Source organism: Mus musculus, chromosome 15, assembly GCF_000001635.26.
Source record: "Mus musculus strain C57BL/6J chromosome 15, GRCm38.p6 C57BL/6J".
Taxonomy (NCBI): Eukaryota; Metazoa; Chordata; class Mammalia; order Rodentia; family Muridae; genus Mus; species Mus musculus.
The window spans coordinates 94,511,270-94,582,459 of NC_000081.6; the positions used below are offsets into that span (position 1 = coordinate 94,511,270).

The 71,190-nt window shown below is 44.5% G+C and overlaps 3 protein-coding genes across 6 annotated transcripts in view; 1 reads left to right on the forward strand and 2 right to left on the reverse strand.

The window, feature by feature from the left end:
* Positions 1-11,370: 11,370 nt before the first annotated feature.
* Pus7l (pseudouridylate synthase 7-like) lies at positions 11,371-32,265 on the reverse strand. Of its 2 annotated transcripts, none has more exons than NM_172437.3 (9): positions 32,191-32,238; positions 28,784-29,705; positions 25,245-25,404; positions 22,215-22,407; positions 20,305-20,403; positions 18,187-18,268; positions 16,528-16,805; positions 14,522-14,575; positions 11,371-12,382 (listed from the first exon to the last, which is right to left on the reverse strand). In NM_172437.3, exons 2-9 carry the CDS (start codon positions 29,691-29,693, stop codon positions 12,050-12,052), a joined length of 2,109 nt encoding a protein of 702 aa, NP_766025.1. In that variant the 5' UTR covers positions 29,694-29,705; positions 32,191-32,238; the 3' UTR covers positions 11,371-12,049. The 2 variants fall into 2 exon arrangements, with proteins under 2 accessions (NP_766025.1, XP_006521607.1); XM_006521544.4 differs by having other exon boundaries at positions 11,414-12,382; positions 28,784-29,302; positions 32,191-32,265.
* Positions 32,266-32,343: 78 nt separating this feature from the next.
* Irak4 (interleukin-1 receptor-associated kinase 4) lies at positions 32,344-57,048 on the forward strand. Of its 2 annotated transcripts, NM_029926.5 has the most exons (12): positions 32,391-32,557; positions 36,567-36,734; positions 40,534-40,679; positions 42,566-42,748; positions 43,417-43,577; positions 45,358-45,422; positions 46,981-47,095; positions 47,500-47,609; positions 50,177-50,360; positions 51,749-51,811; positions 55,470-55,628; positions 55,745-57,048. In NM_029926.5, the coding sequence occupies exons 2-12, from the start codon at positions 36,574-36,576 to the stop codon at positions 55,775-55,777; spliced, it is 1,380 nt and encodes a 459-aa protein (NP_084202.2). In that variant the 5' UTR covers positions 32,391-32,557; positions 36,567-36,573; the 3' UTR covers positions 55,778-57,048. The 2 variants fall into 2 exon arrangements, with proteins under 2 accessions (XP_011243947.1, NP_084202.2); XM_011245645.2 differs by lacking the exons at positions 45,358-45,422; positions 46,981-47,095; positions 47,500-47,609; ... (2 more) ...; positions 55,470-55,628; positions 55,745-57,048 and adding an exon at positions 44,967-45,320 and having other exon boundaries at positions 32,344-32,557.
* A 9,630-nt stretch (positions 57,049-66,678) lies between these two features.
* Twf1 (twinfilin actin binding protein 1) overlaps positions 66,679-71,190 on the reverse strand; it is an 11,937-nt gene continuing 7,425 nt past the window's right edge. For both annotated transcript variants that reach the window (XM_006520638.1, NM_008971.4), the window contains 3 exons: positions 69,948-70,098; positions 69,675-69,796; positions 66,679-68,721 (listed from right to left, as the gene is read on the reverse strand). In XM_006520638.1, the coding sequence (XP_006520701.1) occupies positions 68,551-68,721; positions 69,675-69,796; positions 69,948-70,098 (444 nt within the window). In that variant the 3' untranslated portion in view covers positions 66,679-68,550. The remainder of the gene's footprint in view (positions 68,722-69,674; positions 69,797-69,947; positions 70,099-71,190) is intronic.

Below are 71,190 nucleotides of genomic sequence, written 5' to 3' on the forward strand. Positions count from 1 at the left end.
GTGCGAGAGTCCTATTTGAATATAATTTATAGGCAGACATGCACAGATCTTAGGTGCACACAGTGAACGGGTTTGAGCAAGTTCATGAATCCATTTACACCATCTGAAACACGATGGAAAATGTTTCACACAAGGATAGTCACTTTTGTCCTTAGATACAATCAAACACACTTCCCTCAACACCCACTACCCATCCCCTCTACCCAACCCTCCTTTCTCACTCCCCCCCCATGCATGCCCTATCCCACCCCCATTACCCCACCCCTCTACCTCATCCCCCCTACCCAATCCCCCTTCCTCACCCCCTCACCCCTACCCTGTCCACCCTGTACCCCACCCCCACTACCCCATTCCCCACTACCCACCTCCATGACCCCACCCCCACAGGCACACTGAGGCAGCTGTGGCTCTGTTTTGCTGTGGTTTATTTTGCTTGCTTTGAGGTCTAGACAAATGGAGTCATACCACGTGTTCCATTCTGCTTCCGGCCTCTCTGGAACAGGACAGTGCTTTCCATATTCATGCATGTTACTGCATGTCCCAGTACTTTCCAATTCTCTGTTCCATGATATAGACAACTATTTGTTTATTTTTTTTTTCTTTTTAGGGACCTTTATTTTTCTCTGGTCATTACCTAATACAGATAACTTTATTGTAAACATTTTTAAAAAACATTTTATGGATGTGTGTTTTTATTAATCTTTGATCAATATCCAGGAGTAGAATTGCCAATTTACATGCTAATTGCATATTAAGTTTATAAGAAACTTGGCAGTTTTCTCATTCATTTGTAATATCTCTCGTACAAACGTCTGGCTATGTTTTGGGCCATGTTTAACTGACTCTACATTGAATGGTAGTACATTGGCATCATTAAGAGGGAAGATTTAATCTTTTTATTTATGTGTATATGTGAGACGGTGTTTCTGCTACATAGGCATGGGTACTGGCAGTGGTGGGAGCCAGAAGAGGGTGTTGAATCCCATGGAGCTAGAGTTAGAGATGACTGTGAACTGCCAAACATGAGTCTGGGGAAACCAAACAGGGTCCTCTGCAAGGGCAACAAGCACTCCTAACTGTGGAGCTACCTCTCCTGCCCAGTACTGTTTGTGTCATCTCATCATTCAGTTATTGTTACATGTAACTATACTGCTCAAATGATCCAGAGGGCCCCGTTCTCCTGCTGTTCTCCATTCCTTCCGGCTCTTACACTCCTGACTCCATTTCACTGAGATTCCCTGAGCTTTGAGGGGAGGGATTTGATGGAAAAATCCTAATGAGAGCTGTGTACTCTAAGGACTCTGCATTATGTCTGGCTGGGAGTCTCTGTCTCTGTTCCCATCTGCTTCCGGTGGTCCTGGGTTCTATAAGAAAGCAAGCTGAGCAAGCAATGGAAAGCAATCCAGTAAGCAGCATCGCTCTATGGCCTCTGCATCAGTTCATGCCTTCAAGTTCCTGCCCTGTGTGAGTCCCTGTCCTGACTTTCTTTGGTGATGAACAGCAGTGTGGAAGTGTAAGCTGAATAAACCCTTTCCTCTCCAACTTGCTTCTTGGTGGTGATGTTTTGTGCAGGAATGCAAACTCTGAATAAGAAGACACTGTTCTTCTCTAATGAGAGACAGAGTAGATCCAGAAGGGGAGGGGAGGTGGGGAGGAACTGGGAAAAGCAGAGGGGGGGGGGAAACTATAATAAGGATAAATTGTAGGGAGAAAGAATCTATTTTCAATAAACTAGAGGGAAATACCTGGGCTGTTGTGGTACATGCCTTTAATCCCAGCCCTCCAGAGGGAGAGGCAGGCAGATCTCTGTAAATTAAAGGCCAACCTGGTATATAGAGTGAGCTCCAGGACAGCCAGGGCTACACAGAAAAAAAAATATCTTGAAAAAAACCAAAAAGGAAAAAAGAAAGAGAAGAGGAGAAACAATGAAGGAATGAGACGAAAAAACAAAAATTTTAAATAAATAAATAAACAAATAATAAATAAGTAAATAAATAAATGTGTGTGTTGGTCACTCTTTTGTTCTTCCTCTTCTTCTTCTCCTCCTCCTCTCCTCCCCCTCCCCTTCCCTCCCTCTCTCCCTCTCCTCTTCTTCTTCTTCTTCTTCTTCTTCTTCTTCTTCTTCTTCTTCTTCTTCTTCTTCTTCTTCTTCTTCTCCTTCTTCGCCATGTTTTTGTAGCAGCTCATAAATTCTGCTGCTGTCTTCCACATTAAACCACCTGCACTAAGGTTGTATCCACCCCTAACCCTTTATTACTTGTTATCAAGTTTTGGATTTCCTGACAGTTGGCTAGGAAAAAGAAAACACAATAAGTTGCCAGCTTTCTCACATTAAGGTTTTTTTGCTTCCACAGTGTTTGCTGACTCTCTAGCTCCAAACCTGATTTAGCCCTGCTTAATTTCTTACACATAAATGATACAACATTTCTACTTAGAAAGGGCTTGTTGCTGCTTTTGAAATGCACTTTCAGGGCTGGGGAACTGGCACCATGGGTGAAGTGCTTGCTGTGCAGGTAGAAGGATCTGAGTTCAGATCCCAGCATCCATGTGTGCCGGCTGTGGCAATGGCAATGGCAATAACCCAGTGCTGAGGAAACAGAAAAGGGCGTACAAGAGGATCCTCTGCTGGAAACAGTAAGCTCGAGTTTCAGTGAGAAAGCTTGACTCAGAGAGTAAGAGATATTGGTGAAGATTCCCCAGTGTTGACCTTTACACACACACACAGAGAGAGAGAGAGAGAGAGAGAGAGAGAGAGAGAGAGAGAGAAAGAGAGAGGAATGCACACACATACATACAGAGAGAGAGAGGCAGGAATGCACACATGCACACATATACACACACACACACACACACTCATGCACACACATGCACACACATGCACACACACACACACAGAGGCAGGAATGCACACATACACACACACACAGACACTCATACACACACACACACACACACACAGACACTCATGCACACACGCACACACAAACATGCACACATCATACACAGAAAGAGGGAAGAGGGTGTCTGTTTTAACGGAGATTTCTGATGCTACCTTACAGTCACACGGCTTTTCCCAGGTACAGGTTGGTTCGGGTGGTGCTCACACACACCTTACCTTTGCTTATTCTGTTGTCTCCAGGATTTCAACGTCATCCCTTTCTTTATTGTCTGTGCATGATTTTTAGGAGAACAAGAAACTTGCCTTCTTGCACCACCATGTTCACAGAAGTCCCTGGGAGTTGTTTAAATAAAGACCTGTCTATGTTCTAACTCATGTCTTAGAAGACACAGTATTATAGACACAGTAATTAAGGGATGGAAGTGACAAGTTTGTTCACTTGTCTTATCAAAGACGGTGTATAGGGTGTAGGACTATGTCCCAATAGCTCCCAAGAAAGCCCATTCAACTGCCAGTGAAATAATTATATTTTCAAAATATTTTTATTGAACATATTATCTGGAAAAATGGTTGCATGATAAAAAAAATTAAGCGTTTGAAAATAGACAGAGAAAAATCAGCTGGTAGCCTCCAGCTTTTCTGAGAAAAACAAGGTCCGAGGAACAGTCAGATACGCTGTGAGGGGTTATAGGGGCAAGGGCATAACCCACTGTGAAATCCAAAAAGACACCAAAGTTGAAGGCTGGCTCCTAGCAACTCTTTGGAGGAAACTACATAGCCATTGGTACAGAACAGAGATCATGGGAATGTCATCTGAAATTACCCACTTATGATGCCTCATGGCTATTGTAGGAAAGAAATCACTTTTCAAGTGAAGGTAAAGAGTGTGGGGGTGTGAACTAAAACGAGAGGAAAATGGAGAAATGCACAAAGAGATAAGCGTATAGTTTTATATAGGTTCCCTGTTGTATGTGTGTTTTGCTGGGAACTGAGCTCAGGACCTCTGGGAGAGCGAGCAGTCATTGCTTTAACCTCTGAGCCCTCTCTCCAGCCCCAGTGCATGCTTTCAATGTGTCCTGAAAGTGCAGAATGGTCTAAGGCACTAAGACGTTTCATCTTCATGCACTCCTCTACTCTCTCTAGCAGTGTGCAATATACAACTTAATGTATATAATGAACGATGTGTTTTCAGTTGGGCTGAGGCCTCTAATGCCTTAACACAATGCAGGATACTTTTAATAACGCTGGGATGGGATCTAGTCTTTTTAGGGAATGAAGACAGCTAGAGGCAGTTATAGTTCAAGGTTCAAAATTAGGAGCTCCACTTCATCCTGGATCCTAGTTACGTGATAAATGACTGTGTACCCCAGTCCCTTGCTCTTATTGTTTAATACACATACAACCACACATATGGCAGCACATTCTACTCTGTAAAGTTAACCTCAGACGTTTCTTCAAAAGGTCCCATAAACCTAATGAATAAGGAATAGTGGCTAGTGGTATTTACTCTTTTGGTCATTAACTGAGAAACATGTTACACTGATTCATTCATTCAAATTACATTGTCATTCAGGCCACGAGACTGCTGAGCCAGTAAAGGCACTTACCACCCAACCTGACAGCTGAGTTCCTTCCCAGAGACCCACGTGTTGGAAGAACTCATTCCTTTGAGTGTCCCTTGACTCAAGCTGCCCCTTGACATCATGGCATCTGCACACATTACAGAAATGAACGAACGTTGTTATGAGGGAAGCCCAGCAGAGACCACCACAGGGACACTACAAAAGCAAAAAAAAAGATAGCATTGCTGGCTGGCAGCTGCACGGGATTGTGCCCAAATCATGCTGCCCCAAGCCTTACAGCCCTTTGCCTTTAGGCACAAAAGTCACATCCTGGTTGTGACACTTCAGTTAGCAAGAAGCAGAACTACAGAAGCCAAAAATTATAGCATAAGACTCTGTGCTCATTTTGGCAGGTGTTGGGGGTCTATGTGATGATTTTAAGATGGGAATGGTGCCTCTAACATGGCATCAGTTGTGCCAAGGTCTGTGGGCCTGTTACAAAGTATTATTTCTAACCTGGCATCAATTATGCCAAGGTCTGCGGGCCTGTTACAATGTATAATTTCAAGTTAGAATATTAACCTACTTACATAAAGAGGAAAATGAAACCCTTACAGGTGTAACAAAGTGGTCACACCCCTCAAGTCACAACTAATTTGACTGCCTGCACCAGTCTGGGCCGGTCAGTATCCTGTCAGGGAAAAGGAGGGTGCTTATGGGATACATCCCCCCGCCCCCCCCCCTGAGAATGTATCCAGGCAACTCATGGTTTAATGTGGGAGAGAGAAAGATTCTCTTCAGTCATGTAGATACCAGCATGGTGCTCATGGTACTGAATCGACCCCTGGACCATGCTACTGTAAGCCAGTGCACTAAATACTGACTAGCTCTCTCTCTCTCTCTCTCTCTCTCTCTCTCTCTCTCTCTCTCTCCCTCTCCCTCCCTCCCTCTCTCTCTCTCTCTTCCCCCCTCTCTCTCCCTCTCCCTCCCTTTTTCTCTCTCTTTCCCTTCCCTCTCTCATCTCTTCACACTCCTTTTCCTTTCTCCCCTCTCCTCACATTCTCTCTCCCTCTCTCTCTCTCTCTCTCTCTCTCCTCCCTCCCTCCCTCTCTTTCTCCCTCTCCCTCTCCACCTGTCTCTCCCCCTCTCTTTCTCCCTCTCCCTCTCCCCCTGTCTCTCCCTCCCTCTTTCTCTCTCTCTCTCTGTCTCTAAGGGGAAGAGGAATAAAATAAACCAGTAAGTATAGGAAGAGACGAGACCAAGTAACAATGTGTAAATGTGTTTGCAGTACACTAGTTACACGCATGGGAAGTGTCATCCTGAAACACAGTTGTGTATATTTAATATATATGTTAATAAAACATTTAAATTATGCTTATTTATTAAATTGTTTTCATAGGTTTTTTTCCATTTCATTATTTTTGTTAATTTACAAATTGTATATTTATGGTATAAAGCATGTTTTAAATACACACACACATTGTGGAACCGTTAAACCAAGCCAATCACCCCGTTACTGAATCTTTGGTTTGTAGCGAGGACAAAACCTACTCTCACGATTTCCAGGTCCAGACTGTTGTTAACTACAATCACCGTATTTGCTTTAAAGCAGGTATTTTGAACTAATTCTGTGTCTAACTGAAGTTTAGTATTTTGACCAACATCGTTCTAGCCCCTGTTGTCAGCAAGCCTCTGGTAACCATCTCTTACTCTCTGCTTCCATTACCGACCTTTGAAGCCCCATGTACAAGAGAAACCATAGGGTATTTTCTGAAGAACCAACAACCACCGCAGGCTGCCCTTGACCACGCCCACGCCATGCGCTGCCTCCCGAGGAAAAGAATTCTTTTTTTAAAGGACTCAGCTCAACCTGTTGGAAATCGCTCCTTGAACTCGGTGCCATTAGCAGAGAGGAGATCCACCCCTGGGTTACTTTAAAATGTTGTTCCCCTAAAAAAATGTTGTTCCCCTAAAAAAAAAAAACAACAACGAAACAAAGAGAAAACCACCAGTCCTTTACAATCTGAGCTGGCAGGGGGGAGGGGGGGGTGGGGGGCAGGGCGGGGGGGGGGGACAACCAAAGCCAAAATTAAGATCCTATTGTACTGAGAGCTGCAGAATCCTGACTTACCCAGACTAGGAAAACACCACAAAGGCTTCTTAGAGTCGGGTGACTTGGTATAAAAGTCACCGCCCTGCCCTGTTGCCCGGTTGGCCTCAGCTAGGGAGACCGATTCTTTGACCCCTTCCCTTTTAAAGTAACCCAAGAGCTCTTGCTTTGAACTCATGTCTAATTCTCACCCTATAACTGGGATTTTATTTCTATATTCGTAGTTCACTTGGGTATTTATTAAGGAAACTTATCGTTTATCTCGCATTTCACATTTTCTAACGTCTGAATTTTAAAGTCCATGGCTATTTTTACCCTTTCCCGGAACTGCGACATTTCTCAGTAAGAGACAGCCCATCCTAACAGGCAGCGTAAATTAACTCCTTGCCTCAGAGTGAGAAAACGAATTGCTTAAGAAGAGTAGAGTCATTTTCTTTACTTGGAGGTGTTCCTGACGCATCAAACAGGAATTGCAGGAGATCAAATCCATTAAGACCACTCCCTGTTCTTTAAACTGACACACTCTTAGATAGCAGCCTTACCCGTACTACTTCAAGCACATTTTTAAGAAGACCTTTCAAAACTCTTAGACATGATAATACAAGTATCATTTAAGGGTTTAGAAGGGGCGCTGGGAGCGGCCCCCGGCACACCACTGGTCACTTGGGGAACCAGAAATCCACCGGAAGCCTGCGCTTGCCTTCCTCCTTGCGGTTCAGTCTGCCAGCTACTCTTTCTGTAGGTGGCATTTCAAACCAAATAAAAACCCGGAAAGCATGAAGCACTGTTAGCGTCCCAAGCCAGATGTCATCTTCTTTCCTTCTGCATCTCCAGAACGCCCTCAACTTGGAGCCACTCGAGTGTGTGTCTGTAGCTTCCATTGAAAATGTGACTCTGCCTTCACGTTCCTCCCCTTGGAGCTCCGGAAAACCCTGTGGCAGGCAGAGGAATGATTGTAAGGAGCCAGAGCTGTCCAGGACACCAGGAGAATACGGCCCACGGAATCAACTAAGCAGGGCTCATAGAGGCTGAAGGAACAATGCCGGAGCCTGTGTGGGTCATCACTAGGGTCTCTGCTTATGTTATGGTTGTTAGCCTTGGTGTTTTTGTGAGATTCCTAATAGTGGAAGTGGGGCAGTCTCTGATTCGTTTGCTTGCTCTTGGGACCCTTTTCCTCCCACTAGCTTGCGTGGCCCAGCCCTGGTAAGAGTGTTTGTGCCTAGTGTTAGTGTGGCTTGTTATGCTATGTTGGGTTGACATCCTGGGGGCTCTGTTCTTTTCTGAAGGTAAACAGAGGAAGAGGGGAAGGAGGAGCAGGGAGAAATGGAGAGGGGGGAAACTGGTTTGGATGTATTTTATGAAAGAATAATTAATAATGATGATGATAATAATAATGATAATAATAATATGAACGTAATTATAATATTATAATAATAATAAAGTGAACCAGCAGATGCCAGTCATGTGTATAAACTAGAATCAGTCGACTCGCTTCTTCTTTAAGCACAATGCCCTCTGGAAGGACTAGAGAAGCTAGCTCTGAATTAGGACTAAACTTCGTCACTCAGCTTTTCCTGTGACATTTAGAATTGCCTCAGGTATCAACTCGGTTTCCTATCAGCTATAGCGATTTTAATATACCCCTGTGGAACATACTCAAATATGTGAATGACACCAGAATAATTTGGATCTTCTACTTAGATTGGCATCTCAGAAAGAATATTATTTCTCCCTCAAGACATCCACCATGTGCCTGCTCAGCAGCAGAAGACGGTATTAAGTTTGTAGACAGAGAAATTATTACCACAGAGCTTGCTCTCAGAAGGCAACACTGGGGAAAGCCAGGACCTGGTGTCCTGGCTGGTTTTATGTCAACTTGAAAGCAGCTAAAGTCATCAAAAGGAGGGAGCCTCAATTTAGGAAATGCTTCCATGAGATCCAGCTATAAGGCATTGTCTCAATTAGTGATCAAAGAGGGAGGTTCCAGCCCATTGTGGGTGGTGCCATCCTGGGCTAGTGGTTCTGGGTTCTATAAGAAAGCAGGCTGAGCAAGCCATGAGGAGCCAGCCAGTAAGCAGCACCCTCCATGAGCTCTGCATCAGCTCCTGCCTCTAGTTCCTGCCCTGTTTAACTTCCTGCCCTCAAGGCTTTTGCTGATGAACTGTTACCTGGAGCTCTGTGTGAAATAAGCCCTTTCCTCCCCAACTTGCTTTTGCAATAGTGACCTTATGTAAGACACCTAGGAAGCATGGTCAAGTTCAATTCCACACCACATCTTGTCTGATCTGAGACAGATCACTCAGATAGGCTTCTAAACTGCCCAAAGCAGGAAATATTACATTCCCAATGGGGGTTGGGATGAGTATGGATTAATATGAGAGATACTTATACAACGCTAATAAATGTTAACTGTGTCTAAAGTTACCGAGATTTCAACTTTTACAAGTTACAAAACAAACAAACAAAAACAAGGCAGTTGTGCCTTGATAAGATGCGGTGTGGCTCTCAGCTCAGCCAGCAGAGCACTTGCTTAGGGTGAGCAAGGCCGGGGGTTCACACCCCCTGACTGTGGTAATACAGCAAAACACCTCAAAGTTAAGACTGTTCACCTTCCTGGTCCTTACGCACCATTAGTCTCAAATGTAACCTTGGTAATTAAAACTAGAGCAAAGGTTATGCTTATGAAGCTATCATCAGTTGGTTCTTAAGACATAATAAGGTCCTTGGAATTAAAAAATATATTTCATACCAAATACTGTTAAATGGAACGACTTTCGGTATGCGTAACAGCTAAATAATGTTCTAGTTATGATGGATAACAAAGATATGCTTTTTGCTGGCTCCGTTTACTGTATGAGAAATATAAGCTTACAGTGCCACCTACAGGCCAAGACAGGAATATTGATGACAGCATGTTTTAAATGCTTGACAGGCTCTAAGAAATGCTATTTAAAAGAACACTAGGTTAAGTTTTATATAACTGATTTTCATATTTAATTCATAAAATATAATTTCACTGAGGGAATGAAAATATCCCTCCCCTCCCAAGTTTTGCTACTTTATAGAGTATCATTTCATTTTCAGTCATCGCTAAAATCATGAGGGCCACTTTAAAAACTAACGGTACCATAATATCCAACTTCATTTGTATTTTGAGATTGCTGAAGCAGCTGTAATGGGTTATCTCGATTGTCAATTTTAGGAGATTAGAGTCACTTGAAGACAACCACCCTCAGCACACATGTGAAGAATTATCCTGTTTAGAGGGATTGGGGCAAGAAGCCCCACCCACAACAGGCGGCGCCATTCCCAGTGCTTGGATCCTGGACTGTATAAAAAGGAGGATGTGAGTGACAAGTATCCCTGCTGTTCCCTACTTCCTGACTGTGGTGACCTGAGCCCTCAGGGATCCTGTTGCCATGACTTCTTTGCCATGACAGATTGCACCTTGGACCTGGGAGCCAGAATAAACCCTTTCACGTTTAAATTGCTTTTGTTAAGGTTTTTCCTGGCAGGAACAGAAAGGTAACAAAGATGATATGTAATATCATATGACATACCATGTAATATCCTATCATATATGGCCATTATATATATATATATATATATATATATATATAGTTATTACATTACACACATAAAATTGACATATATATGTGTGTGTGTGTATATATATGTATATATATGTATATATATATGTATATATATATATACATATAATTGAATACTCATCATCTTAATAGAATGCCATTTTCTTTTCTTCTCTTCCAAGTTGTGCCTGCAGACGTGTAACAGCAGTGGAGTTCCCGGCCTCTTCTCAACACACGGTACTTACATTAACTGATGACAGTGGTATCTGTGTTAATGTCCCCTCTGTTACTGTTGATCAGGAAGCACAGGGTCTTGAACAAACAGGAGCTGGGGCAGCTGGTCCCCAGTGGCTATGGGTTTTGTTTTTGTTTTAACATTCTTTTATAATTTTTTTTAATTGAAAGGATACTGAAAGAAATACAAATATAGCTGAGAGACTGCATTTGCTTAGCATATGCGATGCCTGGAACGGAGCTTTGTCTGCACTAAAATAAGCTTCACTGGTGAGCACGGCATGTGTCAAATATGTGTGTTGCTCCTCTAAAACATTTTCTAATGCTACTAAATGTGCATCAGCGACTATAGTAACTACGCTTGCTAACGATCTGACTCAGCTCATCTCACTTATGTTCTTTACGGGTGGACTTTGAGTTGACTTCTGATTCGCTCTCTAATATACAGAACCGGGGTCCTCGGCCTTCCTAACACTGTGACCCCTTAACACAGTTCCTCAGGCTGTGATGACCCCCCAACCATAAAGTTATTTTGTTGCTACTTCCTAATTGTAATTTTGCTACTGTTATGTATCATAAAGTAAATATCTGAAATGCAGGGTATCTGATATTTGACCCCCAAAGGGGTCATGACCCACACAGGTTGAGTTCCACCGATACAGAAGAAAATGCAGCAAAAATCACATTTTGCATTCCATAGAAAACTTTTGCTTCTTTTGGATTTTATCTCCTAGCTCTAATATTCCTTAAATGGGTATAATTTAGCATAGACATACAAAAATCTGCTGTTGCTGGTCTGCAATATTCCACACAGATTTTTAAATTTCATCACGATATATTACTGGCAATGAAATGATCATCGGGAAAAGTCTTCCTGGTAAATACGTCACCTCTCTACCTGAACTTAAATGATATCATGCTGTTAAAGATGACTTATGGTGTGGGACAATTAAAGCAAGCCAACACATTCCAAATGGACAATATGTTTTCTTTTTTGCAGCATAAAACATAGAGACAATTCGATAGTAACTCAAGAAATCGAGAATGTCTTTATTTTTCAAAGAGAATCACTACCATTTCCAATGTCGTTGGTATGTGTTAGAAATAGAACGTGGGTACCGACAGGAGTATAAAATCTGAGTTTTAGGTGGTAGAAAACAACAAACGGTTAGGAAAACAGGTAAAAAAAAAAACTAGTATAAAAATTTTAAATAAAATCTTCAGTATCTCATAAATACATTATGAGAACAGATACTGCCCTTGCACGGTGTCACACCAGCCACTTCGCGGTGGAAAGGAGGCAGTGCGGGAGAAAAGCACCGAGGTTTCGCCATCACCTCTCCAAGCAGCGCGGACGCTGTTCTCTCTCCACCTCTCAAGAGTGGCGTGGAGCAGCCCGTGCTCAGAGTGGTGCTCCAAAGACCTAGAACTTTCACGACCGGAGAAAAATCCCTGAAGCATGACCTTAGAGAGCACAGTCATATAGCTTTAAACTTAAGACACCGGTGCTTACGTTAATACATCACACCCCGACCTCTCAGGACACTGTGAAAAGTGAGGAGCGAGAACCGCGAAGCTCAAGGCAGAGCCCTTGGAACCGCGGCTACCCTTGCTTCCGAATGCCCCGCACGCGGTGACATCAGGGTGTGTGAGCTTAAATGTCGCCCTTCATCATTTCCCTCAGACAAACAGTAGCGTAACACGAAGCGTCAAGGTCGAAGGACAAGGACAGCGATGAGGCTGTATCATCGGAGTGGGGACCTTCCACTCGGGCCTCCTCGGTGGCGGGGTCAGGATGGACTAGTCGGTGTGACACGTTGCGGGGGTGTTTCACGATGTGCCTGTAGCATCCGGGTACGTTCAGCTTCAGGGCGGGCACCCTGAACCTACAGGCCTGCAGTCCGTCCCTGCTGAGGGCTTCTTGGTACCACCGCCCTACTTGGTTCTCCGGGTACTGAACGTTGTATCCAAGCACGGGCAGAACTACCTGGGAGGGGAGGGAGAAACCACGGCCTGTGGATTAGCCTTCAGAAAGATACGCGACCATATCTCTCACCTGTATGACTGGCCCCCAGCTTTGTAGAGACAGTGTCAGGCTATAAATAGGACAGCTGGCTTGTTTTGGGTGTTACCTAGGCTAGCTATAATGTTATCTGATAAAGAAAACAGCTAGCTAAAACCAAGCAGTCAGGAGAGCTGTGGTAATCAGCTTGCATCAGATATCACTGGGGGAACCGTAATTCAAAAACAAATTTATGTATCCAGTAAAGACCAACTCTCTGAAAGCACGCAAGCCTACAAGCGAAGTCTTCGGTGACACACAGGACAGTCTCTACTGCTAGCCCTGCTAACTTGGGTGACAATTTGATTCCTTCTTTTGAAAAGCAAACAGGCACCAGAGAGTATTTTTGTTTTGTTGGCTGCATGTCCGTGAGTAAAGCCGTGCTCCCTAAGGGTGGCCCCTCTGCTGACTTCTGGACACTACACTTCAATGTGAAAAGGTGTTTAGAAAAATGGGCAAAAGGCATCAAATGTATAAGCCAGGCACGTTAGGGTCTAGGTCAGCATGCAGAAGGCTGAAGCAGGGTATGAACCTAGCCTGGGCTACGGCTGGGCTTCTGAAACATGGTTCAACTGTAACCCTTATTATCCAAGAAATTTGTATGTTACCCTAGGTATGTAACTCTTTAAAATTGGCATAGAAGCCAGAAATTGGCTGGTAATAAATCATACAAGTTATATCTCAGGATGATTTTTTGTTATGCATATAACTCTGTCATTTATTAAAGACAATTATCATTAAATTATTAAAGAAATCTGCGTGCTAATGAGATTAATGCTGTTTATTTCATCGGGAGCATTAAATCTTGGCTGCATATTTGAAAGTGTGGGACAGAAGTGTCTTCAGTGTTTTCCAGAGTTGACGGATATCTGTATTCTACAATCCTCACCGCCAAGCGTGTTGCTTCACACATATGCAGACACATAGCACAGAATGGCAGAAGTATACTTAGAGCCATCTCAGAAACTGCTGAAAATTCCGTCCTAATCCCAGGTCAATATCAGCTGACTGTCGCTCTTAAAAGTCAGCAACCAGAACAGCAACTTTTAAAATCATGTGTTCTAGTGTGATACAGCCCAAGCATACGTTAACCTGATATTTACATGCTGACGGATGATGCTAGAAAAAGATTAAGTCCTTGTTTTCCAGAAGTAAGACATCCGTTTTTTGAAAACAGAAAAATTTTGTAAGTACAGTAAAACCTACAATGGTTAATATGTAATAGCCTGGAATCTGAGCTGAGGTGTTTCAGGCGACATCAACATCACCACCATCATCACCATCACTAACATCCTCCTCATCATCACCACCTGCATGGCTGAGCATGCAGTGCTCACAGTGCAGAGCCGTGTGTTGTGACGCAGAACCTGGTCTGCAGTGAGGTCACATGACACAACACTGGTGAACAGTGAACGCTTCTACAAACACCCTGGGTGCATTATGCGTTTGGTGTCTGGCTAACTTTCTGTCAGTGTGCACTCAGAAACCTCGGCTGCCACCGAAGGTTTCACAGCTCCCACGTTCCGCGGTGGGGTCATGGCCTACAGACTTAGAAGCTGGGGTGTAGGAAGGTCCGACAAAGGCCACATAGATGCTGTGCGGCACTATTTATGTGACATTTTACTCCAAGGGCAGAGCACGGTAAGACAAAATCAAAAGTAAATTGGTGATTCTCGTGAAGCAGGATTAGTGCAACCCTGGAAACAGGACTAACGGTCAGACGCTGGGAAACACTGGAGGGAGACGTGAACTCTGGGAAGTCTGAGTGAGACGTGAACTGCTCTTACTACAGGTCTCAGTGTTCGTATGATTATATCTGCTTATCAGAAGCAAACATAAATTAAACTTTTAGGATGTAAATGATAGCATAATAAATCTGTTATAAGCATAAATTTATCAAAGAAGCATAAGTCACTAGGATATAAATCATTACTTAATCTAAAAGTTACCTAAGAAGGGGGAGGGGGGGATCAGATTTGTCTCTAGCCGACAAGCTTATTTAAATCTAAGTGATAGTGACTTGTCACCACGTTTAAAGTGATAGTGACTTGTCACCACGTTTACCTGGTGCAGTGCATATGTGTGCGCTGACTCCTCTTCTTTGGTCACCAGATGAACCTAGTTTTATAAAATACAATGGAAATGAGTAGCTCCCAAGTGCTCTACCTACCTCACTGTTCCCTGACTCTGACTCACACACTGAATATACGTACACTCAAACACCATCTCTTTATAATCCCCATCTCCAGAGAAGCCCACTACATAAAAACAGACTGGTCCTTTCTGCATTGACTACACACTACTGAAGTGGGCAAGCTGTAGCCGTGGCCGCTGTGAGGTAAGGCTTTCCTCCCACACCAATGAATTATTGCCGAACTGAACGTCTGCTTCTGCAGAGCCAGCCCTGCCCTTCAGCCACCCAATCCCCAGGAAACAGCCATATTGTACCCAGGGTGCTGTTTGCCAGTATTTGTTTCAGAGAATGGTTGTAGGCGCCGTGGACAGGAAGGGAAGGAAGGAGGTGTGTGATATATGACGCTTAAAAAGCTTGGCTCACAGCATCACAGAGCAAGCCGTTCTCAGCTGGAGAGATGCTCGGCTGTGAGGAGAGCTTGCTACTCTTGCAGAGGTCGGAGTTGAGACATTTCGGTGCCTGAATAGATCATGGGTTTCAGAAGTTGGGCCGATAACTCCATGCTGGGTTCTCTTCTTATTAGTCTGAAGTAGATTTGTATTACCTGAAACTATTTGTAGATACGGAGTCCAGTGTTCATCTAGGTGAAGCTTTCTTTAGGCAAAGCTCAGAGTCGACCTTTCCTCTAGTTTTGAAGTGCTGGGCGTGATGTATCTCTATCACCTGACTCCTAGATCTACGTTCTGGTTCCTCCAGACCCGCTTAGACTCCTAGGTCTTTTTAGGTAAGCTACATTGGTGATTCCCATCTGGGCCTCAGCTCTCATTTCTATAGAATGGGAGTTAAAGGACTGTCTATCTGAAACCCTTTACTCCCCAAAACCTAACGATTTTACAGTGTTCGGGATGAAGTACCTACCGCTCAGGGCCTCGTCCCTGTTTTTAACCACGTTTTGAAACTGACTTAAGATAATGTCAGAGGAAAACTCTTTGTTCCTTTTGTTTTACACTACTATTTGAACTTTAAGAGAAGCACGGGGTTCGGCTTCACTAATTTAGTTCGAACTCAAGGAGGTAAAAATGCCAGCTGGACAGGGAAGAAATGGGAAAAGCGAGTTTTCTAGCATGCCATATCCTCATAGCATCATGACGGAACTTTCTTGGGGGGAAAGCAGAGAGGAAGCTGGAGGGCACATGCTGGCTGAGGAGGACGGGGAAGAGAGAGCACCTAGCTGAGGGGTGTGGGCGTGCCCGCTCTGGACGGCTCACTCTTGTTTTTAAGAGGACCGCCCTGTGCAGACCATGTACAGGGGTGTGTGTGTGTGTGTGTGTATGTGTGTGTATTAGGAAATGTGTGTGTATGTGTGTGTGTGTGTGTGTGTGTGTTTGGAAGTGTGTGTGTATGTGTGTGTGTGTGTGTGTGTATGTATGTGTGTGTATGTGTGTGTGTATGTGTGTGTGTGTATGTGTGTGTGTGTGTGTGTGTATATGTGTGTGTGTGTACATGTGTGTCTTTGTATTTATGTGTGTATATGTATGTGTGTGTGTGTATGTATATGTGTGTATGTATGTGTGTTTGTATGTGTGTGTATGTATGAATGTGTGTGTGTGTGTATGTGTATGTGTGTATGTGTGTGTGTGTATGTATGTGTCTGTGTGTGTATATGTGTGTATGTATGTGTGTTTGTATGTGTGTGTATGTATGAATGTGTGTGTGTGTGTGTATGTGTATGTGTATGTATGTATGTGTGTGTGTGTGTGTGTGTGTCTTTGGAAGTGTGCTCTTTAGGGGAAACTTTACCACCTTTTACTCTGTACCTCTCTCTGACTGTTTCTTTGCTTAGTAACATGGGTTGATTCTCAGTGGTCAGAAGGAGTCAAGCAAACAGAGTTACCATCCCCGGTGTGGCGAGTCACCTCAGGTGGCGGGTACTCACTTTACTGCTTGGGAAATGCTTGTCCGCATCTTCATCCGAGCAGATCAGGTCCCCCTCCACCACCTTGGGTCCATAGGCTGCCAGTCTGTAAGATGCTGCCTCGTTCCAAATCCTGCTACTGTATGCGTGGATGTAGAATATACGCATGGAATGGGGGAAGGAGAACCAGGCCCGGACACAGCCTTCCTCCGTCACTCCAAAGCGATGCAATGACTCCAGCAGCGCACGCTCTCGAACCCGGAACTCGGGCATCAGTGAAAGAGTGCCTTTGGCATCCTCTGAAATGAAGAACAAATCAGCCGTAGCCACTCCCACTGCAGAGCTGCTTGTGGGATGCCTTTCCAGGCAGCATAAATGAAAGGCAATCCTTTGTGGAGACACTGAGCACTACTGATTAAACCCAATTATGCTTGAAAAAGCTTGCTTTTTTTTTTAAGCCTTTCTTCTCGTTGAAAAATAAGAAATGGCAAATGAACCCAGCAATAGGAATGGCTGACCAGACCCCTTCACTTAGAGCAGAGTTAATCTAATTCAGAAGACTGCTAAACAAAAAGAACCCATCACCAAGGATCAAGTAATCGGGCCTGCTGGAGGGGTCTGGGAGTTCCTAAGGAAGAGTTGTGGACATCCAATGGAACATCAGCAGAATCAGCAGCAGCAATCTGTAGCCTAGCTAATGGGACGCTTTTTAAAATGTACACTGCTGAGCTCCAAACACCATATTCACGGAGGGCCTCGTGACTGGTATTTGATAAACGTACTGGGTACTTCTTGGGTGTGCTAAAGCTACAGAATCCTTGGCAGGAGACTCGCACTGCCTATGTGCACCTGTGAACGATTCTGTATATACACATCAGACTGAAGTGTTCAAAGTGGAGCCAGGAATACACAACAGCCCCTCAGAAACAATTCTAAGAAACTCGAGGTCGCAGACCCAGTCAGGGGCTGCGATGCTTGCTGGGGTCCTACTGCCATTGGTGGCCCCAGGTGTGAAGTGGACTCCCTGTTAGCTTAGGCTATCCCACTGGCCTGCTCCCAGGGACCTAGCAGCTGCTATGTCATCACCTCCTGCCAGGCGAGTACCTCACATAAAAGGGCCTCCAGCCACTCCAGATCCCTCTCTGCCTTCTCCTCTCCCTCTCCCCCTCCCCCTTCCCCTCTCCCTGCCCTTTTCTCTGTCTCCCTGTCTTCTTGTCTGTCTCTTTCCCCCTGCCATGTCCCGCCATGTCCCCCTTAGCTCTCCCCTCCCCCAATAAACCTCTCACACCAGTTCTGTTGCCTGGTATAAATTCTCAGGGGTACCTTGCTTGCCACAGCCTGCCAAAGACACCCCACTCCTCACTTGTGGTTTATCCTATCACCCCCTCTAGGACTTCCTATAGCGAAGGGAAATTCAGGAAGTACTTCCTGCCTCTCCTTACCCCCCAAGGTACAGTTAGGATAGACAAAACTCCAAGTGAGGTGGCCAAAATGAAGTACCTGTGTCGGGCTATAAAATGGCTCGCAACGCAAAGTCCTCCTATCCATCTCTTCGGTCTCTTTGGTCTCCCAGCTCAGCTGTTTCTGCTGTTTCTTAGTGTGTGCACTTTGGAGGAGAGGCCCGTGCGGGGCGTTAGTGTGTGCCTGTACTACTACAGATCAGTAAAGAAACCTACGTACCAGTTCGGAGAAAGTATTGCTTTGCTTTATTGACAGGATCATCCACGTCTTCTGGTGTAAGAAATAATTTTATGGCCTTCACCTGGAGAAATTAACCAAGTAAACCTGTTTTTAAAAATAACCGATTACGTTAAAAAAAAAAAAAAAGAGGCAAATTCTTGGGCATCCTTAAGGGGCTGAAAATGTTGCTGCAATTTCCTCCTTAAGCTTCAAACACTTCAGCTTCACATGTAGAGATGACCTTCGATACAAAGTAACATACAATGTAACAACCAAACTATTACATGGGGAAAGCGCCCCCCCCCCCAGCACTTCTGTAATCACATTTCCGTCATTCTTTTCTTTCTTTCTTTTTATTTTATGTATGTGAGGACAGCTCCCTTTTCTGCCATTTTTTACTCAGCTGAAATAAGAACACGAACACAAAGGCATGACGTAAACACACAGACTTGGCCAACGCCGGACGAAACCGGGAGGGAAGCAAGAACGCCAAAGCCTCTAGTTTCGCTTATATCCTCAGAGTACTTGAAGTGTTGGGTCTTACAAAACAAGCTATGGCTGGCAAGATGACTCGGTACATAAAGGCGCGTGCCACCAAGCCTGATGACCTGACGTCAGTCCCCAGGTCACACATGGTGGGAGGAGAACTGATTTTGGCAAGCTGTCCTTGACACTGGCAAAATATAATAGAAAGTGCCAACTTTCTATGATTTATCTAGGGCTCGGCAGTTAAGAGCACTGACTGCTCTTCCAGAGGTCCTGAGTTCAATTCCCAGCAACCACATGGTGGCTCACAACCACCTGTAATGGGATCTGATGCCCTCTTCTGGTGTGTCTGAAGTCAGATACAGGGTAGTCATATATGTGTGTGTGTGTGTGTGTGTGTGTGTGTGAACACTCTAATAGTTTATTTCAAACCAGACATATATATGCCATTTCTTTTTTGTTTTAATTTAGAAAGGTATCTACTTGGTTCCTGTCACTGTATCACTGTATGTACACTAGAACCTCTTTCCAAGAACATAGTCGGTGGGGCCAACCAGAGCAAGCGGGATTGTGGAGCAAGCAGAGTTCCTAAAAAATTCAATTCCCAACAACCACATGAAGGCTCACAACCATCTGTACAGCTACAGTGCACTCACATACATTAAATAAACAGATAAATCTTAGCACTGATCCAAACAATTGCTCATTAGAAGCTAATGCATCTGGTGCTAGTTAATTTCCTGTCAACTTGACACACGCCCAGATCATCTGGGAAAAGGGCGCCTCAACTGAGGAAATGTCCTCATCAGATTGGCCTGCTGACAAGTTTGTAGAGCATCTTCTTGATTTAATGAATAATGTGGAAAGGGCCTGTCTCACTGTAAGCAGTGCTGCTCTCGGGCAGGTGGCCCTGGATTACATAAACAAAACAAACAAACAAACAAACAAACAAACAAAAAACCAAGAGGAACAAGCCACGGGAGCAAGCCAGTAAGCAGCACTCCTCCAGGCCCCTGGTTCAGTTCCTGCTTCCAGATTCCTGCCCTGAGTTCCTGCCTTAGTTTCCCCTGGTGATGGACGATGTTTGAAAGCCAAGCAAACCCTTTCCTCCACAGGTTGCTCTTGGTCATGGTGTCCTGTAAACTGACTCACAGAATGTAAAGATTATCAAGGTTGTGCTGTAAGCCAGGAAAGAATATGTGGTGTGCCAGCTACAGGAACAGGCCTCCAAGTTGGCTCCCATGATGCCCTCCCTTGGTACCTATGCCTGCACAGTCCTCCCCCACATGTATCCAGTCTGGTGTATATGAGCAGAACTCAGCAAAGGTAGAGGTATGTCACTGCCTGATCTGTGGAGTTGTGAGTTCTTCTACAATGATTTTCTTATTCAGTTATAGATTCAAGCAATCACTGGTCAGGTCTGTCTTCTCAGACAAAAACTAAACACAAAGCTATTGTGTATACTCTGCTTTCCTGTAATGTAAATCCAAGAATACGGTAGCTGTCTAATAAATCTCCAATGATAGATACAAGGCATAGTATGTGTGAGCATATATGCGTGCACATATGTGCAGTAAGCATATGTAATAAATATGAACAACAGGTTAAAATGATATTTTTGAAAATTCTTACCATCTCATTCTTCAGTAGAGCCAACCCAATTTGGTCCGTTTGGATTTTCTGTCCTTTCCCAAATCTCTGTGGTCCATAGTAATTCACAAAACCTTTATTCTATAAATACAACAGAATATAATAAATCAGAGCTTCATAAATATAGTATAATCAATTCTCTCTCTTCATATTTAATTGAGAAATCTAGTAATCACCAATAATACAGACGGAGGTGTGCGAAGTGGATCGAGAAATATTCAACAGTGTCACCCCAGAAGGAGCAGGGAGCAAATTTAAATCCGCCTGGAAACCTTCAGGGCTATGTGCAAAGGGGAGAGAGGAGGGGGTGCGAGAGTCGAGGCCTGCCTGGGCTAAAGTAGAAAACCAATTTAGTGATAAATGGATAAAGCTTTAAAATTGCTTTCTATTTACATTACTGAGGAGTTCCTGGCATACACAACCTAACATGCTAAGCCAAAAAAGGTAAGGTGTACTGGGACAAACTGCACACCGGATCCCCGCCACGCCCCCACCCCCAGCTCTTCCTTGCTTTGGGATTCTGCTGCTGTTGGGAGACAGCAGGAAAAAGGTACAGATTTCTTCTCCCGCCCCATGGGCTGGGTTCCTTTATATTGTTCACTAACACAGTTCCTTCTGTCTCAGTTTCTTTCTCTGTTATTTCCTGGAGAGGGATGAAGATGTCACCTCTGGACGCCATGCTTCAAAAATGTCATGTTACTCAGAAGAAATAGGAAGAAGTTGGTCTGTTTGAAAACTGTGTGTGTGTGCGTGTGCGTGTGTGTGTGTGATGCATGGGCATCTGTGAGTTTCTTGAAAATTAAGAGTGCTCCATACACTTTATGAGAGGAGTAAACATTAGCTCAGCGGATAATCGTGACTGTTTACCAACTCAAGGCTTGTCATTAAAGGGTGTTAAGATAATTTTTTATCAGTACACCATGAAGGAGCTGTTTTCCACTTGTAAAAGTCAACTGCAGATAAGGTAAGTGTTCCCTGTATTAAACTTTGGCTTTTAAAAAGTTATCTCACATTTGTATAAACAGTGTGGTTAACCTTAGGATAATTGGGACAATTATTACATACAGTCAAAAGTGTATAGCCAGAGCTATAACTCTCTAAAGGAGACGCCAAGAAATCCTTGTTTTTCAAGCTGATCAACTTCTTTTCTCATTTAGAGATTTTTTTTTAAAGGTCTATTGTCTGGTAAAATGGCACGGTTGGCAAAACTCCCCATGCAGGCCTGATGACCTGACTGTGGTCCCTGGAAGCCACAGCGGAGGGCGAGAACTGACTCCTGAGAGCTGTCATCTGTGCAATGCACACGCACACACACAGACACAATAATACTAAGTAAATAAAAGTTTTAAAAGACAAAGCTGTCTAAAGTTAAGATCATTTCTAATGCGAACTTCTCGTTAGGCAGCATATTTTCATAAATACCAACGCATACCTCGTTATAAATGCTATCTGTCTGTCACTGTACACAGTAATCCTCTGTGTTTACGGAGAGATCATTTTTAGTAACAGTTTTCAGAAGAAAAAAAGTAGAATTTCTAGGTAGGTCAGTCATGAAAAACAGATTGCTCACAGATTACGCAATCTAAGGAGTGTTAGATACAAGTCAAAGCACACAATTTAAAGAGCTTTACTTGGAAGCTGTTAAATAACTAACACAGGGCTCTCTGGTGTTTTTCTGTCACCAGTGTGTACAATTGTGTTAAAAGTATGGATGTGACCAGGATCAAAATCAATATATCTCAATGTGGGCTGTGGGACAGAATCATTTTAAAATAGGAGTTACTTTTAAGCCCACATACATGTCTGCGTCCCTTCTGCTGGGGATTGGCACACACTGTCTCTCTTAATATAGAATATTTCAAGAAAACAATTTCAGAACTGGGTTTTCTCACCTTAACATTTTCTATTGCCTCCAAAATTCTCTCTGTCAGGTTTGCAGAATCATTGAGCTGATTTCTCAGGTGCCTGATGATAATTTCAAAGTGATTTCCCTTGAGCTGACCAAGTCTGAGACAATCGCCTACAGACCGAATATTGAACACATTCATTCTCTTCTTCTCAATTTCTTCTTTGATACTTTTCAACCTAGAAGTGATCAAGCACAGAAACAGTTAAATCTTAATTTACAGATTACATATTTAATACAGGCTTTAAAAGGAGAAACTCACCAGGCAAGTCCTATCAAAATATAAGTACCAAAGGTGGCTGGAGAGGTGGCTCAGTGGTTAGGAACACTGGCTGCCCTTCCACAGGACCTAGATGGATTCCCAGCACCTATTCGGGAGCTCACAACCATCTGTGACTTCAGCTCCAGGAGATCCAACGCCCTCTTCTGGCCTCCAAAGACACCAAGTTCCCAAGTGACGCAGACATGTATGTGGGCAAAACAGCCATGCACAATAAATAAATATGTAAAATGTTTTAGGGGAAAAGCCTTCTCCTTCATTCAAGCTGTCCCAACTTCTCTGTTTCCTTCTCAGGGTCTGTCCCGCCAAAACCCCACCAGCATCAGAGATTCTGTTTTGAACACTTCCTTACTCAAACTCAAACAACAATAACAACAAAAAACATATTTTAGAATCATAGAAAAAAAGAAAAAAAGTACAAATAGCTAGTATCAACTTTTCCTTAGGATGGAGTTGCCATCCCACTGTCAAAAATTCTGACCCAGAATTGTTCCTGGCTAAAAGAACTGTAGGGACAAAATTGGAAAAGAGACTGAGGGAGAGGAGGTCCTGTGACAGACCCAAATTGAGATCCAGTTCAAGAGGACACTCCAAGTCCCGACACTGTTACTGATGCTATGGTGTGCTTACAGACAGGGGTCTAGCATGGCTGCCCTCTGAGAGGCCCAACAAGCAGCTGACTGAGATAGATACATATACTTACACCCAACCAATGGATAGAAGCCGGGGACCCCTGTGGTTGAATTAGGGAAAGGCTGGAAGAAGCTGAGGAGGACGGTGACCCCATAGGAAGACCAGCAGTCTCAACTAACCTGGACCCCTGAGATCTCTCAGACACTGAGCCACCAACCAGGCAGCATATACTAGCTGATATGAGGCCCTGATACATATACAGCAGAGGACTGCGTGTTCTGGCCTCAGGGAGAAAAGATGCACCGAACTGTGGAGAGACTCGAGGCCCCAGGGAGGGGGGGAGGTCAGGCAGTCAGCCGGGGGGAGGGGGGATCCTCTTGAACCGGGAGGGGGGGGGAGGGGGGGGGAGGAGGGACAAGGAATGGGATGAGGAACTGCCTGAGGGTGGGAAAGGAGGGGAAATAATGACTGGACTGTAAGAAAACAAATAATAATTAATAATAATAATAATAACAACAACAACAAAACTGCCTAAGTGATTTGGTAGCATGCTTACTGTCCCTCTCAATATATTTCTTGATTTCTAGATCGGCTAGGTGCTACTACTTGAAGAGTCATTGAAACTGCACACCCCGGAGCGAAATCAAAATAATCTCGACTCTCTTGCTAGGAACTAATGACAATATCTATTGCCTTTGGGCGTTAAAACTCAGCCTTTGTCTTAGCAGTATGATATCTGAATTCCTTCCTGTCATTCAGACCCCAAGCCAAAATAATAACCACTTCTATTCACAGGCCTGAAAAGCATCTCTGTGCAAATAGCGTGTGCTTAAATAGCCGGGCGGTGGTGCACAGGCCTTTAATCCCAGCACTCGGGAGGCAGAGGCAGGCAGATTTCTGAGTTCGAGGCCAGCCTGGTTTACAGAGTGAGTTCCAGGACAGCCAGGGCTACACAGAGAAACCCTGTCTCAACAAACAAACAAACAAACAAACAAACAAGCTTATGACCAAGTAGTGAAGTATGGAGAGCGTATCCAGTTAGGATGGATTCCGACGCACGACTCGGCTTTTGGAAGTTTAAGGGAAGTATCCAAAGGTCGCAGACTAAAGTACGAGAATGTTAACCACAGCATTGATAGAGAGGAGCTGGAGAGGATCTCTGGTTTTAAAACTAGGGACAGGCTCGATTTAGTCTTCTACAGAAATTATGTTGAAAATCTCTCAACATAAATGCTCATATCACTTTATTATAGAAACAGTAACCACAGAGGTAGTAGTAGTTGCTGTATGATTCTCATATCTGTGATGTGCACACTCTGAAAAGCATCGTGGAAACGACAGATTAAGTGTTTAATCTGTAGCTATTTTTGAGCAGTGCGGGCTTTTGTGAGCTGCTCCCTCTCGGCTTTCTAAATCTCAGTGAAGAACACATATTTCTTTTAAAATGACAAGATTACTAACGAAACCTTTTTTTTTTTTTCACTGAGAAGTGAAATCTGAATCCAAAGCATTCTATTTAATAAGAATATATTTTAAACGTACGGGCTTATGATAAAAAGCACTATCATAACTAAGGAAAAAAAGATTTATAAACTTTTTATGTCTTCAATTACACTTTTCTGAATGCACGTGCATATTTGAACATAGTATCAGTATTTCTAAACAATTCAATTTATAAACAAATCTACCACTTGTCAGTTTCTATCCTAAACTTTCCTAATTTTTGTAAGATTTTTTTTCTTTTATTTATGTGTGTTTGTGTGAACGCATGTCTAGAGTGAGGGGCCAGGATAGGACACAGAAGGACACTGGCTCCATTGGAGCTGGACTGCAGGCAGGTGTGAGCCTCCCCACACGAGCGCTGGGGACTGAACTTGGGCCATCTGGAAGAACAGGAAGTGTTCCAAATGTCTGAGCCACCTTGCCTGTCCCAAACTTCATATATGTGCTTACATACATGGAAGACAATTATTTTATTAATGTAGAATGTGCTGTTTGGTGCATAATCAGTTAATTAACACTGGCAGTAAAGATAAGGTGGTCCCAATATTATTTTGAGTGTTAACCCTATACTTTACCAGAAAGCAACACTGTATTTATTACCTCTCCGGAGTCACTTTTTTAACAACCATCGATTGATAGGTGATTGCTCTCTTGTCTTTAAGGCCCGCGTAACTGAAATCCGAAGGAATAACACCAAGTTTGACGGCTAATAAGCCAATTGCTTCGAACGTCTCCAGATTTTCCTTTTGCAGGGTAAAAGCTGAAACAAAGTCATTCTAGATTACAAAGAAGGCATCGTTCATAATCACATTCTTCACAAACTAACAGGTTAAAATAATAGACCTAATTATTAATAATAAAAGTGTGCTTTAAAGGAAATATAAAACTAGCATTTTCAGCTGCCATTTCAAAACATTTGTTGACTCTCTGAAGGTGTGAGTTAAAAATCCACATCCTGGGCTGACAGATCCACCTTCTAGTCTCCACATGAATCACCGGTCAATAAAGAGCTGAATGGCCTATAGTGGGAGAGAATGGGCGGAACTTCCGGGAAGAGACAGGCATTCTGGGAAGGAAGCAGCTATGGGAGATTCGCCACCGAAACTTAGAGGAGGTTGTTGCAGTCCATTTTCACTCATATATCCTACATTCCAACACACAAGACTCCTGATTGGTTGCATTTCTGTTCAATCTTCCGAATACAATAAAAGCAGTTCTGCCTCAGGTTCCAAGTGCTTATATGAACAGATCAATAATCGTTAATACAAAGCAGAATGGTGGTTTCTGGGAACTGAAAGGAAGGCGTGATTATTCAATTGACGCTGACGTCAGAATAGGAAGGTGCTAAGATTCAGGAGATGAATGGGGACAGTTGGTCCATGACAATGGTGGGCTGGAGAGACCGATCAGCCATTAAGGCTAGGCTCTCAACCAAAACCCTCAGGAATGGATAAAATGGTAAATTTTACATAAAATATATTTTAAATGTTTAAATGTAAACATTTAAAGCAGCGGTTCTCAACCTTCCTAATGCTGTGAGCTATAAGCACAGTTCTCATGTTGTGGTGAGCCGGACCCGGTAAGATTCTTTTCATTGCTACTTTATAACTGCAATTTTGCTATAGTTATGAGTCATGATGTAAATATATTTGGAGAGAGAGGTTAGTCAGAGTGGTCCTAAGCCACAGGTTGAGACTCCCTGAGTTAAAGGATAGTAAAGTTATTACATAAATACATAGATAGGTGTATGAACACATGAAGGCAGAGATATTTTTATACGTGATATTTTGATTCTTATAAAAGGTCACCTAAGCAAAATTGCTCATTTTGCATTCATACACCGATATCATCATATTGGCCTCTTGGTGAACCATTAATTCTAACTTCAGGAAAACTAACTAATGCATAAAAAGATTCTTAGATCTTGACTCATTAACCTAAATCACTGGCACTGTTTCCAGTAGTATAAAAAGTTAGAAGCCCTAGGAGGAGACGTAAGGATCTCCCTGGGAAGGGAAATAGACTAGATTCCAAGGAGGGAGGCTGGGGACTGGTGGGGGTGGGAACAGAAGAATCAGGTGTGTGTTGGAGAGGGGGATACTGGGAGAAATGACTGGAACTGGGGAGACAAGGTGGAAACAGTACAATGGAAAGTTCATAGACTCTATGAGGGTGACCCTAGCAAAAACTTCTAGTAATAAGAGCCTGAACCCGCTATCTTCTGCAAGGCCTCAAATGGAGGGACCAGGACACCAACCCAGCCACACAACCTTTGACCTACAGTTTGTCCTGTCTGCAGAGTGTTCGAGGACCGAGCAAGCGGAACCATCACAGTGACCATAGAGACTTCATCTCGCAACTGATGGGACCAGATGCAGAGCCCCCACAGCCAAACATTAGGTGGAGCTTGGGAGTCGTGTGGAGGAGTGGGAGGAAGGATTGGAGGAAGCAGAGGGGTCAGGGTCACACACCGTGAGACCCCAGTCCACAGAATGAACTGATTGCTACTCAAAGGGACTCGCAGAGATCAGGTAGACTATAGGGGTCCGACCGACCTAGGTCCACTGGGTGTGTGTTACGGTGGGGTAGCTTGGTGTTCTTACAGGAATGCTAACAGTGGGAGCGTGACTGTCCCTGACTCTTTGGCCTGCTTGTGGACCCTGATCCTCCTACTGGCTTGCCTTGTCCATCCTTGATGTGCCTAGTCTTACTGCAGCTTATTATGCCTTGTTTGGAAGATGTCTCTGGGAGGCCTGCTCTTTTCTGAGAGGGGTAGATCTAGAAAAGAAGGGGGGTGGTTAGAGACTAGGGGGAAAGAAAGGAGGGGAAACTTCAGTCATATGTAATATATGACAGAGAAATAAATAAGCCTTAGAGCTACTTAAATCATGCAATCCCTTCCTATAAATCCGCAATTCTTCCTATACATCAGCAAATCACTTTAAATCGGCAATTCTCTTCCTATACGTAAACCTACCTTTACTTTTCCTTCAAAATAGATTAACTCGTTCATAGTATCGTTTTTTTCCCACGCTCACCTTTGTGGATGCTGAGCTTTAAGCATATGAAAGATTTCCCGTGTCCAAAGTGTTTAACGATGCCTTACGAAGCTGGTGTCGGAGATCAGCCTCAGCTAAGTGAGGTCATGTCTCAAGAAGAGAAGCAACAGCTAGGGGTGCAGCTCGGGGTTAGAAGGCTTGCCTTGCATGCACCAGGTCTTTAATTCGGCCCTGACCTGTCACCTGTGTCTGAGTGAACTGCTGCTATGCAAAACCAAGCCCACAGCACTTCAAATTCGAAGGGCTCGCTCACACCAGAATCCTGTGAGGCACGGTTCTTTCCCTGTGCCGTTTGCATGTGTGCCTACTGTTGAATGTCTGCTAGATGAATTTATAAGACATGCTCACTGGAAACACTTTCTATCCCTCAAGTACCATATAGTGACCAATGAACCCCAGACCTGTCCTCTGACATTTCATCGGATCCATTCAGCCTTTGAGAGACCTTATAGCCCTTAAAGCAGGAATTCTCAAGATACATTCTCCATGCCAGATCGGCAGGAAATGCTGCCTGGGGGAAACTGAGGAACTTCCACTCTAAGCCTTCTGAATCTGAAACTGAAACAGAACTCAGAAAACAATACGGCAGAGGGGTTACAATACTTGCTGAAGTGTGAGCACCCCTGCCTGATAAGACAAGTGTGTGTGTGTGTGTGTGTGTGTGTGTGTGTGTGAGAGAGAGAGAGAGAGAGAGAGAGAGAGAGAGAGAGAGAGAGAGAGAGAGACGGGGAGCATCTTGCACTTTAGAGTCTCTCTTCCCTTTCTAAGCATGGCAATAGAGCCGTCTCACCTCCAAATGCTTAATCATGGTTGACATTATTCTGAAAACAGGAAAATCATTACTCTCAAAACTGCTCGAGCACAAAACAATCGCGTCAGCTTTCCACACCCGTGACTGTTCGGTATAGATGCCGTTTTATGAAATTCGTTTTCACACTGACCATACAAGGCAAGGCTTCATCTTTCCCCCAATCAGTCAGTCCATATAGTCTTTACACTAGCTCTATGACCAGGTCCCGTTATTCAAATGATCCACCGTTCACAAATTTTACACAAGGAAAGGATGAGTTACTAAGTTACCTGTGTACACAGCTTTTCCTCTCTCGCAGCCTTCCGGGTGAGATCTCTTCCCGCGTGCTTTTTCCCGGAATCTTACAGTTATGGCTGAGTCTGGGTTCCCAGCACTGTGGTGCTGCCCGGGAAAAGATTTGGTTTCCACCAGGTTTCCGAACTTCTTGTTGAGAAAATGGTGCACAGCCTTCCTGTGATCCTTGTTCGGATCCGGCTTAAAGGTAAACTTGGAATTTTCTTTCTTTGCGTCCAAATATTTGAAAAAGCCAAGAGCCTCCTCTTCCGACACCAGACGGCAGAGTTCTTTACACTCACGGTTTGGTTTTACAACAACTTCACCCTGGTTTCCTACGGTGATCAAAAAAGGAAAGGCCTGCCTCACAGCACTGTGCAGAACAGCTCTGCGGTTTTTGTCAAGGATCTTGCCTAGGGACAATTCAGGAGATGGCTCAGTTAATTCAGTTTGTGAATTCCACATCCTTTTGATGTCACAGGCAAACTGACCCAGCGATGTGTGAGTTTTCTCATCTAAAAGTGAACGTAATAAATCAACACTTTCTTCTTCACATTTAGAAGTCACACTGTTGACACTGTTTTCTTTCTCGGAGTCAGACTGATGGCTCCGGTCACCATCCGAGCACCCGGGCAAGTCAGCAGCTCCTTCACTATTTTTATGTTCTAAGGATACATTCTGAATATTTAACTTTGGCTTCTTGACAGAATTGCTCGGTTCAGATTGTATTTTACTAATTTCATAGAGAGATCCATCGGTGGCCTTACTGACTAACTGTCCCTGTTCATCGATCTCGATAACAATGAAGTCACTGGGTGAGGTTTTTATGCTGCCCTGAAAGCCCACGTGATCGTTGATGAAACACAAGGAGTTAAACCTGATGCCACCATCTGTGTCCTCTGCCATCCTTCACGGTGCCTACAAGAGAGACCGCACACTCAGCTACCAGAAACGCTTGCAGATAAGAAGAATCAAAGCGGTCTCCAAGATCCACTCAGTTCTCTCCCTCTCAAGTCTATGCTCCCTAGAAGACACTAACTTATTTTATGGTTCGACTTGCCTACAGCAAGCAGAGTTGACAGGCCAATTTTGTGACCTAAGTAGCAATTTGTATCTTGATTTCCCATTCACTCCAAGCTCCTATTATCCAGAATTAAGATGGGTCAATTTGGGGTTGGAGAAATGTTGCCTTAGCAGAGGACCACAAGTTCAGTTCCCCAGCACCCACATGGCAGCTCACAAGCATCCCTAACTCCATGTCCTGGCATCTATTGTCCCTTTCTGACCTCCACCACCCACCAGCCCCCAGGCACACCCATGGTGCTCATTGATACATATACACAAAGCACGTATGATAAAATAAATAAGCCTACTAAAAATGTTTAAACTTGTCAGGAGGCGCACACTTTTAGTGCCAGCCCTTGGGAAGCATAAGCAGGTGGATCTTTGTGAGTTCGAGGCCAGCCTGGTCTACAAAGCAAGTTCCAGGACAGCCATGGCTACACATAGAAATACTGTCTCAAAAAGAAACAAAATGCACAGCTACACAGAGAAATCCTGTGTCAAAAACCTGTCTCAAAAGCCGGGGCGTGGTGGCGCACGCCTTTAATCCCAGCACTCAGGAGGCAGAGGCAGGCAGATTTCTGAGTTCAAGGCCAGCCTGGTCTACAGAGTGAGTTCCAGGACAGCCAGGGCTACACAAAGAAACCCTGTCTCGAAAAAAACAAAACAAACAAAAACAAAAAACAACAACAAAAAAAACCGTCTCAAAAACAGACAAAATGTTTATATTTGCCAGGTGGTGTGATATACACCTTTAATTCCATCTCTCAGGAAGCAGAGTTCAAGGGCAGCCTGGTCTACAGACCAGGGGATAGCCAGAAGCCAGGGCTATACAGAGAAACCCTGTCCTGGAAAAACAAACAAACAAAAGTTAAAAAAAAAACAAAAACATAAAATGGGTCAATTTCAAGTTTATCTGAAAAATAGTATCATTAGACCTACAAAGAAGGGAGAAGAAAATAGGACTGTTGTTACAATGATTGTCATCCTCAGAACCTCAAAATCTCCTGGAGCAAACTTCAGAGACTGTGGTAGTGTTTTTATACATTGGAAATTAGATCACGAAGAAGGATAAGAAAGGAAAGTCTATAATAAATAGTTACGTGAACTTCTCTGTACACTTCAAGGTCGGATAAGTCAGTCCTGGTCCCTCATCTTGTTCTAAATTCTCTACAGGAAAGATACAAACATCTCAAGCTAATGAAAGGGAATTTCTACCAAGTCACTGGCATAGAAGAAAAGAAAGTCTCATGGTGTTTTCTTGGAGCAGCGGCCCAAGGCCAATTCTATAGGGAATGAATCACAGTCCTCACACAATCTACTCTCTCCACGACACACGGAGCCCTGAGAGAGCAGCTTCACTGCCTAGCTCTTGTATTTCCCAGACTTTACAAGTAATTGATCATCTACATCCTCAGACATTTTCACCCACCAATAATCTAATCTATAGGATTCATCTATAAGCTTTAGGAACCTGTTTTCTTTTCTTTCACACACACACAAAGAAAAAAACTGATTTAATTTCCTGTATAGCATGACTAGCTAATGTGTTCATTATTTACTGTCCATCTTCTTCAACTTAAAGTGTCAGTTCCACATGAGCCAGAATTCTGACTAGCCCATATTCAGAACAGCACCAAGGACATAGTAGGTCTGCAGTAGATACTAGTTGAACAGATACAAGTAGAACACAGTAAGAGCGTTAATGGTGACAAGAAAGAAAGAAGTGTTAACTTTTGTCTATGATAATCAGGAATGGTATATAATAAACTGCTACTTGACTTTGGAAATAGTTCAAGAGACAGAAGCGGGGTAGAAATACCACGTGCAAGTACAATCAAGACGGGCACTGGGGGGGGGGGGGGGAAGGGGGAAGCCCTGACACAGAGCAGAGGGGATAGGGAGAATACAGCTGAAGTAATGCTGACAAGGAAAGATAGTGAACACCCTGTCAAAGGTTGGCATCTGCCCCCGTGGAGTTGTTTCTAATGGCAGATGGAAATCAGCAGTCAGCTCTGACCAAGTCCACAGGGGTCCTCGGAACCCTAGGGATTGTTGGAAAAGAAAGACCATAGGACGGCTTTCCAGGCTACACGTGGGGACAGTGCAGCACGAAGGCATGGCAGTCAAGCAGCTAGTCAAGAGGCGGGCAGACAGGGCACGTGGGGGCGAGGGTGGCAAGAGCTCCTCCTCCGCTCCGCGGGGCGAGCCGAGGCTGCAGAGGGACTCCCACCCCAACCCCACCCCGCTCCCTGGGCGCCGCCACCACGCCTCCCTCCCCGGTCCAGCAGTCTTGGATCCACCGGTGACCCGGCATCCTAATAGACTCTGTGAGCTCTACCTCGCTTCCGTGAGAAAGTGGTCCGCCGAGTGACACAGTGCGCATGCCCAGAAGCCTTTCCGCCGCCTAGCCTCTTACAGGGACATTTAAAGGGACAGGCTCCGGTTGGTGTAGCTCTTCCCTGGGTGGAGCTCGGGGAGGGAAAGGCGTGGCCTTCCGGATTGGCTCCGCCCCTATACTCTCACCCTTAGCTGACCTGCCCTCCCTGTCCCACAGGGGGATATGATGCCCCGGTGACCCGCAGCATCCCGATCGCAGGCAGTCTGAAGTCGCCTGGTGGTCCTGCGTCCTCCACCCCCGAGTCCTCGCCGGACCGTGGCGGGACGCCGATCGCCTTGTCCAGGAAGCGAGGGACGTCCGAGAGGAAGTAGGTTGTATGAGGAAGGCTGATCTCAAGCCACGATCTCTCCGCTGTCCTCTGTCCCGGGCCGGGTTGGTGATCAGTCGCTTCGCTCCAGAACCAGGAAATGGGCGCACTCGGGCAGAGGAGGCTTGGGGAGCCCCGCAGCCTCTGTGCGCTGCTCTGCCGCCGGAGTGTCTCGCTTGCTCGCTATGGGGAGCATAGGAAGCTAGCTGTAGTCAGACAGTCCAACAGGTAGAGGGAGAGGTAAGCGCAAGACAGATTGGAAGCAAGAGAGGGGCAGGAAAAGCATTCCCAAGAGAGCAAGAAAGCACCATTAGCTTTCGGAATGGACACAGTGGCCCCAAAGCAGGAAATTTAAAAAAAAAAAAAAATCGATTTTTCCGTTTCTGGGAGTAATTCTTCAAGATGTATGCCAAAGAGCTCAGGGTTTTTTTTTTTAATTCTCCTATTTTCATGCTAAACATTTTTGCTTCCTACATGTTTCAAGACTGATCTGATCACTCCGGCCAAACTTGGGCCTCCCAGTCTTGTCTTTGTTGTGTTCCCTGTTCAAACAGAAACAAACAAAAAACAAACAAACAAAACAACTTAGGAGATGAATTCGCACTCTACAGTAGCACAGACTTCTGTTGACTGCACTGCAGACAACAACGGACTGAACCGCTGAGCCTGTAAGCCAGCCCCAATTGAATGCTGTCCTTTATAAGAATTGCCTTGGTCATGGTGTCTCTTCACAGCAATGGAAACCCTAACTGAGACAAGTCACCAACTGGGAACCAAGTACTCAAATGAGGGACGATGGAATCCCCTCCTGTTCAAACCACCGCAGGCAGCGTTTAACAGACTGCCAAATGCATTCTCAGCTTGCTACCTTCTTCCATCATTAGAATAAAACTCCCCTGTGTTCTTGCCTCCCTTTTCTCCCTATTCTTCCTAACGTTTTATTTTTCAGGCACCTGGATTAATATCTGTCACAGATAGGACATGTCTTGGTGAATGGATGACATTATACATTTTAGTATACCCAAAGCGTTTTAGTGGCCACTGAAGTATGTCAGTGTTTAGAAATTGTGGACATCTCTCGGCATCTCAAAGGTCTTTTGGCAGATGCATCAGGAACAAACGGGGCTGCTGTAGGGTGAGAGGCATTGGGACAGCTAGTGTAGAACATGGTTGTTTGGGTATGGGGGAAGTTCAGACTGCGTAAAAGTATAAGGAAGAAGTGACCAGGGGGAGGGGCCAGAGTGGGAAGAAACCAAAAATTCTTATATAGGAGGAAGCTTGCTGGGCTTTTTGTTTTTGTGGGGTTTTTTTGTTTTTTTTTTTTGTTTTGTTTTTTGTACTTTGTTGTTATTGTTGTTGTTTGTTTTACTTTGCATTTTTTTTTTTTTGGTCTGTTCCCTGTGTCTTTGGGCCCCATCTCAATCCACAAGCATTGTTCACAGAGGAGAGGGCACAAAGGTCACCCCTAGCAGTCAGGTCTAGTCTTTCAGAGCACTGTAGCAGCCAAGGAATTGAGCTGGTCCCGAAAGGTGTTAAGCGGCTTTGACGTGTAAGTTTTTCTGAGCTCTGATGGGACAGAGAGGTTAACGGACACAGAGATGGCGTCAGCCCAGCTGCTTTAGTTCTGAGTCCTGGAAACAAGGTCTAGAAAGGTAAAGAGGGTTGGGCTGGATGGCCCATTGGTCTCCCCAAGAGGTCAGAGGTCATCCAGCTGATGATCCATTGGTCTCCCCCAGAGGTCAGAGGTCATCCAAGCTGATGGATGGCCCAATGGTCTTCCCCCGAAGTCATCTAGGCTGCTCTCCAGTGCTTAGGGTTTCACTGATTCAACTGCTTCAAGGTGACAAAATGAGCGATGTAGAAGGGACCTTAGGGTGCCTCAAAGGATGATCTATCCCAGGAGCCACAATAAAGCATAGCAGATAGAAGAGATCCAGAGCATAAGTCAGGAGGTGATAACTGTACAGCCTTGAGGGGAGCATTAGGAGGCAGGGAGCACACAGTGGGACCAATCTGCTCACCTCATGCTATGGAGAGAGGGGTAGAGAGAAAGAGGGAAGGAAGAAGGGATGAGAGGGAGAACAGGGTCACATCCTTCAAGGCATACCCCTAATCAGCCTTTCCATCTAGGTGGGTCTCACCTCCTAAAGTTACCACTGATTCCCAATACCCCATGAAGTTAAGACTCCATCCATGGATGAATACATTGGTAGATAACAGGAAAGCCTTCATGATCCAAACATGACGTCTTCTCCCCCGTCTCCGCCCCCAACACTACTATAATAGTGACAAAGCCTTCCAAAGAAGAGCTTTAGGGAGATGTTTCACATCCAAACCATACCATACAACACCAGTATCTACAATGTATAAGTCACATTAATGAATAAAATGAGTTTGGTCCTTAACTTGCGGAGCTTAAAGTCTAATGGCAGAGAAGGGTGGTAAACAAGCAACTAATCACATGACTACAAATACATTGTATAGTGGTGAATGGTTATTAGGTTGGGGAAAGTCAGCCTATTTAGGTGTGACAGTCAATGAAGGCCAGAGAGACATGAGTCCTAGCATAGAAGCCTGCATGCAAACATTCTTTTTCCTGCCTTATAGCTTTTATATGCTGTGCCATTTGGGTATATGACTCACGTACCCAAGATTAATTGTATTTTAGAAAATGAAAATGTATAGAAAGAAACCATTGAAAGAGTAATACGAGTCTAGTCCTCTTGATTAACAGTTGGAAGGAAAGATTATTGTCTGCTGAGGCTAAGGGACAGAGAAAGTGCCGAGAGAGGTATAAACATGGGAAATGGTCACCTAAGACCAGGAGAGAGAAGTCAAAGGTTAAGTGGGTCCCAGAGGCCCAGTGGAAGGGCGTGTTCCCATCAGTCTGGGCAGTACACAGTACAAGGAGCACGGGGAGGTGACTCTTAGCTGCAACTCTCCAGAGTGGAATAACAGGAACCAGGAGGATCGAGCGAATAAAGGTACTATCAAGGGGGTAGCCACAGTGAGAGGCCACTGACTGCCTTACAGTTAACAGTAAATCATGCAGGTCTCACAGGCTCAAACCAGTTCTTCTCGTATGCTTCATAAAAAGTAGGTGGGCAGGACATGTCTTTTAATGCTATATAAATTAGCTTGGGTTTTTTTGTTGTTGTTGTTGTTTATTTATTTGTTTGTTTTTACTTTTACCAAAGATTGCTGAGTAAAAATCTTTACTAGTAGGTGCTCCAGAGACGCCTCGGTGGTTAACCACTCTTGGTAGTGAGCAGAGGATCCAGGTTCAGTTCCCAGCACCCACATAGTGGCTCAAAATCATAAACTCTAGCTCCAGAAGATCTGGGGCCCCCCTTTGCCTCTACAGGCACCAGACAGGCACACAGTGCACGGACACACATGCATACAAAATACTCATACATATAAAATGAAATAAATACACCGTTAAAAACATTTTCATAGTAAATGAGTACTGATCGAGAGAAATAAATTCAAAGGTAGGTCTCTTGTTAATTTAATAGATTTGACTCCTGAACACGCTCCCAGGTCTCTTTCCAACAGGCTCGTTGCATTTTATAAATTTCACTTGGAAAAATATCCCAGTGTCAGGATGAAAGTTTTCCAATGTCTGTTTGTGGGGAGGAAAAGGAGAATCCTGGAGGGTGCTTAGATGCCTTTCAGTAGGAGGTGGGTCGGAGTGAAAGCTGCTCTGTGATGAGATGGTCGGATGCTGCATCTCATACAGTATAGCAGTGTATGATGGGTAGCTTCTAGATGCTGTCTCTGAAACTGTTGTAAAAGCGTTGTTGTTGTTGTTTGTTTGTTTGTTGTTTCAAGACAGGGTTTCTCTGTGTAGCCCTGGCTGTCCTGGAACTCACTCTGTAGACCAGACTGGCCTCGAACTCACAACTCAAAGACCCACCTGCCTCCCCAGTGCTGGCATTAAAGACATGCGCCACAACCACCCGGCTGACTTGTTGTAAAGTTGTAATAGGAATCTTTCATATTTCAGGTAGAAGATGAACAAGCCGTTGACACCATCGACATACATACGCAACCTTAATGTGGGGATCCTTAGGAAGCTGTCGGATTTTATTGATCCTCAAGAAGGGTGGAAGAAATTAGCAGTAGCTATCAAAAAGCCGTCCGGCGACGACAGATACAATCAGTTCCATATAAGGTAACTCCTCCTCCCCATCACAAAAAGGATGCGGGCGTGACTACCATCTAACGGGACAGTTTAGAAGGTGAACCTTTCAATCGTGGTGGTGCTATTGGTAATATGTAAGTGTTTTGTATATAGAATTTTTGCTAAAATTGCCAGCATGTCTGAGCTAAAGGTGTGAGCCCGCAAAGGTGTTTCTGAGCTAGAATCCAGCTCCCCGTCTTTGTTCTAGTTCAGTTTGTTGGGCCAAGAACAGTTTATGCTGCTTCCGGCTTTGCATGTCCAAACTGAAGAGACAGAAAGCTATTGTAAGAATCTAATGAGATTTTAGAGTCTACACTTTGCAGTGTGTGAGTAAGGATGAGTGCCCATGCGTCCTTACTCACCCAGGATTCTTGGATCTAGGATTTTCTAACAGCTTCCTGTAGTCGCCTCTCTTACATCTCTCCTCGATTCAGCAGAAAACACAAGTTCGGATTTTAATGTTGTACTTTGTTCTGCAGTAAAACGCAACGTCAAGTTTTGTCTTACACATAACGAAAAAATTAATTCTTCCTAATTTTTTTAATCAGTCTGGTAAAGACTCTAAAGCCTGGGCTTCCATATTGACCTTCCAGCAAGTGTCTGCTCCCACGAAGGCACGCATTGTTAAGTACAAGGGGAAAGCTGTTGTGTTTCATAAAAAGATACAAGAAGGAAGGAATATTTTTGTTGGAGGTGCGGTATAGTGTGGGAGAAGGGTGTGCGTATGCGGGGGCCCATGCTGAGGCATCCCTTCCCCCTTAGAGACCAGTCATGTGACACAGAATAGAGTTGATTTAGGGCATAGAGAGGGGAGTTGAGAGAAAGGCAGAGTGGGGGAGGGAGGGAGAGTAGAAAAGTGGAGGCAAGCCATGAGCACGCGGAGAGAGATGGGGGAGGGGAATGGGGAAAGAGGGGGAGCAAGAGAAAGAGAGGAGGGGGCATGAAGCCCCTTTTACAGTGAGTCAGGCACACCTGGCTGTTGCCAGGTAACTGTGGAGCAGAGCCTAGACGGAATGCCAATGAAAGTTCAGCTTTCAAACTTGAACACCAAGTTTCCAAGGATAGTTTGTTGTTATTTCCATTAAAACAGAAGGGGGCTTGCTGCAGCAGTCATTGTAGAGAGAAAGGACTCTGGTGAACCGCACAGTGCCAAAACACCGTCAGGAGGCAGGAGTTCTGGAGAACATGCATCCACCAGTGAAGACGGTTTCCACAAGGCTCATCAGGACCCCAAGGTTACAAGTTTTGTCCACAAATACGATATGCCTCCAGGAGGAGAAAGTTAACTGTTGCTAGTGATAGGGTCTCCTGCAGCCAAGGCTGGCCTCAAACTTGCAAGGCTAGCCTGGGACAACTGATCCTCCAGCCTCCAGCCTCTAAGTGCTAGGATGGCAGGTGTGCAGCAGCTTGAGAGCGGTCCGGGTCTCAAGAAACCTGAAGCACATCCCGTTATCCAAGTAGTCAAGCTCTATGACATCATTTTGTGCCTCTGGGTATGATGTAGCAGGAAGAACGCATTACTTCCTGTGTAGTTCCTACTACCAAAAAAAAGTTAATCATGATTGAAATTACTAATTAAAAAGTAGTCAGGTAAGTGGAGACTGTGAGACACAGACAAGATAACTGGCCTATACTGTAGGGTATGAGAGAGAAGGAGGGGCTGGGAGGGACAGAGAGAGATCGAGACAGCGGTGTGGGGGGTTGGAGTGTGAGGTGCATGTAAGACATTGCAATATAGCTCACTGGTTTTAAGTGCATGCTTTGATCAGAAGAGCTCTGAATTTGGATCTGAACTTGAGTACGTTCCAGTGTGCTGTGTGGCTCACAGCTAAGCACTCCACCCATCCCAGCCTAGCAGCCTCAGTGTAAACTAGTAACATTAGCAGACTGTCTCTACAACTGGTTGTATCCTGTAGCTCTCTGAGTAAATATTCAGGAAATATCTGGTAAATTAACTGGTTGGGTTTCATTGACACATGTGTGTATGTATGTGATTGTGTGTGCATGTTAAGAATACATGCTTGTGGAGGCCAGCGGTCAATATCAGGTGCCTTCCTCATCTCTCTCCATCTTATTCTTTGAGACAGAATATCTCACGGAGCTTGGAGTGTACCAATTCATCTAAACCAGTGGTTGTAAAAGTAACTTTTATTCTCCAGATGTAATTGTCCTCTCAGAGGCTCAGAGCTAAAAAAGCTTACCTTTTCTGGCTCTTTCTGAACTCTGGCTGGCTGATTAAACTCAGCTATCCTAGCCCAAACTCCCCTCCGAGCTGACTGATTCAAACTGGCTTCTCTTGCCTTCTGACTGAATTGCTCTGCATGATGCCAAACTAACTCTGGCAATCTGTTCTAATCTTCTGGCTCCTTTTCATTCTCTGGCTTATTCTTCACCTGCAATCTGTCTCCGTAAAACTGTCCAGATAAAACTGCCTTCTCTCAGTCTCTGTCTCTCTGTCTCTGTTTCTCTGCTTCTCTCTCTCTCTCTCTCTCTCTCTCTCTCTCTCTCTCTCTCTCTCTTTCTCTCTCTGTGTGTGTGTGTGGGGGGGGGGGGGTGCTGCTCTCTTAAGTAGCCTCTCCTATCTGTTCTCTGGAGAGTTAGGCATATCCTATCTCTGATTCATTCTGTCAGATCTTTCTCTGATTCATCACTTTGTCTGTCCCTCAATTAGACATCACTTTCATACATGGGTGCTTCTTTCTACAAACCTTACCTTACCGTCATTGTTCGGGATTAAAGGTATATACTAAGGACATGTCAATATTCCAGCCAGAGGGATTCAAGGTGTATACTCCTGCAGTAGGGATTGATGGTGTGTTCTAAGGGAACGTCAAGCCAGATCACACAGGCATGGAAGGTCTTTGCATGTGATCTCTTGACAGAGCAGCCATATTGCTGGGTTAAAATTCCTCTACTAGTGACTCTCAACCTTCTTAATGCTGTGGCCATTTAATACAATTTCTCCTGTTGTGGTGACCCCAACCATAAAATTATTTTGTTGCTATTTCCTAATCCTAATTTTGCTACTGTTATGAATTGTAAAATGCCTGCTATGCAGGGTATCTGATATGTGACCCCTGGAGGGGTCACAACCCATGAGTTACTGATCTAGGCTAACTAACCAGTAAGCTTCAGGGCTGTGTCTGTCACTGCTTCTACAGCCCGATATTACCGCAGGTGCCCTACACTGGCTTCTTTTTCATGGATGCGGGGAATCTGAACTCAGGTCCCTGAGGAGTCTTCACACTGGCACGGCAAGCACGTTACCAACTGAGCTATCTCCCAGGCCCAAAAGTTAACTTATTTTTTAAAATGAGCTGTTTTATTTGATTCTATGCCTCTGCATGCTTTGCCCGTGTGTATGTACGTACACCACATGAGTGTTTCATGCCTCTGGAGGTCAGAAGGTGGTATGAGATCTAGAACTGGAAATGCAGGTAGTTGTGAGCTGCCATGAGGATGCTGGGAACAAAACCCTGGTTCTCTGTAAGGGCCACCAGTACTCTTAACCACTGAGCATCTCTCTCTGGCCCTAATTGTTAACTTGCTGCATAATCATCATCTTCTTCATCATCATCGCCATCACCATCATCACCATCACCATCATTGGCTCCTTTTCTGCTGTCTTTGCGCCTTGTTGGTATCTTTCCTGACTCTCTCACAGTGCCTTTCCTTCCCTGTCCTCAGGAGGCCCAGTGACACAGTCAGAAGGGGATGTGAGGTGCAGAGAGCATCGCCTATTTTCGTAGGAACTCTCCTTGCGTACTAGCCCTTTTTTCCTGGTTTTCAGGAGATTCGAAGCCTTACTTCAGACCGGGAAGAGCCCCACCTGTGAACTGCTGTTTGACTGGGGCACCACGAACTGCACAGTTGGCGACCTTGTGGATCTACTGGTCCAGATTGAGCTGTTTGCCCCCGCCACTCTCCTGCTGCCGGGTAAATGGGTGTGTCCATGGCGTGAACACTGCCTGGAGTGACAATGGCAGACCCAGAATCGTTTTACTCTTTCGTGTAATGAACAGACCCGACATTGAGTCTGCTCCTTCTTCCAGCTCTCCTTAGCTTTTAACATTCTGGTTACCACATGCTGTGGACCATGCCACTAGTGACAGATGCTCAAGGATTGGCCCGACCCCATCAAAGTCGGGGCAGTCTTCTGCCGGGGGAGTTATTTAGGGGGATGAAGAAGTGGCCTTTAAGGATTTATTTTTTGAGACATGTCTCTCTCTCAACCCCATTCAACTTCACCTTGACACGACTGTCATCATGGCTTCCTTACACTGCACCCCACTGTTAGGACGGTTCTGCCATCCTCATTACCACACTGCTTTCTCCCTTTGACACACTGGTGGATCGAAACCATTACTGTGCGAAGAATCCGGTAGAATTCTCGTGGGACGTAGATTCCTGGACTCCATGCCACATGTCCTTAATGGGAGTCACAGCAATGAGTTCATTGTCTAGGATGTTCTTTGTATCCCCCCACCTCTTTGTGTGTGTGTTTGTGTGTCAGTGTGTTTGTGTGTCAGTATGTGTATATCAGTGTATGTGTCAGTGTGTATGTCAATGTGTGTGTGTGAGTATGTGTATGTGTGTGGGCATGTGTGTGTGTGTCAGTGTATATGTGTCAGTGTGTGTGTGTTTGTATGTGTGTCGTGTGTATGTATGTTGTGTGTCATTGTGTGTGTGTCTGTGTGTGGGCCTGTGTGTATGTGTGTCAGTGTGTGTGTTTGTATGTTTGTCAGTGTGCATGTATATTGTGTGTGTCAGTGTGTATATGTCAGTGTGTGTGTGTCTGAGGGTTTGGGTGTGGGCCGGTGTGTGTGTCTGTTTGTGTTTGTGTCTGTGTGTAAGTCAGTGTATATGTGTCTTTGTGTGTGTCAGTATGTGCATGTCAGTGTGTGTGTTTGTATGTTTGTCAGTGTGCATGTATATTGTGTGTGTCAGTGTATATATGTCAGTGTGTGTGTGTCTGAGTGTTTGGGTGTGGGCCTGTGTGTGTGTTTGTGTCTGTGTGTGTGTGTAAGTCAGTGTGTATGTGTCTTTGTGTGTGTCAGTGTGTGTGTGTCTGAGTGTGTGTTCAGTTGTTCGTTCTTGAGACAGAAGCTCACATAGCCCAGACTGACCTTGAAGTTACTATGTAGTCAAGACCAGAGTTGAACTCGATCCTCCTGCCTCTACCTTCAAAGTGCTGGGATCACAGGGGGGCACTGCCGTGCCAGCTGCTTCTCTATTCTTAAATGAGTAGAGTCTCCTCATTCCCCAATGCCTCTGAAACACTTTTGTCGACAAGTGTCACTCTGTCTACTCATTTTTATCACAACCAACAGCGTCTAACTGGGGTATCTTCCTGTATTTTGTGAGGATGCAGGGCCAAGGTCTGGAAGCCGTGAGCTCCTCTTTGTTGTAGTTAGGGTTTCTCCTGCTGAAAAGAGACAACATGACCACGGCGACTCATATAGGGGAAAAACGTTTAATTGGTGGTAGCTTACAGTTTCAGAGGTTCAGTCCATTGTCATCATGGTGGGAAGCATGGTGACACGCAGGCAGATGTGATTCTGGAGAGGTGGCGAGAGTTCTACATCCAGACCAGCTGGCAGCAGGGAGAGAGACAGAGACAGAAACTGGGCCTGGCTTGAGCATCTGAGACCTAAAAGCCCCCCCACCCCCCCACAGTGACACACTTCCTCCAGCAAGGCCACACCTCCTAACAGTGCCACTCCCTCTGAGCCTCCGGAGGCCATTTTCATTCAAACCACAGCACTGTTTTTTTTCACACAAACTTCTTTCTCACACCAAAACTGTGTCTTCTTGCTCGACAGATGCCGTTCCCCAAACCGTCAAAAGCCTGCCTCCTAGAGAAGCGGCAACAGTGGCACAAACACACGGGCCTTGTCAGGAAAAGGACAGGACATCCGTAATGCCTATGCCGAAGCTAGAACACAGCTGCGAGCCACCGGACTCCTCAAGCCCAGACAACAGAAGTGTAGAGTCCAGCGACACTCGTACGTAGCACTGCCTATCCCTTACCACCGATGGATCTGCCACTACGGCGATTTAAAGGAAACCTCTCTCTGTACAGCGGGCCGGGGCACAGTGGCAGCATCCTTCCGTGTTTCCTTTCTTAGAAGTTTATCAAATACCATCTGCTTTGCATCCGCTGCTATTCTTTCAGTGACTTGAGGCAGCGGGACATGCGTACAGACACAATAAGTAAAAGAGAAAACAAGTATGTAGGGGCTGTGCACGGGTGCTCCCAACACTTGGAAGACAGAGGTGGCGAGGCCAGGAGTGTGAGGGCAGCTTCATCGGGCCAGCAAATTCAAGGCCAACCAGGTCTCTATGAGACCTTGTCTCAAAACTAAATATATAGAGAAGATAATTAAAAAGATAATTAAGTGTGACTAGTGTTTTGGGGGAGTAGACCAGACTTAGTCAAATAAGTATTTTAGGTGGGGGTAGTGTTTGATATTGAATCACTAAGGGGAATTGTAATGAAGGTTACACCCTGTATTTCATGTGAGTGTGTGTCTGTGTATCTGTGCGGTGTGTGTGGGTGTGTGTGTCTGTGTGTGTGTGTGTGTGTGTGTAATCTTCACATTGAGCAGATGTCAGTCATGGAAGACACGTTTCCTTGGGCGAGCGCCTTCTCCTTGCTCTGTCGATGCCGCAGGGTTCCACAGCTTCTCGTTCCATGAACTGAAGAGCATCACAAACAACTTCGACGAGCAACCCGCGTCTGCCGGTGGCAACCGGATGGGAGAGGGGGGATTTGGAGTGGTGTACAAGGGCTGTGTGAACAACACCATCGTGGCGGTGAAGAAGCTCGGAGCGGTAAGCCATCTTCCTTCCTCCTCTCAGAAGAAGCAGCCAGCTACCCTCACCGGATTCATTATCCCAGTGATTACTCTCTACAGGCAGACTAGCCCTAAGCCGGTGCCTCTTATCACATAGGAACCAATGGAGAGTTATGACGCCTACCCCTAGGAAAGTATATAGACACAGACATAGATGGTGACAGGCTCACCAGGTGACGTTAGGAAGCCTTCCACTGCAATGCCTCATACATAATTTAGATTAAGGATAAGATACTGAGGAAATTTTATCTGAATACATTTGTAGGACCTGTCCCATTTAGAAATATGTTAGGTGGCAGTGAGATAGCTCAGTAGGCCCATTTAGAAATATGTTAGGTGCCAGTGAGATAGCTCAGTAGGTAAAGGCACTCACCAGTGAGTCTGATAATCTGGGTTTGCTCCCTGGGACCCACACAGTAGAAGAAGAGAACTGGCTCCTACAAATTGTTGTTGTTCACGTATGTGTGTGACACACTAAATAAATGTAATTCAAAAATATTATATATACATATTCATATATGCATATATGTGTGTATACATACATACACACATATATACATGTATATGTGTGTATGTATGTATATATATATATATATATATATATATATATATATATATATATATATATATATATGAGATAGTGTTTCTCTATCATCTTGGCTGTCCTGGAACTCGTTCTGAAGACCAGGCTGGCCTGGAACTCATAGCGATCCTCCTGCCTCTGCCTCCCGAGTGCTGGGATTAAAGGTGTACACCACCATGCCTGGCAAAAACAATGTTTTTTTTTTTTAATACATATTATGAAAAAGGAGTTTCCTTGTCTGTCCTTGGTTACCGTTTCTATAAGGGTTTTTACTTGTAATTATTGATTAATTATGTTATCAGTCTGTCGTTAATATCTCTAAAATGTCAATATTGCGCATGTGTAGCCAGCATAGGCATCCCTTATCATTTCTGTTGCGGGGGCTTTCGTAGGATTTGATTCTCTTTTCCTGCTCACATCTGCTTCAGTCTGCTGGTTACATAAATTCTTTTTAAAGTTTCTCTGTGATGAAGTTTTCTATTTCACGGGAAGGGCCAGGCCTTCCTCTGGTGTGAGTTTGGATGTTGGCAAATGGTTGGCCTTTAGCTAAAACCAGTTGGTGTAAAAGGTCCCAACCTCTGTTTCCTTGTCCCTGGTGCCTGCAGCTGGAGTCCCCTGCTCCCCTACAGTGCCTCTCCCTTACCAAGATTACCTCACTGGCTTCCAAGGTCTTGTTATACATAATAAATGCCCTGAGTATCTGGGTTGCTGGAATGGCTTCATCTCACCTGAACCCACCTTCATGTTACTTATGTCTGTCTGTCCTTCTTAATCTCCTTGTAGCTCCCTATCAGATTGCCAGAACCAAGCATGCAGACCATGGCAAGACATTGTTTTTATGTCTTTTACTGTACTGGTATTGAAACCCAGCCTTGTATGTGTTGGGCCAGCACTTGACCACTGAGCTACACCCCAACCCTCTTAATGTCTCACTTGGAGCAAAGATCAAGTTGCAGACGCCACCCTTGAACACATTCTTCAAGCCAGGCAGGCCTTGAACTTGACGTTCTTGGGCCTCAGCCTCCCATGCACATGGAAGTACACTTCTACACAACCAGACCTGGTACACCGTGTGTTTTTAAAGTAAGCAAGTCAGCCTAGGACTCTCTCCGGAGCCCCCTTCCAGTCACGAGGCTATTGTGCCATGTCACAATCTATATTTTTATTTTCACAGATGGTTGAAATCAGTACTGAAGAACTAAAGCAACAGTTTGATCAAGAAATTAAAGTAATGGCAACGTAAGTGTAGATTTTCCCAGCGTGGCCTGGGGAGAGAACACGGGGCCTGGTTTCCCCATAAAGGGCAGATGCAAGTGTGTGAAGGTACGGGGTTGAAACAAACACTATGGATTCTCTCATTACATGACCACATAGTCTCACATGCCTGCACACTGAAGGCAGTCAGTATTGTAAATCAGAACAGAGTTACATAGGATTCAAGTGTTTTCCATTATCAGGGTTTCCATTCCAGGAATTCCTGATAGATCAGTTGTAGTGATTTAAGAAAAAAAAAAATTGTACCATTTAGAATTCCAAGAATGATGGCACACTCCTGTAATGCCAGTACTTGGGAGGTTGAGGTAGGAAGATTGTGAGTTCAAGGACACCCTGCGCTACATTGCAAATCCCAAGACAGCTGAAACTATGTAGGAAGACCCTGTCTCAGAAATCAATCAATCAATAAATAAATAAATAAATATTATTTATAAAGTGACAGACCCTCAGAGAAGTTAAAACTTGTAGAAAACTAGGGAAATACCATATGCAAAAATGTTGAGAGTATGTTAATGAAGAGTCCTTCAGACTCCACCCAGTAGGGACTAAGTTGATACATATTGTGAAGGTTAATGAAATGAAACAGGTGAGCTCCCATCTACTTTATAGATAATAGAAACTCAGCAACTATCAACTATTTGTATTTTTAAAAATGCAAATTCGGCTGAAACGGAGAATTTATCGATTTAACTTACACTTCTGAGAGTATTCCTTTTATGCAAAAGTATACACAATTATAGATGGATCAGAATGAGAAAAATGAATAATGGGACATCTCTCATGTGCCATGTGTGCTTCAGGTATTCATTAATTCTCACAGCATCCATGTTGCGTGACACTGTTACCCGGTAGTACCATTACCCGGTAGTACCATGTTCTGTATACAGGGGAGCCTGAAGCTGAGGTTGTCGTTGTGCCATGCACCATATGTCCAGGAGGTGGCAGCACTGTGCTTTCTGATGAAACCTGCGCTTTGTAGCTCTGCAGTTTTTATAACTCATTTCTCTCAAGTATACCAAAAAACCTGGACTATAGACAAGCACTTGGTTAAAGATCATAAGTAATGAAGTTAAATGTGAGTGAAGATCGTTTCATCGTTCCTACAAAGCAGTGCCTCGGGTCTGTCAGAGTTTTGTTACATTAGAGGATTCATCCATGTTCCAAGTTTCCAGATCTTGCAAATGCCCTGAGCAGAGATGGGCATCGGGGCTCGTCCTGAACTAACCTGTCTCAGGTTCCACTGATCCGATCAAATCAATCCGTGGCTACAGAACTGAAAGGGGTTTGTTTCTGTCGTGGGTCAGTGTCACTGAAACCAGAACTGTTTACAGGAAAGAACCAACACTGCCAACAAGCATGTTAGCAGGTTACGAACATCCACCATATTACATACGATATACATGTGTCTAGTTATATAGCCACAGGCAGGTATCTCCTAGATCTTTCCGATAAAATTCTTAAATCTAGTAACCCCTGCAAATATTTACCGCAACCGTTTTCACCGGTACGTCTCCTGCCACAGGTGTCAGCACGAGAACCTGGTGGAGCTGCTCGGCTTCTCCAGCGACAGCGACAACCTGTGCTTAGTGTATGCTTACATGCCCAACGGGTCCTTGCTGGACAGACTGTCCTGCCTGGTAAGACGCTTGGGACAGATTGTCTCGCTTTCTGTTCCTGTATTGGACTGCTAATGTTCCCATCTGGTCAGGACTTACACCACATTAAATTAGTACCTTTCTGGTTTCTGCAAAATGATGTATTTCATGTGTGGACCAGCATTACCCACTTAAGATGCAGACGCATCAGCCAAGGCTAGATGTTGAGGATGTAGTGGTGTGTTTTTATATTCAAGCATGACGTTCAGAATCCATTGAATATTATTTGAGAGGGTTTATTTTTGGCCAACTTTAAAAATTGGGTCCCTTAGTGATGCATCCCTTTTATTGGTTGACAAAAAAAAAAAAATACTATTAGGTGTTTCCTCTGGATCTTTTTTTTTTCACCTAAGCAATTGTTTCAAATCGGTTTGTTTCTTCTCAAGGATGGTACACCACCGCTTTCCTGGCACACAAGGTGCAAGGTTGCTCAGGGGACAGCAAATGGCATCAGGTTTCTGCATGAAAATCATCACATTCATAGAGATATTAAAAGGTAAGTCTACCGTCAGAAATTCTGGGAAGCCGTCTTGAAAGAATACTTCTCTCTCCTCTTTCATTTGCTCTTTGCATGTATGTCTTGCTCCCCCCATCCCTGGAGAAGCCCTTTGCCTGGCAGACACCTGTGATCCCTGGTGTTCCAATGTCCATGACCTGCTTTTCCTGATTCACCTTCAACCTCCGCGGATATTTTTAGCCCCCCTCCCCACTCTTGTTATTTACCTAGTTGAATATTTACCTGCTAAATGCTAGACATTGTACATGATAAGGTTGTACAAGATAAGGTTAGCGGATGTAGCTCTGAACAGAGTTCAGCGTCAATCAGATAATCACAAAAACAATGAGCGTTTCCTGTTTTAATGTAGCGCTCAGTATTGGTATAAAGAAGGGATTTTTGAAAGAAGCTATGTTTAAGCTGAGACCCAAACGATGAGCTGGAAATAAGAAAGCACAGTTTGAGGGTTGCTATATCGAAAATAAGGAGAATATTCAGGAAAGAATAACCATATAGGGCGAAGGGTAAGAAGGGATGTGAAGGTGTGGTGAGTCACGGGGAAGTGAGATGATTACAACGTGACTAGTGTGCAGGAAGTGGCGAGTAGAAGACTTGAGAGGAATTTAAATAGATGACTGAGGACCCTGGTCCTATAGCGCCTGGCCAACAAAGACAAGGGTCGGATGGTAAATGTAAGAAGATGCTGTTGAAAGCTGTAAGGCAACTGCGCCATATCCAAGTGTGGGGAGTCACGTCTAGGGTGGAGCAGTTTAAAACCAGGGGTATTTAATTAGATTGCTATAGACATCTTGATAGACACAGTTCACACGAGCAGAAGTGGGCAGACAGGAACAACAAAGATGACATGTCTTTATCTCAGCTGTGGAGGATCCAGGAAAGGGAGATTTTCAAGAAGGACCTCTGAACTCACAGCATCCACAGTTGCATTCTGGGAACGACTATGGTATGACTGCTTTAATAGAAAGGACTGGAAAGGGCTAGGCAGGGGTGTGCTTAGGAGAGGTGTGTATGCTGAGTTTGAAATTCTTTTAAGGTACAGAAGTATAGAGGCTTAGCAGACAGTATGGTATATATAGTCTGAGCTGAACATAGACGAGTGCATAGCACTTGTGTGTTCCCGATGCATGAAGAATTATCATGCAATTAAAAGAAGATACAGAATAAGGGCCCAGGATTAAATCCCAAGGGCTCCTAAGACATAATCCCCAAGCAAAGGGGGGGGGGACAACGGTCCCCAAAAGACACCTAGTAAACTATATGAACACATAGGTAGATGAAAGCCTGTACATGGAGTGTTGAAGTGTACGTCACCAAAATGAAGAAGTTTGCCAAGAGGGCTGGTCAGAAGAAAGGTAACTCATCGGGTTAATACCACGCAGGTCAGTGGTGACTTATGGAGAACCATTTCCAGTCAGGAACTGAGTTAGAAGCAGGGTTGTACGAAGGAGAGAGTGGAAGGAAGAAAGCTGGGAGGGGAATGTAAACAGACGTCTTATGGTATTTCGTGATATTGTGACACTTGAAGCAGATATGTCATTTAGGAAATATATAAATGTGTGTGTGTGTATGTGTGTGTGTGTGTGTGTGTACACATCCCAGGGATTTTGAAGGAAGGACAGGAGAAAGATTGCAGTGGTTTGGTTCGAATTTTGTTCCTAAACGTACGGAGAAATGTTAGGAGAGGAGTTAAGAAATTACCTGAGACTCATCTCACCCTGACACAGAAAGACAAATATCACATGTTCCCACTTATTTCTAGAAACCTGTCTCAGGGAACTTGGGAATACAAGAGTGTTGGATACAAGGCAAGGAGGTCAGGAGAGGAGACAGAGACATCATTAAACAAGGCCGAGCCATGGCTTCTGCATCCTCCTCAGCTCAGTAGAACTATAGGCTCAGACGGCCTGTGTAGCTGTGAGAACACAGACTCCCAGCACATACAAACGGCCGGTGACATGTAGAGGCTGACATGTTCCAAGTCCCATGGGACTCTTACACACTGTGGGCCAGACTGGACCACCACGGTGTACTGCATAAGACGTCCATATACCCCAGTGGGTGCTTTTGACTTAGGAATATCTCTCAGTAGAAAAGCCACTGCCTAGCTTCAGTGAACTGTGGGGTACTTGGTCACCGGACCCACTAAAAAAAAAATTTTTTTTAAGAGAAAGTGCCACTCGGAAGGCTTTGTGTGTTGTTACTAGTAAATAGCTATCAGTGTCATGCTGAAAATGCACCTCCCTTAAGAGGAAATTTTATTATGTCTTTATTCCCTTCAACATCTCCCAAGATAAGAAAGGAGAACAATTATTTTTCTCTTGCTGTCATCTGAATAATTGACTGATTTGAATATATTTCAGTCTTCTCTACTGCACATATAAAATGACACACAATGTGACATGTGCGTATATAATATATAATATATAGTATGTAGAATGCATGATATATATATATATATATCACATTATATACCTCTTCCTAAGAACCTGTTGGATATCCTAGGCAAGAAGCATGTTTTCCACCTTCAAATTTAATTTGTTTTCCAGTGCAAATATCTTACTAGACAAAGACTTTACTGCCAAAATATCTGACTTTGGGCTTGCACGGGCTTCGGCAAGGCTAGCGCAGACGGTCATGACCAGCCGAATCGTGGGCACAACGGCTTACATGGCACCCGAAGCTTTGCGGGGAGAAATAACACCCAAATCTGACATCTACAGCTTCGGCGTGGTACGTGATCGCTGTCTTTATTGTTTTGCGCGTATTTTATAGTGTGTGTGTACGTGCACATGCCACGGCATATGCATGCCAAGAGCCGGAGGGAGGGTAGCTTTCGGGAGCCAGTTCTCTCCTTCCACCATGTTGGTTCCAGAGGTCAGATGCAGGTCGCCAGGCTTGGTGGCAGGAGCCTTTACTTTGCTAAGCCATCCTGCCAACCAATGATCATTCTTTTTAAACTGTGATTTAAATTAGAATATTTTGGTGCATGAGTCTTTTTTTCCTCTCCTATGATGTAGTCTCCCCTCCCCCAGCCTGAAACCTGCTTGCTCAGGGGTGGAGCTTCCCGCTCAATCTTTCTGCCACGCCCACTGCTGGAACCTGCCGCTTTGCTGGTCCGAAGCCATCCCGTGATCACCCTGCTACTGGACTCCAAGATTATTTGGCGGGAATTGGGCCCCTCCCCCTTCCTTTATAACGGAGTGCCGAAATAGTAAAAATTGAACCTTGAGCAGAGAGCTTTGTCTTGGTTCCTTCCTTATCTCGCGCAGCCCAGCCCCTCTTCTCTTCCAGGTTTCCAAAATGCCTTTCCAGGCTAGAACCCAGGTTGTGATCTACTGGCCAGACACAACACTATATAAATATATAAACTATTCACACTAGCCTCTGGTGACACCAGAAGGTTTATGAGTGATTCCCAATATGTAAAATGTTTGAGTTGATTTCTTTTTTAATGACTGCAAGAAAATACTGTCTCATCGTGAATCCAAACGAACCTTAAGCTGAGCCCGCGCACAAACTCAATCACGTCACCTAACGTGGATCTCTTTTCTCTTCCCTTTTCTGTCATTTTATCATCTAACAACCAGAGGCAAAGAATGTGGGGTAAGATTAATGAGGCTTTGTCTTCATCTTTGTTCTCCAAATAGATTTCATTTGTGGGAACTTTACCCCACCTAATATTAAGGCATGGGGTTGTAGAATGTGGCTACTGGTTAGAAAATATGATTCTCCCCAGGGCCCTGTAAGACATAGAGCATGCCGGGCATGGTGGCGCATGCCTTTAATCCCAGCTCTCAGCAGGCAGAGGCAGGCAGATTTCTGAGTTCGAGGCCAGCCTGGTCTATAAAGTGAGTTCCAGGACAGCCAGGGCTACACAGAGAAACCCTGTCTCGAAAAAAAAAAAAAAAAAAAAAAAGCATAGAGCACAGAGATCCCAGAACAGATGTTGAGTAGAGTTTCTTTGGTCCTCATATCCCATCAATATCAGTGCTCCAGGCCACTGGTTAGCCCAAGAAAGCCTAGCTTAGCAGGTTTAAGTCCCTGGACTCAGTCCACATGCCCTTTAATCTCTGCTGATGTCTCCAGTGTTTTGCTAATGGGTCCCTTTGCCTTCCTAGGTTCTGTTGGAGCTGATAACCGGGCTGGCGGCTGTGGATGAAAACCGTGAACCTCAACTACTGGTTAGTAAGTCCTTTTTTCCTGCCTGCTCCTCTCCTGCCTTTATGGTCTTAGATGCACGTGGGTAACTCCGGCACACAGGAATGGCATTTTCTGACAGAATACTGGCTCCGTGAACTGACACACTGACAGCGCGTGCTGTATTTCCAACCTTGGGTTTGCTGGGCTGCATTTGTGAAGCCTAAAAAGGTCATTCATGCAGTCTTTGTCCCAGTGTCTTTGTGGGCAAAGGGAGACGAAAGCTGTAGTTTATTGCTTTCCAGTTTATTACAATCTGTAGTGTATGGGCCCTGGGTGGTGAGACTACCTTTAAGTCATGAGAGGGGGAAAAAAAACATAGCTTCTGTTTGTATCTGCATATGAATATAAATGCCAGTAGAAGCTCTTTATTTCACTGTGGAGAGTTTGACTCGCAGAGTTAAAACACTCCCCTCCTGCACTACCATTTCCCACTTCTAATTTGTACACTGAACATTCGATTGATAATTTGTAAGTAGATGAGTTAAATGGTAAGTAAACTACAGATAAATTATGCTATGTCACATTATATATGTCTTTAAAAATATCTAAAGATACATATCATATATAAATGTTTCTCAAAATTAACAACTGTATTCCTTTTATTCTAATTTATTCACAGGCCCTAATAGAGCAGAAGAGTATGAACAATTCAGACAGTAGATATATATACTAGATCGTGTCCCAGAATTAGGGTAGACCATCAGAAGGTTTGACTTCCTTGTTCAGTCTTGGCACCAGAGCTGAAGAGATGGCTCAGCCGCCAGGAGCCCACAGGGTTTTCCCCGAGGCCACAGTTTAGTTCCCAGCACACATGTTAGGTGTCATGCCACTGCCTGTCACCCCAGCTCCAGGGGCGGAAACCCGTGACCTCCCCAGGCACCTGCACACTTGTGCACATGCCCACATAAAGACACACACAGATACAAACGGACAATTAAAATAGGACTTCGAAATGACAGCCAAAGTCTTAGTGTGAACACTAATCTGAGTAAACTGTAGTATGTGAGTCTGTTACCAATGTCCACCATAAAGCAAAGACGTCCATGGTCTGCTGGAAATGTAATGTTAAAATCATGTATGTAATATATATACATTGGAAGATATTTATGAATATTCTCATGGGATTCAAATTTTTTTAAATGGCAAATCAAAAAGTTAAGTATTACATAAACCAGAAATATAAAATTCGGGCTGGTGAGATGGCTCAGTGAGTAAGAGCACCGACTGCTCTTCCGAAGGTCCAGAGTTCAAATCCCAGCAACCACATGGTGGTTCACAACCATCTGTAATGAGATCTGATGCCCTCTTCTGGAGTGTCTGAAGACAGCTACAGTGTCTAGAATAAATAAATCTTAAAAAAAAAAAAGAAATATAAAATTCTCTGTCCCATTCATTGCTGGGGGTCAAGAGAGAAGCCTGAACCGGAGATGTTCATGATTGACCTATTCATTATAAGGACATAGATAAAGTTCGGGATGGGGACTAGATTAAGACCATAAACATGGGAAATGCAGAGGCCAGTGAGATGTTCAGTGCATAAACGTGCTACCAACTAGCCTGAGGTCAATCTTTTGACCTGAGAACTGATTCTTTCAAGTTGTCCTCTGACCTCCCACCCATCCCCAAATGAATAAATAAATGTAAAATTGTTTTCTTATAGGAAGTATTTAGAGGTGTGGGCTCGTTGGTAGAACTCTTGCCCGGCTTGCACAAGGCCCTCCACTGGATCCTGAATACCAAAAAAGCAAAACAAACAGAACCTCACAGGACAAGAGGAGAGATGCAGGATTGGGGTGATAACCCGTACCTCACCAACCTGGGCTTCTGTTTTAGGCAGGCTTGCCTATAGAAAGGCCTACTTACAGCTACCTAGATCACTCTCCCCCTCAGAATGTGTAAAAGCCACCACTTTGGCTCAAATCAGAACGAAACACAGGATCTCTGTGACTCACAAGTTTGCCCAGCATCATTTAAAAGTGAAAGTAGACAAATCAGGAAACATTGTACCTTTGAGTGCAGCATGGTTAGAAAGCCCTAAGACTGTAACGGAAACCCAGCTTAGAGCACTCTGTCAGGCAGCCTTCTCACTATTGTCTGTGTGGTTTCACAATCCATCCCTTTTGGAAGAGTTTTGGAATGGTATATACCACCCCTCACTCATAATCCTTTCTTTCAATACAAGTTCTTTGAGTTACTACAAAATATATAAAATATACAAACCAGGTCTCTCTCTCTCTCTCTCTCTCTCTCTCTCTCTCTCTCTCTCTCTCTCTCTCTCTCTTTTGGTTTTTTGAGACAGGGTTTCTCTGTGTAGCCCTGGCTATCCTGGAACTCACTCTGTAGATCAGGCTGGCCTCGAATTCAGAAATCCGCCTGCCTCTTCCTTCCAAGTGCTGGGATTAAAGGTGTGTGCCACCACACCCAGCTCACAAACCGGGTCTCTTAAAGTAAAAGAAATATAATCTCTTGGTAGAAGTCCAAAGTCAAAAGTCAAGACCCTCTTAAGGGCCCAGGGAAGACTATTCCCTGCCTCTTATGGGTTCTAGTGGCTTGTAGCTTTGGCTTATAGACCTGTCACTGTGGTCTCCACTGCTGGTGGTCACATTGTCTCCTAGGTCTTTTTCTTTTCTTTCATTCATGTGTGTGTGTGTGTGTGTGTGTGTGTGTGTGTGTATAGACACACACACACACATATGCATACACTTGACGTTTAAGTTCGAGCTCAGTTGGATTAACCCAATGTCTTAGTCACTGTTTTATTGCCCTGATAAAACACCATGATCCAGGCAACATATAGCTAAAAAGGGTGCATTGGGACTTAAAGTTTCAGAGTCTTTTGTGGCACGGAGATACAGTAGCAAGTGGCAAGCATGGTTACAGGAGCAGGAAGCCCGATGACTTGCATCTTAAACCACACAGGCCAAGCATAGAGTGACCTGGGAATGGAGGAAGGGCTTGAGTTCCCAAAGTCCGCCTCCAGTGACTCACTTCCTCCACCAAGGCCACGCCTCCCAAACCTCCCTGCGAGCACCACCAATTGAAAAAACCAAAGAAGCGGCCTGTTCAGAGCACTACACTCTGGAGGACCTCCCGCTTCGGAGATCTACAGAGATTTTTTTTTTTCCACACGTGGTCTATTTATGGGCTCCAGGAACCAGGACACAGACATACACAGACCCAGGTTTCTGGAGCCACCTTTCAACCTTCCGTTCGACCCACAGCACCATCTCCTCCTTATTCATCTGCCGATCTCCCGGTCCCTCTTTTCGGTTCATCAGGTCTGAGTCCCTGTAGATAAAGACAAGGTGCCTGGATCCACAAGGTGGAATTCCAATATCAGACACACATCAAGAAGCCGATGACCCTGCTGGCAAACGCTGCCAGCAAGAGTGGGAGCAGCTAGCTCACCCCAGAAAGGCAAGAATTATAAAGCACCTGTGCAGGCGCATATATGAATAAAGCCAGCAAATCTGTAAATGTGTGCCTATGTATGCATTTCCTTTCGTAACATCTGACCTGTACAGCTCCTGATGAGTCTGCCCCCCCAAAAAATACTGAGATAAATCGAAATAATTTACATTTATCTTCCGATTTCTTTAACTTGAAAGGGTTTAACCAAGTTTTAATATCGTTTTCAAGCTGGATATTAAAGAAGAGATTGAAGATGAAGAGAAGACGATTGAAGATTACACGGATGAGAAGATGAGCGATGCGGACCCTGCTTCGGTGGAAGCAATGTACTCTGCTGCTAGCCAGTGTCTGCATGAGAAGAAAAACAGACGGCCAGACATTGCAAAGGTATTCACTTCCGAGTCCATCTACACAGCGAGGGGTGTGGTGCCTTATCCTTTACTAAGTATCCATTTCAAGACATCGGCTTAACCTGGTTCTTTTGATCTCTTTCTTTTTGAAAGGTTCAACAGCTGCTACAAGAGATGTCTGCTTAAAACTAATAAACTTTTTTTTTTTTTTTTTTACTTCTCGAGAACCTGGAGACCGGAAAAGCACTTTGACACTGAGCTGCGTCACCTACCTGTTGTTTGCATTTGTTTTTGTTTTCCTAAATGCGCTTTATGTTTAACATGGTAGCATAGTGCAATGTACCAATGTACTGGTTAGTTAGTTAATAGACGAGTTGGCACCGCAGCCAAAGTGATAGTTGCATGGTAGCACTTGGCCCCGCCCACCTAGTATGGGGCTCATGTTCCACAGCAACATCACCAAACTATAGTGAACTTAAGATTCAGGAAAACAGCACTGTGCTATACAGAGACAATAGGATTATTTGGGGCGGGGGGAGTGAGACACGGTGTCTCTGTGTAGCCCTGGATGTCCTGGAACTTGCTCTGTAGACCAGGCTGGCCTTGAACTCAGCAATCTGCCTGTCTCTGCCTACTGCGTGTTGGGATTAAAGGTGTGTGCCACTCCTGTAAAGCTTTGGACCAGCTCTTAGCTGCCTTAAGCCTTAGTGCTGGCTTTTGGTTTTTGATAGGAACTTCATGCTCCTGTAAATAGCTCCTCACCTAGGTTCCTGTAAGGAACCTCTCTCCACTGCTCCTGTAACCCTAACTAAACTCATTGGTTCAACAATGTAGACATGAGTGGAATCTATTCTTCTGTCTGTTATTGTGGTCCTATTTTGAATGAATAGATGTTTGCTTGTCATCCCTCCCCCCCCACCCCAATTCACATACATGGTACTATACGTGGGGTATAACAGAACCAATAGTGAGTTTGGAGGGTGTGTGTGTGTGTGCTTGTATTGTCTCTGCAATGGGCAATAAAACATGTAACTGAGGCCAAGCTGTCTGAGGGGGGAGCATTTAAGGGGGCAATTCCGACACCACCCTTTCCCTTATGGTAGACATGGTAGGCCCCCTTGCTGTATATTGATTGTACTGCTCCCGCTGAAGTAAAAAGACATATAACTTCCACAGGCCTGCTCCATCTGCATGAGTCTCTGTAAAGAAAGTTCTGGAGAGGCCATTTTCCTCTATCAATGGACAAAGGAATGCCTCTATAATGAATGGAATCAGCCATTCCGTACTACAGTTCTTGAAGGTAGCACATATGAGATGGGGTCATAAGCACCCTGTGGCATCACTAAGACTTGCCACTAGAGCTGAGCTGTCTCTTCAGCCTGCCTGTTTAAGCAGAGAATTACAAGATGCAGATGCTATGTATCCTCTGAACTGGCAGGTAAAATGAAAGAAAGAAAGAAAGAAAGAAAGAAAGAAAGAAAGAAAGAAAGAAAGAAAGAAAGGAAACCAGAGACAAGTTTGGTCACAATGCTTGGGAGGCAGGTCCAGGCAGATCTCTGTGAATTTGAGGCCAGCTAGGGCTACAAAGTATCTCCCTCTCACCCTAGCTCTCTCACTTTCTCGCTCTCTCTCCCTCTCTCAAAAAAAAAGTGGAGTGGCAATGCAGTATGATAAAAATCTCTTACATTAAAGAAAGACTGGGGATTTTGCTGGACCTCACAGCAAGTTAAATATGTACATTGAGGTCACTTAAGACTGATGTCCTACTGTGTGATCAGTCTGTCTGTTTAACCTGCCTTCAAGAGAACAATGTGGTTATCAACCTTACTTGCCTCGGATTCCCAACCAAAGCTAGCGAGCAGCTCTAATCTTTTCTCTGTTCTCCCATGCCCCTGACTCTAGAGTAATGCGTGTGTGCTTTTCGCGTGTTACAATAATCATTTGCTGAAAACAGCAAATATAGGTTAAAAGCAATCTTATACAATGAACATCGGCAGCCACTGAAGTCAACACATGGATATTGCTCAATAAACAGTGATATGTGTAAAGCTGTTTGATATCTGAGTCAGCTGGGATCCATTGGAGTCAGTAACTTAATCCGTTGTAAAACTCTGTTAATGATTTCTGGAAGGTGTTCCTCATCCCTTCCCCCATGTGATGATTTCCACGTTTTTCAGCCTTTGCTAGGTATAGCCACACGGGCACACATAGATATACAGACCTAGGGCAGGATGATAGCATTTAAGCAGACACCGATCCAGACTCATACAACAGGATGATGGAAGAGGCAAGGCAGCAGATAGAGAACTCACCTCTGGGCTCACTGTCGGTTCAAGGACACCAAAGGGAAGTGCTTGTGTTGATTTCTGTCCTTCATGCAATACCAACACGTTATTGACAACTGAGTTTATTATTAGTGCATTCTACTCTACACAAGATGGACACGCTAGCTTGTCATTTCCTATGTCTCGGAGTAGAAGACTTAAAGAAAGTAAAAATTATGTGTATGCTAAAGTCCTCCATGGGATCCCCAATATTGGAACTGACAGGGAGAACTTGACATAGAGGAGGAGGAGGAGGAGGAGGAGGGAGCAATGGAAGATATCCCTCAGGCACAGTCCTTAAACAAACATCCAGGTTGCATGGGGACCTTAAGAATGACCCAGCATGTGGAGAGCCGTGCTGCGAGCAATTGCGTGCTTGCCTGCCAGTAATCGCTGTGGAGAGCCTTGCAAGCCGCGAGCAATCGCCATTATAAGATGGTGCTGGCCTCCGCTGTGCCTAACTAGTAAACAAGCCTTGTACGCAGGTGCGAGAGTGAACTCACTCCTAGTCACTCCCATTTTCGGGGTGTAATAGTGGGGTGATGGGCGAGCAACGAATCAGGAGCTGTCACGCCATATCAGGTGCTGAAACGTCACGCTGCGGGCTATAAAAGCGGCGCCATTTTCCCAGTTCGGGGTCTTCCTGAAGAAGTAAGCAATAAAGCTTTTGCCGCGGAAGATTCCCGTTTGTTGCGTCTTTCTTGCCGGTCGAGTGGGAAGCAATACCAGCATAATAATGCTATATTGTGCCACTAAACTCCATGAAGTGGGAGATACTTTTAAATGAGAAATCAGCCACAGCCTCACTCATGAAACTGTAGGACAGGGATACAAATGGAATCAGCCCGATGTTGTGGAAGCACAGAAACTAATAACCCTCCACCCCTGCTTATGACAAAAGTTATAAACTCTGACACAGTGTGAGGGAAATCAGTCTCTGATTGGTGGCTCACGGGAACTATCACGGATTCGTAGTTTTCTCCAGCTGAGGGTCCCCTGACTACTACGGACTAAGGACAGTAGAGGAAGGATAGACGTTATGGAGACAATCAGGCATGAGAGGGGCAGTGTTGCATGCCTTGTTCATTGCACCAGATAGGACTGGGAGAGTTAAGAAAGGATGACTCAGTGGTTACCTTGGGACTAGTACAGGTTCTGTTGTAACCCCCGAATTACTGATGCAAACTCTCTGCGAATAATCGTCCCGTTTCTTAACAGTCTCACCCAAGAGACTTCAGTGTTGTGTACAGACACTTCGCCTCTGCGTCTTCTCCCACAGACGCTCCTATCTTCCCACAAGCTCAGGGCAAGCACAATTTCAGACAGCTGATTTTTGTGCTGTGTCCTCCTGCAGCAAGCCCAGGGCTCCCTCCCCCACCCTGGCCAGTCAGAGTGAACTCAGCCTAGCATTAGAATGTCACTACCCATAAAACTCCCCCTTAATAGAGACATACCCGAGGAGCCAAATGCTATCTCAAGATATCCTCCCCACCTCTGCATCTCCAAAGACCAGAACTCTTCCTGATAAACAGCCAAACTTAAAGTCCTTGACACCTTAAAGAAATAACAAACTCGAAGGAGATTAGGGCCCTGAGTTTAAATCATAAGAGAAAAGGAAATCAGAGATCACAGACAATTATGACCGGCCATAAAATTATTTCTTGATTATCCAACAGCAGACATCAATTAATCCTCCTCCCAGCTTCCATTCCATCCCACCAAAAGATTACAGCCCTCCACTTCCCTTTTCTGTGAACATTCAGGGGATGCCTAACTATATTGTATATAAACCCAATGCTTTCCGGACTCAGGCATCGCATGCCAGCATCCAACCTGTGAGTGTGGGGCATGTGATCCAAATTCGAACTTGAGACAATAAAAGGCTGTTTTGCAAGTTGCAGCGGACTTGGCAATTCTTGGGCTAGGAATTCTGGTTTTCCCGTGGACTCTGGGCATAACAGTTCTCACTCAGCCTGCTGTGGAGCATGGCCTCTTTTAGGAAGAAGAGTTTCTGGCAGGTCTGGACAGTGTAGACGGACATGTAAACAATTCCATAAAGTACTAAAGCAATAAAGACGGATGGTTTGTTTTAAAAAATAAGACAAAGGAACCTGTGTGGGAACGCTGGGAAGCAAACCTGAGGCAGTGTTAGCGTCGAGCCAGAGTTCCTAAGGAAGAAATGATAGCAAGAATCAATGCTATTGAACCTCTGGAAGACTTCAAGGCCTGAAGCAAAAATTTCAAAAATATATATAAGTGTCAACAGTACCGACTCAAAATACTATTTTTAATACTATTTTTATAGGTAATTTCACACCCATCTCCAACCAGAATAATCTATGTATACTCCTCTCCTGAGAGTGGAAAGTGTTTGCCCAACCTAGAGATCACTCAGTAGCAAGCTGTAGCCATTGCATAGATGGCAACCAGTCACAGCTTGGCCCAGAGACAATCAGCTCTATGGAGAGTCAGCTCTGTGGAGAGTGTGGGTCACAGCAGGTTCGATATGGTTGTGTTTCCTCTAAGCCCTCCTCCAACTAAGGAGAGCCAGCTGGCATTGAGCCTGTGGCAAGTGGGAAAATGTGTGTCACCTCTGTTGTGGCACACTCCAGCATGAAGAAATGATTGCGGATAGTGGCAGTAGCTAAGGAAGTAGTATCATTTCTTCCTTAGGAACTCTGGCTCGACGCTAACACTGCCTCAGGTTTGCTTCCCAGCGTTCCCACACAGGTTCCTTTGTCTTATTTTTTAAAACAAACCATCCGTCTTTATTGCTTTAGTACTTTATGGAATTGTTTACATGTCCGTCTACACTGTCCAGACCTACTTCACATAGCTGTTCTCAGCATCGGCCATTTGAGAAAATAACTGGCAGAAGAAATGAATTTTTTTTCATGGTATATTCGAGCACACTACCATTTTTCCTTAACATTCCCGTAGTATTGACTTCTGAAATGAACTGGCAGTTGTTTGGCATGGTGGGTGGTAGGCCTTCAGAGGTCCTGCCCCTCTGCAGAAAGGCTGTCTCTGTCTCTGTTGCCTCCCTTTGGATCCCATTCCCCTAGCTGGGCTGCCTGGTCTTGCTTCAGTGACAGAGGATGCACTGCGTCCTACTGAGAACTTGGCAGATGGTGGAAGGGGCTTCCCTTCTCAGTGAGGGGACACCACAAGAAGGGGACACCGCTCTCCTCTGAGGGGGTAATAGGGAGGGTGGTTTGAGGGTGGGGCAGGGAGGGAAGGAGGGAGAGGGGTCTGAGATTGAGATGTAAAGTGAATAAATAATGAAAAAAGGAAGTGGGGGGTGCACAGGGGAGCAGGGGAAACACAAATGGGGCAGAAAGTAATAAAATAGAAACAAACTAACAAAAATCTATAAGTGAGCAGGTGGTTCTTTGAAAAAATAAACAATACTGACAAATTCTTAGTCAACGTAACCAAGAGAGGCAACAAAGACTCCTATTAATAAAATGAGAAAGAAAAGAGAGATATTAGTTGAGGTAGCAGTGACTTTCAGAAAATCATAAGGATACACTTGAAAAATCTATATTCCACCAAATTGGAGAAGCTAAAAGAAATGGATGAATTTATTAATGCATATGCTATACAAAGCAAAATGAGACAAACATTTAAACTACATCTACAGCAAGCAATGACGTTGAAACAGTGCGTGTTAAGTCGGCCTCACTTCAGACTTTCAAGACCGGCACCAACCCTTCCAAAATTACTTCATGAAACTGCAAAGCATGCAGTACCTACAAACGTCTGTTACAGCGCCACTGTTGCCCTGACATCAAAACCAGACAAAGGAACAACAAAACGCCAGAGCTGAATGCCCTTGAAGAACCTTGATGCAAAACCCTCTGGGACAATGAGATGCCCCCCCCCCCCCCCCCCCCGCTGAAAACTGGGCTAACTACTGAGGCTAAGAACCTAGGTTTGGTCCCTGGGACCCAAATCATGGAAAGATAGAAACAACTCTCTCAGGTTTTACACACACACACACACACACACACACACACACAGCTAAGGAACTAAATAGGTAGCTCCCCCAAGGAGGACACATTACTAATAAGTTTTAAAAACATGTCCAACATCTTTAGAAATTCAAATTAAAACTACTCTGAGGTTCTATCTTAACCCGGCTACAATGATATACATATATATGTGTGTATGTATATATGCATATACATACACATATATATACACAGATACATATATACACACATGTATATCTACACATATATGTACACACACATATATACACATATGCACACATATGTGTATGTGTATATGTATGTGCATACATATATGTGTGTGTGTACATATACATATATAATGTGTGTATATATATACAAATATGTGTGTGTGGTGTGTGTGTCTGTATGTGTGTGTGTATAACAAATGCTGGCAAGGATGCAGAGAAAAGTAAGCCCTGTTTCACTTTTCATTGCTGGTGGGAGTGAAAGCTGGTATAGGCACTGTGGAAATCAATGTGGTGATGTCACAAAAATCTAAATATGAAACTACCATGTAACCCAGGTTTTCCAAGCCTGGGCGTAGACCTAAAGGGCTTAAAGATACTTGTGCATTCATGTCTGTAGTCTCTTCAGTCATAATAGCAAAGAAATAGAATCAGACTAGCTGTCACTGACAGATGAATGACTAATGAAAGTAAGGCGTTTTAATCAGACATAAAGAAAAACACGATCTGTAAGAGAAGGGATAGACGTGGAAAGTATATTGAGATAGCTCTGGCTCAAAAAGGTAGATATTTACTATTTCCTCTCCTAGGTGGGTTCTAAGTTTTAATTTTCCTCTGTTTGCGTTTCTTTGGGAGTATGGAAAGAGCCCAGGGAACTAGAAAGGGGTCCACAAGAGGACATGCAATGTGGATTTCAGGTTGGGGAGGGTATAAACACGTGTGCTGTGTAAGTTGAGGGGACAGGTCTGGGGAGATGACGCCAAGAGTGTGCACTGATTTGCAGAGGACCTGAGTTTGGTTCCTAGCAGCCACGCTGGCAGCTCACAACTGCCTTAACTCCAGCTCTAAGGAATCAGACACTCTCTTCTGGCTTTTACAGGCACTGCATTTACATGCACACACATATACACATGATTAAAATAAAAAATAATATCTTTAAAAAGCAAGGAGAGAAGAATTACTGGGAGTAGAAGGGTTAAGTAGGATGGGGCGGGGAGATGGGGTAGGAGACAGAGGGGAAGGGTCAATCAAAACTAGGTCCTAAGAAAACACCATAAGGAAATGTGATACTTGGTAATCTAGTTTAAATAAATAAATGAATGAATGAATGAATGAATGAATGAATGAATGAATGAATGAATGAATGAATGTATGGTGGTAACCAGCTAGTGTGGATAAGAGCTACTTTCTGGAATCATAAGGTCATTTGCTCTATAGTCTCTGAGGCCCCTAACCAATTCAGAGATTGCCGCTCCTGTTAATTGTTCACCAGAACTAAAAGGTAAGACCACACTGCTGATGACAGGACACATTCGGGTTACAGGACACAAAGCAGTCAAGCTGGGACTTACTGTGTGTTTGTTCCCTGCTGAGAGAGAATTGCCATCAATTGTCTTCCTCTCAGATGTGGCTCCTGAGTGCTGTTATGTTTGCTACAGAGTCACTTGGCAGGGTGTGTATGTTTGTTACAAAGTAACTTTTTCCCCTGGGCGCTAGATACTACACACTCTTTTACTAACCCCAAATAGGGAAGCCCCGACAGACCAAAGCATGAATACCACCAAGATCATGGTGAACCAATGAGTTAACTGGGGTTACTTACAAGAATATGGGAAAAGGGTTACTCACAGGAGCAGAAATGACTCAAAGACAGCTGTGTCATCAAAGCCCTCCCCAGCATGAGTGGCAGCTCACAAAGCTGGGAACCTGGAGCACACTGTGCTGCCTGCAGGCAGCTCAACATGCTGAAGGGTGTCCTTTCCAAGTGACTCAGTTGGTCTAAGCCTCTTGCAGACAGCTGAGCTGGTTTGGGCTTCTTCCCAGAGCCTGTCTGACCTCAGAGGCTTCTTTGCAGCTTTGCTTCTCTGAAAGTGACTCCTAACAGTCTTTCTTGTTTACTCTTGGGGGGTGGGGGGTGGGCTCTAGTGAATCTGGTCAGTTTCAGGGACTTCCTGAAGTTATTTTGAGTTGCTCAGAAGTGTGGGTATACTGTGGAGCATACGTGAAAGACGATGGATATTGCAGGAGTAGGTTCTTGCCTTCAACCTTACTGAGGCAGTGGTTTCTGTCTCCCATCTTGCCACAGGAGAGACAAAGGACAAATGGGTGTCACCATATCTGCCTTCTTAGTGATTGATTCTAGCAATCAAACTCAGGTTGTCAGGCTTGTGTGGCTAGGACCTGTGCCTGCTGAGCCATCTCCTCAGCCCATGAGTTCTCTTGAACTCACATTTGCTGTAATTACCTGCAGACCTGCACAAGATCAGACCTGTCAACAATGTCATGGAAGACACATGAACTCACAGGATCAGTTAATGGTAACTAGAGGGAGAGGGATTCCAAGGCCCCACTTTTCCTATCTTCAGGAAATTTAATGATTTTTAGAAGAGGGAGAAACATCTTTAGTGATGTAGCCACTGGTCAGGTGCCACTCAAGAATGGGTTAATATTAGTTTGGATTATATGAGGCTTTGTTACAAAACCAAACTCCCTTTCTTGGGGTCGGAAAAAACAAAACAACCCCAGGAGGCACACGAGTCCAGCAAAGCAAGATCTTTATTTGAATTAGGCAGCAAAAACTGACCAGTCGGGGAAGACAGCACAGACCTGGGAGCTGACTGCATCCGTGAAAGGAAGTTGCAAGGCGTATTTAAAGAGTAAAACCGTAAAGTGGGGGTCGAGTTGGGGGGTGAGCTTCAGAGTTACCCAATAGTATTTTGACATTAAGGATTTAGCAAGGGGTTATCCATTGGAGACTGGGTCTTATCCAGGGCACCTGGCTTCATGGCCCTTAACTCATTCTCCTAGACATTTGGTCTCAGAGCTCAGAATGTAAAGGGAGTTAGTTGGTCAGAGTTGGTTCCTGGGCCTAGGACCATGAATTCATTTTGACCCTGCCAGAAAGATGGAGAAGTCCCTGAGATGGCTGCATTCAGACAACTCTCTCCTTCCACCTTCACTTTGCTTCCTGGTCACAGTAAGGTGATAAAGTTTACCCTGCCTCTCAAGCTCAGCCTCAATGAAGCCGAGTGACCACGGACCCAACACTCTGAGACCCTGAGCCAAAATAAATCTTGACTAGGGTAACAGGCCAGTGGAAAATCACCCTGCCCCCATGCTACCCCAGCTCTGACACTTGGAATTCACCACCCCTGTGACTCAGCTTTAAAAGGGCCAAACAATGTTTCAGAGTTGATTGCCAAGCAATCCTTCCAGCTGCACTATACATTTCCACTAGCTCTCTGGGCATGCTCCAAAGACCCTATAAAAGCCCACCCCTCCCCTGAGCCCATTCAGAGGCAGCCGCCATTTGTTCTTAATAAATCTGTGAGGTTTGTTGCACGGTGTGCCTTGGTGGTGTTTCTTGGCTCCCAGCTGCTCAGATGCCCTTGTGCCGGAAAAAGCCTCATCTTCCCCAACTCAAGTTCATGTCTCTCAGATACTCCATCTAACCGGTTAGAGTGATCCAGCGTGAGGACATTTCTAAGGTCATAGTTTTCGGACCATTGGGAATAGCCAATGAGCCGAGTGACAAAAGTCTTGAGTCACATCATGCAGAAGCTAGAAAACAGCAGAGGCTTACTTGTCGGGATGACACCGTCATAACCGCTACATGCCACCACACAGCGTTTTAGTCACAATGTCATTTAAGGTAGTGTTCCCATCACCCGAGGAGCTGATTGCTAGGCTCATTCACTACAGCAGAACCTCTGAATAGGAGCCCAGGACAGAAATGAACCCACCACACTCGCCCTATACATGCAGAGAAAATGAGTACCTATGGTCACCATGCATGCCGTGGGCGAAATATCTTAGTTCTCCAAACAAAAAGATGCTTTTGCAGGACTGGTTTCATTACATTTACTTAGTGTGTGGGCATGCATACTGCAGTGAACAAATGCAGGCCAGAGGGGCACTTGGAGTGTATTCTCTCTGGGGTTAGGTCCTGGGGGATCAATCTTGTTGGGATTGGTGCAAAGTGCCTTTACCTGCCCTAAATCGGCTCTTTAAAATGCTTTTTTTCAAAATTGCTAACAAACACATCTACTGTTCAACATGCGCCCCCGTGAGAAGGACTTCATAGTGAGTGAATTGCAAAAGCACCAGTCTTTCCCATGGAGAGCACAGCTGCACCTTCATCTAGAGCGCCCTAGCCCTTACAACTGGGAAAAAAGCAGTTCTTTATAACCTGCATCAAGCACACTGGACGTCTATTGTCCTGAGGGATGAGGTGGGGGAGACAAGACAGGGTCTGCGTACCTAAAGCTGTTCTGGAACGTGCTGGAAATTCAGGCACCCACCACTATCTCAAGGCGGTGCTTTTTATCATAGAGGGAACTCAGCAACTAGATGTATTTTTCATCCTTGCTACATTTCTGTAGAGCAACTTTAATCTACATTAAGCACTCGGTGCTCATAACCGTTCTTGCCGAGGTTTTCAACTAGTTAAAATTTTGTAAAATTAAGCAGTCTAATGAAATCATCACATAGAATCAGCAGGTATTGGACTGTGCAAAATTATCCAAGCACTTAAAATGTACCAGAAAGCCAACATACACAACTCAAAGAGAAAAATTTTATTGATATAAAATGCACTTATAAAATGTCCACAGAAGACATGTAATTTTTCACTGCTATATAAATTTATTGGGGATGTTATTCACATCTATTGTCACCTAAAACATAGTGTAAACAATGAGTTATACCCTAAAACAAATGCATACGTGATTCTCAGCAATCATTGGTTTAATCGTTAGTAGGGTTACAGGATCACATCTATATTCTGGAATGTGCATTGACTTCGATGTAGTGTACTAGGCTTCAGAGCATCGTTGCACGTGATGCCTCAGAACAGTCCCCCACTGGCTCTGGATCCAGGACACGTAGTGCTCCCTCTGCTTGAAGTGGCAGCTGTGGTGATGGTCTAGACAGGGCTCCAGGACTCTCAGTGCAGCACTCTATGGCACGTGTGACAACTGTACACACGTACAACTAAAAAGTTTACCTCTCGTAAACAAGTGTGACGTCACTGTCGACTGTCCTGCATATGTAAGTAGTAAAGTCTACGTATTTGTAAACAAACAAAACACACAATAATCAAATCTATTTTAAAAAATTTCCATCAGCCTGTAATTCCTCTTATGGTCTATGTGAATACACGCTGAATTTCTGAAAGGCGTGTGTATTAGATAATAAGGCTCTGCAATGGGTGCTTCATATTTCATACCATGAAATGTACATTACTGACATTATCTTGTGCAGCATGAAGTTCAGGTCGAGGACTTCCAGGTCCTGGACACGATGGTCCACTTCAGAACTTCTCAGTTATGGCTCTGCAGCAGGTTTAGCAGATGAAATCACCAAGTGTTCTAACTCCCTCTATTTCAAGTAACAAAGAACTCTTGAGGCTCTAAACTCTCTAGGTTGTAACTGAAAACACAAAGCTTCAGACAACCCGTGTTCTGAGACATTATTCACTGAAACAAGATCCCTGGGCTAAGTATTATCTGTGTCAGCCTACTAAGTAGTAGAAATCAATAATTTTAGATCTGAACACTTGCTCCCAAGCAACAGGACAATTTGCTTTAAGATACATGGTTTCAAAGAGAAAAACAAAAACAAAAACAAAACACAAAACCAAAAAAAAAAAAAAAAAAACCCCTTGAAACTTCCAACATTTTTCTTTAGTTTTGTTTTTTTTTGAGCGATCCTTGGCTTTCGAACATGAACGTCTGGCGTCAGCCCTCTGGACTCACTTTGGAAATAGATAGCTCGAAAGTTCTGCAAAGACCTTACTGGACGCGAGTCTTCCAGTGCAGGGGGGCGGGGGATGGGATGGGAAGCCTGCACTGTCTGGTACCTTTCGAGCTTCAGTGTGAACTTCGTTTCTGAGATCTGATGCTACTACAATGGAGAGGAGGGACAGGAAGCCCTGCTGCAGTTTGCCTTTCTCCACCGCGGCAGACAGCCCTTCCTGAGCATGCTCAAAGCAATCAGCTGCCCGCCTCCTCCCAGGCTCCTTAACACACTCGACAGGTGTGAGTATCTCAGGGTTGTTCGTCGTTCGCTTCCCTTCATAGGGAACGTTAGACCTCACTACAGAGTTCTACAGAGCAAGACCTTATGCTTGGTGGAACTGGCCCACCTATGGGAAATATTGAAGATTATGTGAAAGTGTGGAATCAACACGTTATGAAAACAGTGTGACAAAACCAAACATCACTATGTTGAAACCTTGTCTAGTTTTAACTAAAAAATAAAAATCATGAGTCTTCTATAGCATTAATTTAAAAAATACATAGAAGTGAAAAGTGCTATTTTTCAAAAAGTACAATTTTCCTCCCAACTCTATCAACATGGAATGATTTCAGTTCTCCTTGTACTAAAAGCTGGAAACTTTACAAAACTATATTGCAACATTTAATACGACAGTTCTAGTCAGTAGTGGCTTCTGCTTCCGCTGGGCCCCTAATCAATCTTCGGATCCCCCTCTTTCCCGCAGGACCTTTCGGTTTAGCAAAACTCTGCTTATGTGCATGCTGCTTGGGGTGGACTTCATCGTACAGGAAATCCGCAGTCAGCTCATCCCCATTGTCTATCTCAATCTGCAAGAGAGGAAGGCACCACCGGGGTTAAACAACGTCAGGGAACCTTCACAACTGCCGCACTGTACGCCGGCGCCCAGCTGCGGATGCCTCCATGAGTGTACCCACACCTTCCACATGAGAACAAGCAAGGGCTGCGGCTGTAACGCCTGCTGCCTTCCATCCCTTCTGGGAGACACTAGTGCAGCCTCTCAGCGCGGCTCTAAAGGTAACATTTCCCGGCAGCAGCGAGCACTGCGGCCTCCAGCTGCCCTGCCTTATGAATTCAAACCCCTCACTTGCTCCTTCATCCCCTGGGCTACCTAGAGTCTCTCTACAACAGGGCTAGGCCAGCGATGGCCCACAGACCAAATCTCCAGCCCAACTTTAGGGCAATTCACACTTTAAGGGGCTTCAAAAACAAGGGGAAGACACCCAGGTCTGCTGGCAAAGCCTAAGAGGTTTGCTGTCTGGTCTTGTGCAGCGTCAGCTGACCCTTTGTGAAAGGTGCTAGCATACACTGAGTGATGGACGGGATCTAGAACTGCCCCAGGCTCAGCACCCAACACCAGCGGTTGATAAGGAAGAATCTTTGCCTATATCCTAGCGGCCTTTAAGAAGATATATGGAGATCTGGTAGCAACACCCCACTTTGTAAACTGCAGAAATGTTCTATATGTTGCAATCCTAATGCTACAGATGGCCAGTGAGCACTAGTGATAATCAGTGTTAAGGAAGGGAATCTTACATTTTATTCTGTTTACACTTAGCCAGCCACAGTGGCTTATAGCTACCACGCACTTAGCGCATATCTAACCATGGGCTAAGACAGGGCACTCTGCAGGCTCCAAGGACTGAGGATGGAAACCCTAAGACTAAGTACTCTCCTGTGTGAGCCACGACACCACACTGGACAGCATGGGAATGAAGGGCAGACTGGAGCAACATCCGTATGCTGAAACGGCACGGCCCACCTTTCTGATCACATCCATCTGTAGCTGTCGCTCTACAATCTCGAGCAGAGGGCTCTTGCAGCTGGAATACAGCATCCGCTCTCTTATGCTGCACGTGTATCCAGGCATCGAATAAATAAAAACTGTAAGTTCAAATAACAACAAGTAGAAATGTCAACAAAAGCAAGTCTATAACCTTCCTCAAATTGCATCTAAGCTCCTGGCAAGAAGCTCAGAAGCATACAGTGCTGAGACAGAAGGTACCACACGGAAGACAAGGCAGGCGTCACATACCTACGGACTCTAAGTAGTCTCCTTCGTGGGAATGCTTGTACAGAAAGAAATGGTAACGCGCTGAATCCTTGGGAATCCTCTTTGGCAAATCTCTCAGTTCTGTATTTTCTGTGTTGGCCAAAATTATTGTTTCATTTTTTATATCTATTTCCTATCAAAAAGAAACAGCACTTGTGAAACAGGTAAAACATAAATTAACTTAGATGAGAGTCAAAGATGATGTACAGAGGTGTAGACTGTCAGGAGCCATCGAAGAGATGCTAAGGCCTTCCCAGAGGAGGCCCACCTTCTTGCATGAACTAAAATGGGCGAGCTCTGAGAGGCAAGGTCCCAGAAAGACTTCATCTCAAGACTGTTTCTTGTAGCTGAAATGTCTTTCCTGTTATTATTAAATTAATATAATAATCCGTGGGCATTAGCCTACCCTATTGAGTAGATTTTCTGCAGATCAACATAAAGATAAACATTCATGAATTAATGCTTTTTAGATAAATTAATGACTTTACAAACTTCCCTGATTTGAATCAAATAAGGTTAGGAATAAAGTTTTAAGATATGGTTGTTTTGCTAGAAAGACGTAATAAAGTTAGTATTAAGAATAGAATGTGCCCATTCGTCGTAATAGTAAGTAAAGGCTTCATAATAAGAAATACAACTGAGTTTTCATAATTACAACAAAAAGAGAAATAGGCTTGGGACAAATTTGTGATCCAGCAAAACATTCAGGTCCAAGGATGAGGCCACAGGTGTGCAGCAAGCCAAGGCCATGTAAAGAGTGTAACTAGCTTTGAACTTATAATGAGTTTACAGATGGAAACACTGCTTTGACCTTATTAGTGATATCCTGTTACTCCCTGCATGCGACCTTTTACCTAGCAGGCAATTCTTCCTCACACAGAGGACGCTTTGTGTTAGGATATAAAAGGCTGAAAGCAATAACAAAAGGCACTGCAGCCATTTCCCGCTTTATTGGGTGTGCACGTCTGTGTGAGTGACATCTTTCCTTCCCTCTTTGGGTGTGTATGTCTGTGAGTGACATCTTTCCTTTGCTTTTTCTCTCTGGTTAAAAGTTAATGAGCTCCCTGGCCAGCGAAAGGCTTCTGGCTGACTCAGCAGAAAAAGGAACACTAGCAATAAATCCTCTACTGAACTCCCGGCTGCTCTACAGCAGGATGATTGCCAGGGAATTACATATTAAGTGTATAGAGTAAATAGGGGTTAAGTTTCCCAGCGCTTACTGAAG

Bases quoted from the DNA above. Each gene is read 5' to 3' on its own strand.
- Pus7l (NM_172437.3), bottom strand. From the start codon at position 29,693: ATGGCAGAGGACACAGATGGTGGCATCAGGTTTAACTCCTTGTGTTTC. The intron at 20,404-22,214 runs GTGAGAAAACCC...TTGTATTTATAG, and splicing joins AGGCAATAGAAAATGTTAAG to AATAAAGGTTTTGTGAATTA. The intron at 16,806-18,186 runs GTACGTAGGTTT...TCTTCATTTCAG, and splicing joins GCAATACTTTCTCCGAACTG to AGGATGCCAAAGGCACTCTT.
- Irak4 (NM_029926.5), top strand. From the start codon at position 36,574: ATGAACAAGCCGTTGACACCATCGACATACATACGCAACCTTAATGTG. The intron at 42,749-43,416 runs GTACGTAGCACT...TCGATGCCGCAG, and splicing joins TGTAGAGTCCAGCGACACTC to GGTTCCACAGCTTCTCGTTC. The intron at 47,610-50,176 runs GTAAGTCTACCG...TTTGTTTTCCAG, and splicing joins ATTCATAGAGATATTAAAAG to TGCAAATATCTTACTAGACA.